The sequence below is a fragment of the Pelodiscus sinensis genome, chromosome 1, assembly GCF_049634645.1.
Source record: "Pelodiscus sinensis isolate JC-2024 chromosome 1, ASM4963464v1, whole genome shotgun sequence".
NCBI lineage: Eukaryota > Metazoa > Chordata > Testudines > Trionychidae > Pelodiscus > Pelodiscus sinensis.
The window spans coordinates 132726590-132798001 of NC_134711.1; the positions used below are offsets into that span (position 1 = coordinate 132726590).

The following is a 71412-nucleotide window of genomic DNA, read 5'->3' on the forward strand; positions in this document are numbered from 1 at the left end:
TAAGAATTAGGAACACTGGTCCTGCCAGTTAATTTCTAAGTTATCGTGTGCAAAAAAACCCCCAGGGATATGTCTACACTGCCCCGGTTTTGCGTAAAAAATATGCAAATGAGGTAAAATGTGGAATATCGGCACGCCTCATTTGCATAAGTAATGAGGCTCTGTTTTTACACAAGAGGCTTTTGCGCAAAAAGAAGCTGTCTACATGGCTCCTTTTTGTGCAAAACCCCCCTCTTGTGCAAGAGCCGTTCTTCCATATTTTTTTCAGGAAGAACGGCTCTTTCACAAGAGGGGGGTTTAGCACAAAAACAGAGCCTAGTTAATTATGCAAATGAGGCACAGAGATAGTCCACACTTTGCCTCATTTGCATTTTTTTTTTTTTTTGCACAAAATAGGGGCAGTGTAGACATAGCCCAGGAGTTTTCAGGTGCCTAAGTAGCCTGTGGAATGAAATCATGGTTAAAGCTACCCCTCATTGCCCCAGAATCAGAAATGGCATTTCTGGTCAAGGGGAGAAGGGGAAGAGGAAGCAAGTCAGGCCTACAGGCTTACAGAGAGAGAGAAGCCCCAGCAGGCAGGAGAGCATACCCAAGGTAGAAGGAAAACAAGCCTGCAGAGAGGTGGTGGTGACCAGGTACTAGACCGGCACGTTGATGGGAACTGAAGGAGGAAAGTGGGTGAGTTCAGGTTGTCGGGTCTAGGTGCTCACTTTGGGAAATGGTGTTTACAAGTAGCTGACTCAAATGGCAGGATGGTGCTGGGGTAGGGATTTGTCAGAACTGATCAGGTGGCTGAGAAACTTTGTTGAGCTGAGACCAGGCCCACATACAGTGACTGGTAAAATCAGGTGGTCTTGGAGACATGGCTGTAGAATGTCTGGAGGAGGAAGGAGAGAAATCTGTGCAGAGTTTCCCTGGTCACTATGAAATCTGCTCACCATGGACACTGGTAAACCCACCTAGGTGTATGGCTCAATGAGAAAACTAGAGGCTGAGGAAGCTGTGAGCCTGTGTATGGCAGTACATACGATCTTGCCGAGATTTGTGATCAAAAGAAAGAATGCCTCTGAGATTCAGTACAGGCAGTCCCCGACTTACGCGGATCCAACTTATGTCGGATCCGCACTTACGAACGGGGCTTTTCTCGCCCCGGAGCTCGCGGGCGACAGGACCACCCAGAGCGCAGCGGTCCCGCCACGGCGTCCTCCGGGGCGAGAAAAGCTGCTCCGGGTCTCCCTGGTGTGCTGGGGGGGGACTCCCTAGCACAGCAGGGAGACCCGAGCAAAGCCGCACAGGCGGCGGGACCCTGCTGCCCGTGCGGCTTTGCTCCTTTGCCCCGGAGCAAAGCCGCACAGGTGGCGGGGTCCCCCGCCTCTGCGGCTTTGCTCCTGTCTCCCTGCTGTGCTGGGGGGGACTCCCCCCGAGCACAGCAGGGAGACAGGAGCAAAGCCGCAGAGGCGGCGGGACCTCTGCGCCTCCGCGGATTTGCTCGGGTCTCCCTGGTCTGCTGGGGGGGAGGGGGCGCAGCTAGCGCGCCCCCCCTCCCCAGCAGACCAGGCTTTTGTTGCGGGACGCCTGGGGTAGAGCAGCTGGGGTGCTGCCGGGTTGGTCCTGCGGGGACATACCCGGCAGCGCCCCAGCTGTTCTGTCCCAGGAGTCCAGATTCAGCTGCTGTTGAAACTGATCAGCGGCTGATTCCAAGAAGCCGGGGGCAGAGCAACTCTGCCTAGGGCTTCCTGTAGTCAGCCGCTGATCAGTTTCAGCAGCGGCTGAATCTGGAGCCAGGTCCGACTTACATACAAATTCAACTTAAGAACAAACCTATAGTCCCTATCTTGTACGTAACCCGGGGACTGCCTGTATTGGGAATACTATGGCTCTGCCACACCAAGCCTATACTCAAAAGGGACCAATAACAACTACATGGGGGCCACAAATATGTTTGGCACCAAGTCCACAAAATGTTAATCTGGCCTAGATGGCAAGAGGCAAGAGAAGATCATGTGCTTTGATCTCATGTGATGAGTCACATTTTTGTATGAAAACTTTGATTTGCAGTGGACAGAGCTATGCTCCCTAGTAACTTCTAGGTTTGCTTACTCTTCAGTCCCGCTTGTTGAAAGCACACTATCCTTGCCCATATGTTACTGTTGCATTATCTCAGCAGCATCAAGCCAGATCTTTTGCAGCTTGTATTATCTAAAATTGCAGGCATGACTCATTCTTGTCCTTCCGCTTGGGTGCAAAAAATCTTCAGTGGTCTTAAAAAAGTTAGTTCCTAAATTCACCTTATAAGTTGTTCTCTGATCAGTCCAGAGCCAGTGCATAAGACAAAGAGTGATTCTTGCTCCCCCATCCATTGAGGATTCTGCTGTACTGGGGTATGTACAGAAGACAGACAGCATTCTGTCTTTCTGATCTGCAATTTCTCTTTACTGCTTTTCCCCTCCATCTGTCACTCTTAAAGTGTCTCTCTATCCCTATCTTTGTATTTCTAACTTCCTCTTTCTTTTAGAGAGCTAGAAAACATTGGGTGGGAGAGTGTGACAGGACTCTCTAGATGGAGTCATCCAACTCCCAGTCTTGGAGCAGGATTGATTTCAGTATGTACAAAGCATCTTTTTACTATCCACTGTATATATTCTGAGAGGCAGCTTTATCATGTGGCCAGGGCAAAGTTCTGTCTTGGCTCCGTGGCGTATCAGTGAAAGAGGTTACTCCATAGCAGCACTCCTCTGGAAGGATAAGGGACCTGCTAGTGCAATAAAAAGAACCGGGGTGGTCTTTAGATGGAATAATAGTGACCTGTGATTTGGCCACTGCAGGAGCAGGCTGTTAGCCTCAGTGCTCTAAAGGGTGTGTAGTTTGTACAGTAACATTACCTCCTGCCTGCACACTTGGCATTTATTACTACAGGTACTTGGTAAGGAATAGTGAGCCTTAGTTTCTATTCCAGCCATGTCACTAACTCCCTGGGAATGTCATTAAAAGGGCATTTCTGCTCTGAAAAGTGGCATTGTGAGGCCCACATTGACCATCTCTCAAGGATTTCCATATCAAATGCACTCTGGTGACAATGAAAAACTTAAAAACCAACAAATAGTTTAGTAGTAACCTGTCACCTGAAGGAGTGGGCTGTGCCCACGAAAGCTCATGGTAGCATCTATATGTTTTGTTAGTCTCTATCTAAGGTGCTACTAGACTATTTGTTGGTTTGTAAGTTTTTCCTGTTACAGACTCACACGGCTACCCCTCTGAATCTGGGGACAATGTCCTTTTTTCTGACTCCCCACTTAGCAAACTGAAGGCTTGTCTTCGCGCACTGTGCTATACAGGGCACAGCTGCACCCACACAGCTGTGCCAATGCAGTGCTTATGGAAGATGCTCTATGCCAACAGGGGAGCATCTCCTACCAGTGTAGTTAATATATCTCCCCAAGAGGTAGTAGGTCTATTGGTGGGAGAAACAGTCAACACCAAAATCTAGGTCAATGGGATGATGCCACTCAGTGCTGGATTTTTCACACCCTTGAGCAATGTAGTTATACCAATGTAGGGCTGTAATGTAAACCTAGACTTGCTCTGGGATCTCAGAAAACATATCTCATATCAGTTCAAAATGCTACTTGTCCTGCAAAGTCTCATTGACCACGTCACCCACCTCCCCTTTGTTTCCCTCCATTGGCTTGTCCTTCTTCCATGTATCAAATATAAACTACTAGCAGGTGAGGTCCGTCGTTGACTGGGAAAAGTCATTTTGTATAGCTAACACAGGAAAATTCAAGAAATGAAATATGTCATAGAATTGTTTATTAATGTGCTTGCAAAAGGGATGTAAAAGAACAGTTTTATATTTGTAGGATTTCAACTTCAAACATTATTCATTTTATTGAATAATTACCACACATAGGGTATGTCTACACTTGCCCCCTAGGTTGGACTAGGAAGGCAAATGAAGCATACCAAAGTTGCTAATGAGGAGTAACAGTTAATTCGAGGGAGGGGTTTTGGATTGGACTACTGCGTCTACACACGGCAAGTTAAATTGGCGACCGGCCGCTAATATGCTAATCAAGTGCGGGATATTTAAATCCCGTGCTTCATTAGCAACTTCGATATGCTTCTTTGCCTCCCCAGTCCGACCTAGGGGGCAAGTGTAGACATACCCATAGTAAATTTGAATCAGAAGCTCATAAAGATTCCATTACTCTTTCTGTAACTAATTTGAATTATTTTTTATTTGTAACAGCAAACATTTTCTTTGCACTAAAATGGCAGTTGAACAGGTGACTCAATTTTAATTTTGTTAGCAAATATTTTTATGAACTCTAATCATAATAGTCATAAGTTTTTTGTGACGAAAACCAAAAATAATTATTTAAATCTTTCACCCAACATATTCTGGTGTAAAAAGTAGTGCTTTCAGCTAATTTAAGTGGCAGGATTGTTTATGCAAAATTTGGTATCTATAAGTAATTGTTAAGTATGGCTTTATTTTGCACAAACAATTCACAAACTCTTCAAAATATATAATAGACTACTCTTTATTTTGGCCCTCTGCTGCTTAGCCCTACCTTAAGAAGCCTTTATTGGCCATTTTCCTCAAGCACCTTTGTGCTTTTAGCTATGCTGCCTCTTATCTTAAGAGCAGCTTTCCAAACATAGTCCATATTGTCCCTACTTTAAACTCACCCTTGCTATGATGCCTAAAGCTCTCTTAACAATGATGGTGATAAGTGCTGTTTATTATATTAATCATTATTGTTTCATTGTGTATCTTGGCCTCCCTTCATTTGTGTTCCATCCATCTTTTGTCTCATGTTATAGACTGCAAGTTCTTTGGGGGCAGGGCCTGTTTGACAGGGCAGTCCTTACACATATGCAGAATATGCAGCTGTGTAGAGCACCCAAAAATCTGGGGCACCAGAGGCTTCAGTGTCCACCTACTCACCTCCTTCTGTCCCTGTTCTGTGGCTTATACTTCTTCTGGAAAGGATCTAGTTCACTTAAAAGTGAAAAAGCCTGCCAGAGCTATTAGCAGAATATTGAACCTGTGAAAGAGCCATTCAAGTGGTAATGCAGTCATTTAATAGGTATATATTGTAAGTTTCTGCATTTACTGTGTTAGTCTACAGGCGCTTAATTTAAAATTACATTAAAATATTTCATTAGCATGTGGCTGAAGGCTATAAAATCACATTAATAGTAGGGCTGCATAAATCCCAAGGATGGCCCTGCTGTTTGATTTTCATTGTGTGTGTCCCAGTGCCTGATTGGCGCTTAGTTGCTACTATAACAGAAATGTATAATGATGGTAATACAGAGTCTGTCTGAGTTCTCTCCCTTTCATGCTTCACTAGCAATAGTAAAAATGTTGCACTCTGAATTAGACCGTTAGTGATTGTAAAGCAACTTCACTCTCTGCAGGTCATGCCCTCAGTGATATTTCTGGGACCTGAGTCTCTTCATTGGTTTTGCATAGGTTTAACTGCCTGGAACGGTAAACTATTATGCTAATGCACAGGAAAGAATAGAAACAAGTGCCCTCTCACGAGTTGGTTTGAGTCTGCTAGGGCAATGTTTTTCAACCTTTTTTTTATAAAGTACCTCTTTAAAAAAATTACTCCCAGTGCCTACAGTTTTCAGACACACATTTTTTTTTCTACCATTGCAACACATTTGTTTAAACAACTTAATTGTAGATGGGCAGGCAATGAAATTTTGGGGTGTAAAAAGTACAAAAATAATAAATAATAAAGCACAGTACAACTTAAAACAAAAATTCAGTTTTCTCCAAATTTCAGTTCTGTTGATGTACCCCCCCAGACTTCTCTCAAGTACCCCTAAGGGTACTCATACAACTGGTTGAGAAACACTGTGCTGAGAACATGAGTAAGAAGCTGTCAAAACTATTTTAGTTATTAGACTGAGTAAATCTGAACACACCCAAGCATTGGGGGAGAAGGTGTTACATTGCTGCTTTTCAGAGTAAAACCATGCCTCTTTCTTCATCTGGAGATAATCATAGAACTGGAAGGTCAGAGGTCATCTAGTCCAATCCTCTGCATGCCTGCAGGACCAAATATCTAATGATAACTTCTGACTTATGTAAAGGTCTTTGATATCTCTTGATAAGAAGTACCAAATACTTTTATGACTCCATATTCCAACTTCTTTTCTCTCAATATCCTGCTTTTTTTTTACTACTCTTGTTCTATCCATCTATTTCTTGCTCTTCATTCTGTCTCTCCCCTTCCTTGGAATAGTAGGAGCTGGGGAGATGCTCGGGATTAAGCTGCATTGTCTAGAAGTGGGGAAGAAGGAAGATTTATGCAAGACTTTTGCTGGAAATGTCTCCTTTTGTATGGAATTGCTGACTCAGTCATTCTAGTTGTAACGTCATGGAAATAATTGCAAAACAGAGGCTCATGATAATACAAAAATTGCTTTCAAAGCATAAACCTAACTAACTAGTCAAGAGAGAAGAAACCATTTCTATTTTAAAGAAAAGAGGAACTTAGCCTGGGTTTTGCAATAAAGGGGAGAATTATATATATTGTATAAAAGCTTCAGAGGGGTTGGCGAGTTAATCTATATAGGATAAACTTAAAAAACAACAAATAGTCTGGTAGCGCTTTAAAGACTAACAAAACATGTAGATGGGATCATGAACTTTCGTGGGTACAACCCACTTCTTCAAATGACCCAAGTGTTGGAAGTCCAGATCCAAGGATAAATAAGGGTTATTAACTACTCAGTCTTTAAGATGCTACACTGTTGTTTTTTAAGTTTTTCCTGTTGTAGACTCACTCGGCTATCCCTCTGAAGATTATCTACTCAGTCATTTTTTCTCTTCCCCCCTGGTTCCCCTTATTTATCCTTGGATCTGGACTTCCAATACTCCGGTCATCTGAAGAAGTGGGTTGTACCCATGAAAGATCATGATATATTGTATAGAGAGTTCAAAGGAGATGAGGGACATGAAAGGATTTAGGATGACCGGGAGTGTAAACAAAAGGTAATCTCTACTTGAGATAGTGCTGTTATTAAAGGCAATTTTGGACATAGGACAAGCTTAGTGCACTCAGACTTACACAGTGGCACTAGGTCCACCACTAGGGACGAGACCACATAGAGATGTGTGATTTTGTTACCGCCTTTGCACTTGTACAGCCAGGTCTTCCTGCTCAGGTAGGAGGAGAGACTTGGACTTTCATATTTATAGTCCCATATTCAATCTCCAGCTGACAACTCACACCAGGATGGCTTCTAACAAACATAAAGGGTAATCTTGGTGTTGGGCACAGATAGCTGGGAATGGGGTGTGTGAATGACATACCACATTATCATCTTTTTTATTTATTTATTTATTTATTTATTTAGCCACCAGTATCTAAAGATTATGTCTCCACTCCTGAGTAGTAACAGCACATACAAAACAGATGATGGTGCTGCTCTACAATATACACTCGAAATCATTGTTTCCCTCATTATCTTCATTCTCACATTTATCCTGGGCCTCCTGGGCAATGGCTTGGTGATCTGGGTGGCTGGCCTGAAAATGAAGCGGACCGTGAATACCATATGGTTCCTGCATCTTGCTATTGCTGACTTCCTCTGCTGTATGTCTCTACCGTTCTCCATCATTCACCTGATCCTCCATGAGCACTGGCCATATGGGTACTTCCTCTGCAAGGTTATCCCATCAGCCATCATCTTCAACATGTTTGCCAGTGTTTTCCTCCTCACTGCCATCAGCATTGACCGGTGCCTGATAGTGATGAAGCCAGTGTGGTGTCAGAACTACCGCACTGTGAGGCTTGCATCAGTGACTTGTGTTTGCATCTGGCTCCTGGCCTTTGTGATGTGCTGTCCTGCCTTCCTCTACCGTGAGACCTCCAAAGATGCATTTGGCAAAACTGTGTGTGTTTACAATTTTGAAGGTGATACAGATTATATGGATTATGGCAATAATTCAGTAATGAACTATGACTTTCTCCCAGATGATTATCCTAGGGAAGATCCAACATTAGTGGCTGCTGGAACTTATGAAGGCATCATTTTCACTCATCAGCCTCCAAATGAACATCCAGATTTCCGGACAGCTGTTCACACCAGGGCCTCTAGTGAAATTAACACAAGCGCAGCATCTTCTGTAGTATCAGCCATTCTCAGTGCCTCAGCTGACATGAGTTCATCCACTGATCATCCTGACTCTGAGCTAACTGAGACTGCTGTCAGCTCACCTAATGTTGGCATATCTAAATTGTCCAGTGTCCTCCACTCAGAGTTATCTGAAACTCCTGGTGGTTTCTCGTACACTAATCCTCCTGGCAGCCTTTACGATGGTACTGACTTACTAGAGAACTGGACTGATAACTTCTCCGCCAGCAGTCTGTCAACCACCAAACTGACCATCACTATTCCCAGGATTGTCTTTGGCTTCCTCCTTCCCTTTAGCATAATGGCAACTTGCTACATTCTTATTGCTACCAAGATGCATGGAACCCGGTTTACCAAGCCCCGTGGTAAGACCCTGAGAGTGATCCTGGTTGTGGTGGCTGTATTCTTTGTTTGTTGGGCTCCATTCCATATAGTTGAGGCATTGTATCTCCTAGCTATGCCAGGAACTAAATTCAGGGAGGCCGTGATACTGTGGGACCACCTCTCTACAGCACTGGCCTATACCAACAGCTGCATCAACCCATTTCTCTACGTTTTTGTGGGGCGGGACTTCAGGCAGAAGGCCCGCCAATCAGTGCGGGGCATCTTGGAGAATGCCTTCAGCGAGGAAGTTACACGCTCCACTTTCTATTCACGGGACAAGACCAAGAGTTCAGCAGAAAGGGAAATCAGCAGCAATATTCTCTAAAATGGGACTTCCAAGATAGCATTGCTAAGGCAGGGGGAGAAGTTTGTCCGTCCCACCTCCCCCTTCTCCATGGCTGTAACTTTTTGCTTTAGGATAGCAGAGCCATAACAATGTTATTAGACAATAACCTGTACAGCATACTCACAGGGACTGGGGTAGTACAGAACAGGTCAATCTGCCATTTAATAGCCTCCTGAAAAGAGGGGCATGGACATGCCAGAAAGGAATCTTCTGATGAGACACATAAGGGAGGAAGAGAGCTCCATACTTTAGAGAGAAACCCAGTTGTGAGAAGATGTGTGGTGGAATTAGGTAATTACTCCTTGACGGTACTAAATAAAAATATGGTTGTAACGTAGAGTATATATGTACTACATTTCTTAAGCATGTATCACATCATCGATATCACCTAAATTACAAGGAGAAGTTATTTGGCATTTCTCCTTGGAATTTGCTGTCAAACCTTTCCTTTCTCTTAACTCTGGGTTCACCTGGGACACTGAATCTTTTTCACAGCAGTGCCCAGCAGGAGTTGCATGAGTGGACTCAGGGAATTTTAGTTTTCCTCACAACAATGCATTGTAGCAGACACCCCTAACCTGCTCATCAGCACTGGAAACTGCCTTGCATGACAGTATTCCTAGAGTCTTTCCATTTCAGTTAACCATGGCCCTCCTCCCTACTATTTCTGTCTCCAAATGACCATTTCTATTATTTGTCATGGCAGCTCAAGGAGTTTCTTTATCTCAGCTAATACATTACTGCACCAAATCAGTAACCAAGGTAGAAGGGGCAATTTTCTGAAAAACAACCCTCATGCTGGGGACATGGGTTCATTAGAAATACGACCCTCCTTTCTGGCTTTACGCTTGATATTATGGCCTGAGTTATACTGATGAGGAAATTAAGGTTGATCTCGCCAATCATGGAGCTGTCACTACTGCATCTAAAACTGCTGGACATGCAAGCAATCCGAGAGTGTCACCCAGGGGGTAACCCTGGAGCTGAGTCACCCCTTCTGTACAATTCCAGAAGTAAGAGAGCATGGAAAGCAGTTTGCCAGAATTCCAACTGTGTGCTTGTTAATTAGAAATGAGAAAAGACTGAGAGATATCGAGGAAAGTGGTCACACAAATACAGACAGTGCTAGAAATACTCATGCACACACACACACACAGGGCCGGCTTGAGCCATTCCTGTGCCCCGGGCAGCGGGCGCACGACACATGCGGCTCCGCTCTCAGGCACACAGCGCATGCGCAGCCCCGCCTTCTGGCGCTCTGCACGCTTTACAGCTGCAATCGGGCGCACGGCGCCTAATTGCAGCTATAAGGGGCACCACACGGCCCCCAGCGTGCGGCGCATGATGGCAGCTATAAGGGGTGTTGCGCATCCCCAGCCCTGAGTGCCTGATGGCAGCTATAAGGGGTGCTGCGCGGCCCCAGCCCTGAGTGCACGCACGAGCCAGCCCCATCCGGGAGTGCGGCGCCCCTTACAGCTGCCATCAGGCGCCCCCCCATAGGCTAGCCCCGCCCATAATCCGGCCATGCACACACACAACCTGCTGTTCCCTTCAGGGCCAGAAAGTTAGAGATGGGCTAAAGTCAGAGTTCTGATCAGATACACCAACGCTCAGAGTCTTCCAGATCTGGAATTCAGCTAGACATGCAAAGTAAAAGGTGCACATGGAAAAGTTTTAAAGAAAGGCCGCACTGTCTACACGCATGGGTACTACCAGGTCTCCCACATCTCTGAGTGAAGATAAATAGGGCACAAAACAATGGTGACGTCATGGGTATGTCTAGACTGCATCCCTCTGTCAGCAGATTAGGCAGGTCGACATTGCAAATGAAGCAGGGATCCCTTATGCCTCCTGCAAGGAGGTTTACAGGATCTGTTAGAAAAGGCTTTCTTTCTTGACAGATCCCCCTCTAGACTGCCACTTTTTGCAGACAAAGTACTGAGTCAGCAAAACGCGACAGCCATTTTTATGCAAATTAAGCCCAGGATATTTAAATCCCTGCCTCATTTGCAATGTCGACCTGCCTAATCTGCATCCCTCTGCCGACAGAGGGATGCAGTCTAGACATACCCAATGATAGGAGGTATACTGTATACCACAAAGTAGGAAGGGGGTGGCTGAGGCATTTCTGGAACCACTAACAGAAATATCCAAAACATGAGTGACTGGTAGCAATGAGGGATTTTTAACTACCCACATATTTGTTGGTAAAGCTGCGAACCTCAGAATTCTCATAAAATCTTGGAATATATTGGGACATCTTTTTGTTTCAGAAGGTGGATCAAGTAACAAGCAGGGCAGCTATTTTAGCCTAGATACTATCAGGAGGAAGTTGTTGCAAATTTGAAAGTAGAAGGCAAATTGGGTGCAAGTGATCATGATATGAGAAATTGAATGATTCTAAGGAAAGGAAGGTGCGAAGCAATGGACTTCCAAAAGGCAGATTTGGATAAGCTCACAGAACTGGTGGACAGTTAATGTAATGACAATATTTAGAAAGGGTGTAAGAGTTGAACATGGAAATTGCAGGCCAGCAAGCCTCACTTTCAGGCAAAGTGGTTCAAACTAATTGTCAAACATACAAATGAATGTGCTGCTGGGGAAGAGCAAACATAGCTTTTGGAAAGAGAAATAATGCCTCACCACCAAGGTTCCCTGTAAGCTGCATGGCTGTGCAGCTGTTTTCTGAGCTCCATTGAGAGGTTCAGAGCTCCCGCTTCCTCTCTCCTCCGCCCTCACCACCTTCCTGCTTTTGCACCTAGCCTTCCAGTTGGGGAATTGTCTGGGCAGGGATCCCATTTTTCCCTGTGTTACACTCCCCTGCTGCCCACTCAGTTGCCTGTTGATTTCTATGCCTGCTACTTCACTCATTTTATCCAGTTTGCAGTCCTCCCCCCGTAGTAACAAGACAGCCCCTCTATCTTCTCCTTCCACTGTGCTTTCCTACTTTCACCCTGTCTGCAATCAGATAATTATCTCCTCCAGTGACAGCAATGCCAAATGTCTCCCTGCACTGTCACTGAAAATGGGAAACACCTCCCCCACGCCCAGTTTCAGCCATGTCTGATCACTTTAGGGCCCCTCTTTTTTTTTAATAATTCTGGTAAGTTCCATGCTTGAAAAACTTCCCTGCAGGAAACAGGACATGCACAGTTTACATGTGCAGAGGCTGCAAATGGGATGGGAAAATGTTTTTTTGGTTGAATCGACATTTGGTAAGGATTTTGGGGGGAAGGGAAAGAACCTTGTGAGGAGACATTGTGAGAGATGAAACACACGCATAGTAGGACAAGATTTTGGAAAAAAGAGGAGGGTGATTGGGAAGCTATGTGTTGCCTTTGGAACAGTGCAAGCTGGAGCCCCTGGTAAATTTGTTCTGTAGACTTTATCTTAGGGGAGTTAAGGGAGAGGGGACTTCTTGGAGTTCTGTTGGAAAGGACCTGGGGGGGAAGGAGACTTGGTCTGTCTGTGTGTGCGCGCACACTTGCATTTCAAACAAAGTTTACATAGGTGTTAAAGAAAGAAAAAGTTTCTTTAAACAGAATTTTTTGGAGTGATGTAAAGATATAAAACTGATCTCAGTGATTTTGTTAAACTCGTGTTACTAATTAATACATGGTAAACTGTACTGTATTAAAGACAGAACTTTGCTATCTGGTAGAGTTCTGGCTCTCATGAGTCAGAAGGAGCAAGTATTAGGTGTGATGCTAGCTGTTTTGTAGGATGAAACCTTATTTGCAAGCTCTTTGAAACATGGATCTGTCTACAAACCCTGAAGCCATGTGTTAGTTTGCTCTGGGGCTTCTACTCTTTGAGCTGGTGACACACACAAGGACTGTGTCTACGCTGGCATGAATTTCCGGAACTGCTTAAAACGGAATACTATTCTGTTTTCAGTTTTTCCGGAAAAGGAGCATCTACATTGGCACGCTGCTTTTCCGGAAAAGCCCTTTTTCCGGAAAAGCATCTGTGGCCAACGTAGACGCGCTTTTCCGGAAAAGAACCCCGATTGCCATTTTCGCGATCGGGGCTTTTTTCCAGAAAAGACTACTGGGCTGTCTACACTGGCCCTTTTCCAGAACAGTGTTCCGGAATAAGGACTTATGCCCGAGCGGGAGCAGAATAGGTTTTCCGGAATAGCGGCTGATTTTGTACAGTAGAGCATCGTTGCTTTTCCGGAAATTCAAGGGCCAGTGTAGACAGCTCGCAGCTTATTCCAGAAAAGTGGCTGATTTTCCGGAATAAGTGGCCCAGTGTAGACACAGCCAAGGTGAAAGTTTCAAACCAGGAAAACTTGTTTTTACAGGTCTGTTTCACTTGTATTTGTATAATATGGATCCTAAACATTCCCCAGATAAATTGCATAAGCCAAAGAGAATGTCTTTTACCCTCCTTTGTAGTGCTATTAAATATTGAATTAATATTTGCAAGGAGAGCATGACTATTTCTGGTTGACTCAAAGATTTGTTTAGCATCTTAAAGCTGAGCTATGTGTGGATAATATGCATTTTGGTGTATTTACTAGCTTGAGTTGTTAGAAAGGATGATAATACATGTAATCCGAGGGCACTGTTAATTTTCCTTTTATTCGACTTCATATTAAATAAACATCATAAACATTGCTCCTTGTTAATTATTCCTTATTTTAATATATTCCACACCTATGAACTTATATATATATAGGGTTTTTGTTTGTACTGGTGGGTGCATTATCCACACACTACCTCCATAGTGGTGTTGCACATAAGAAATTTTAACCTGCTCAAGGATGGAAAATGTTAGAGGGAATATGGCTCACCAATCTACTAGAATTCTTGGAGGGCGTCATCAAGCATATGGACAAGGATGATCCAGTGGCTCTTGTGCATTTGGACTTTCAGAAATTCTCTGATAAAGTCCCACACCAAAATCTCTTAAGCAAAGTAAGTAGTCATGAGATAAGAGGGAAGGTCCTCTTATGAATGTAAAGAAAGGAAACAGTGTAGGAATAAATGGTCAACTTTCAGTGTAGATATACTGGGGGGGCAATGTTTCCTATAAGCTGTGCGCTTATGTGGCCACTCAGAAGAGATTCAGATACCCATCTAGCTGATTAACAAAGGCACCCACAGCTAGGTTCTGTTTCCACTGGTGGTGCATATCAGCACATGACTCTGTGCACATAAAAATTTATTTGGCACAGAGATGGAAAAGACTAGGGAACACTGCTGGGGAGACCAGTGCTGTTCAACATATTCATAAATGATCCGGAAAAAAGAGTAAACAGTGACATGGCAAAGTCTGCAGGTGATACAAAAATCATTCAAGGGAGTTCACTATAAAGTTGACTGCAAAGAATCTCATAAAAGTGGGAGACAGGGCAACCCAAATGGCAGCTGAAATTCAGTGTTAATAAATACAAATGTAGCCACCACCAAGGCAGATTTGAACCTGGGACCTTACTCTAGGAGCCCCTACCCTCTGAGCTAAAAGCCAGCTGACTCCCAGCCCATGCTGTAGAGGTCTCTTGATCTTAACTGTTGCAGTGGTCTAGGTGCCACTTGCAGTACTCAGTAACCACACTAGGTGTGTGGGTTACATAAAGTTATGCACGTCAGCAACAGGCAGATAATTAAAAATGTAAACATTTCCCATGACATTTGGGGTACTTTCATACTGCCTTTCTGCTGTGCATAATGCAGACTGACTGGTCTACATGAAGTGTAAAGGCTCAAGAGTGCAGCTCTTCAACTAGCTGCTAAGACTACCTTCCTTGAAAAGGGTCTTGATTTCATATCTGACTTTTGTAAAGGCAGATACAATAGTTCTTCCTCTCTCCCACCAGACTATGCAGGAAGGTGCTAAACCCTTACAATAAAGCTGACAAATCTCAGAGGGGTAGCCATGTTAGCCTGTGACTTTAAAAATAGGACCACTCATTATTAATGAAGTTGACATATCTTGTTTCACCTCACCAGCTGCCACTGAAAAATAATTCAACACCAGCACTGCAAGGGTTAAACCTTAAACATTCACTTTTTGTTTTTATTAAGAAAGCATGCACAAAAATAAACTCGTGAGGCCACACCCCCTTTTCTCTCCCCTTGACACAAAGCATCATGGGCCACATCAAAGTGCAAGGGACTCCTCTCACTTGCAGGCTGATCTCTTGCCGACTGCATTCCTTCACTCCTGACAGACTGTCACCAGCTTGCACTGCAGTTCCAGCATGAAGCCTTTTGATTCCACATGTCCATTTTGATGCTATCCTGCCCACAAATGATGCACGTTATTTCAGGAGTGGGGCATGGCTAATTTGCACACTGACCAGCATATATTTACATATGCAAATGAGGCGCAACTGAATATGCAAACAAGGCAAATGAATATGCAAGTGAGGAGCACTTGACTATGCAAAGGAGCCATCTTGGTTTGTTTCCAGGGTTCTCTGAAAGGCCACGTGGCCTTCTGAACAACTTGCATGGGCCCGACTCCTGGGAACATCCCCTGCAAAGTACTGAGTGGCACCTGGAGGGAGGTCATCTTTGCTGCTGTGTGCCACAGAAAACCACCCGTACATGGCTTCCTGGTCTTATCATTCCCATCCTGGGGCAGCAGAGAGAACTGCTGGCTAATTCCATGCTGAAGTTGGCTCTGGGATTCTCCACTCCTGTTGGGAATGCTCAATGATGACTCCCTACTTTAAAAAAAAAAATAACAAAAAATTGTACCCCCCCACCCGCCTCAAATCCAACGAGACTGTCCATCTTCCCAACAAAGATCCAATTGGTTTATCTCAACAGCAAATTAAAAAGCGATGCTAAATTATCTCCCCCGTCCTTGGCATGTTGAGTCCCCATGATGGTTTGCTTCCAACTTGGTTCCCCTCACCAATAAACAGGGGCTATGGGGTTACAAAATATAAAGAGGAAACAAGAGATTTGACAGAACAAAGCCACACTAGAAACAGGGGGCCATGGGACACAGCTAGGGGGAGGACAGCTCAGAACTCACTCCTGCCTCAACACCTCGTCCCCTTCCTGCTTTGCAAGTGCTAACTCAGTCTGGATTTTGGGATGTGCTACTTCTGCCTTCTCTCTCCAGCTGACCTGTGAAGGGCCTGATCCATCCAAGCCATTCCTCCCTTTGGCTGTGTAATTTAAGTATCTGCTCCACACTGCCTGTCTTGTTATCTGTGCCTCTGAAACATAACTGTGAAGCCTCACAACTCTTCAAGTTAGGTGGTGAGGGGCACTCTCTACTCTGGAAGTCCTTAAATCAGAGAAGTGGCTGCTTCTTTCCATCCTTGGCTCGTCCCCCAAAAAGGAACCACTGACTGGGTATTTACATCTATGCAGTCAAGACTCCATCCTTACACCATAGGCAAGGACAGTCTCCAAAGAAATTGGGGGGGGGGGGGGGGCAGAATAACAATCTGAACAAGAACTGAGAAGATAGGGGAGTGCTTCTGAACTGGCATGTGTCTTCTCTGGATATGCTAATAAAAGCCTCACTGCATATTTTTAGAGAAGGTGACGGAAGAAAAAAGGGTGAAATCTAAAAGCCCCAGGGAATTCTATTTGATGTGTTGTGCCCGATCTCCCGCAATGCTAGGGCAAAATACGCCTGAGGAGCTTCCCTGACTTGATAGGTGGGCATCACATTCCCAGAGACTAGAAAAGTTAGCACAGAAAACAGGTCAGGATTCTCTCTAGATGCCTACAAATGGCAGTGTGCTCTGAGTCCTAAATGGTCTACCGGTACATATTTTCCTTTTGCTGGACTCGGTCTCCCTCTCCCAGTTCAGCCCAAATCCCAGCCGTATCTCATCCCCCACAGAGATTCTGCTTTTTTCATATTCAGGATTTTCTCTCCTTTTCTTGCTGTCCCCTGCTGGTGTGAGAATGTTCACAGAGCTAAAATCACCCCTCCAATGTCCCTTTGAACCCCTGACCTTTACAACATTTACGAAACAACATAATTACAGGCTCCCAAAGTCCACTAAGCTCTCTCACTCCAGTAGCCAATACAACAGATTCACGGACAAAGAGGGATTGTTAAACGCAAAATGAGGGAGGCAGAGAAAGATGCTCTGGAGGTTTCGGCCTTCCGAGGTCTTTTCATGGCACTGGGGAGCCATCTCTCCACCTTCCGCCCCACGCCGGGCACCACACAATGTGGGGGAGCCAATCAGATGTGTCCGAGGCCAGTGGGGGAGGGCCGTGCTCGATTACTGATGATGATAATAATAATGAACAAAAGAAAAAAGAAGGTAAAAGAGGACGCAAGGAAGGATTATCTTCGGCAGCATCTTGCGGTGGTTTCTCTGGCGCAGAGAGAGACTATATATCTATATACAGGCAAGGCAGGGAGGCCAAGGCAGCTGGATCTGCGACCTCTCACCACATGCCCCCCTTCCCTCCCAGGTCCCTCACAAGGGACAGGCTCTCGAGTCTGTAACGAGCTAGGTGATCAAGTCCCAGTCGAAATCGTCGGGGATTTCCTCATTGGCGCCTGGAGGAGGGACCGGAGGCCGGGGGACCAGATGATGAGCTGAATGGAGGAGGAAAAGAGAGAGAAGGGGAAAGAGATGGTCAGAGGAGAAGTCAGGCTCTGTCCCAGTGGGCTCCTGGGATAAATAAAAGGGGAAGGACTCAGGTAGCATGAGCTTCCACACAGCAGTGGCCTGCCAAGACCCTGATTCCCCCTTAGGTAGCACGTGTTTCCAGCCCAAGACAATGCCCTATCAGTGTCCAGATTGGGAGCAGGGGGCCTAAGGGTAATTGCAGCAGTGAGAGCTTCCCTGAACTGTCCTGAACAGTCTCCAGGCAGCATTCAGCTACGGCCTAAGGAGCCTGGTAAGCCCGGGCAGCATCCAGCTATGGGAAAGTGGTGAGAGTGGGCAACGAGATGGGGAGGTGAGAGAAGTCAAGCAACGGTGATTGCTCTCACCAGTGCCTCACACACCTCCTGCAGGCTCGGCTCCCTCAGCCCTATGCCACATCCATGAGAGCAGAAGGGGAAAACCCTGCTAGGGGGCGGGGTGGGAATTTTATTTCACCCCTTACCTGGGCGATTGTATCCTGGAGAGTCCTGGGTGGAAATCTGGTACATAGGAGATGGCCCGGAGAAAAGATGGGGAGGCTGTGGCTGACCATAGGAATTCACTGCCAAAGGAAATGGAAAAGCCCCATCAGTGATCCACATACCCAACGCGCCTGTCACTGATGGGACATCACAGCTCAGCCAGAGCACAGACTGACTCGCGTTCCAGGCAGAATCAGAAAGCGTTCAATGGACACCTCTTGACAACGTGATATAGCTCGGCCACAAAGCCAAAACTATATTGTTATTTGACTGCATTAAAAGGGTCGTTTTGGCTCACTGCCCTCTCCCTAGACATCTCCAAATTCTGTCAAAATCAGGCTGCAGCAAGACGATGACTTCTCCGTCCCACCCTTGTCAGCTCCTCCCAGAACAGCGGCGGGCATGATACAACCCGTGGGCCGGATTCAGCCCACCAAGCCTTTCAATCTGCCCACAGCCCACCCTACTGGGACCCTCAAGCAAGGAGCAGTTAAGTTAGATGCTTTGAACAGCCGGGGCTGCAGCCCCACTGGGCTGCTGGCCAGGAGTCACCCAAGTAAGCGCCTTCCAGCCAGAGCCAGCCTCTGGTACCACCTACCCTCTCACATTCCAATCCCTTGCTCCAGGTCACCAAACCCTCTGCACCCCACTCCCGAAGTCACAATTCCCTCCCAGACCCTCACCCTCTGTACACCCCTCCCTCAATCCAGAATCCCCTCCTGCACCCACACCTCCCTCCTGGACCCTGCACCTCAAGCCTCTGCCTCAGGTCACAACTCCCTCCTTCACCCAAACTCCCTCTTAGACCCCACACCTTCTCCTGCACCCCAATTCCCTACTCTGAACCCCCTTCTGCACCCAACCCTTGTTCCAGACCCCACACTCCCGCCATAGAAAAGTGCAGCCCTTGACCACTTACCACAATCTTGGCTAGCCCCCCATCAAATATTATTGCCCAACCCTATCATAGAGCATCATCCTACTCTTCCCTACCATGGGATCTTCAATGCCACGGTTTTCTTCTCTACAACTCTTGCCATCTGGAACAGCCTCCCTGACACCTCTCCATGTGCCATCGACAGATGATATCTCACCCCCTCCTGTTGCCTGTGTGCTTTCCAATTGCTTTCTGTCTGGGTTGCTGGCCTTTCAACTAGGGATGTACAATCCCATTTAATTAGTTAATTGGTTAAATGTTAAGGATGGGGGGGAGGGCTGCTCCAGCCCGGCTGTTTCCAGCCTCGTGTGGGGTTGCTGCTTTTGGCCCTGTGCAAGGCTGCTGGCTTCCAGCCTGTTTCCGGCCCTGCACGGGGGGCCAGATGAGGCTGGAACGGCCCTCTGCTCATGGCGGGCCACGGGTGGGGAGTTGCTCTCTGGGTACCAGTTAATAGTTACTTAGTAAGCATCACCTGTCAAGGTCTTATTTGGTATGCATGGCTGAAAGTAGGGATGTTAACGAGTTAACTGGTTACCCATTAAGATCCCTATTTATATCCATACATACCAGATAAGACCTTCACATCACTATGTGCAGTGTTATGACCACACCTTTCCAAAACTAAATTCTCTGGAGCTGGGGGAGGATCGGTGCTTAACTTGTGCTGGGCACCTCTGATACATCTGTGACCAAAGTAAAAGAACTGCTGGGGCCCTGGCACCTCTTTCATTACAAATTAAGCAATGGGTGGGGCATGGTTGGTATGAAAGACACTGATGAAGATGGGGTGGTCTGGAGCAGTATAGCTCTGGGCTGTTCAGTGTCATGGTGCTTGGTGTGGTGAGAAGCTGTCCAGCACATGTACACAACTACACAACCCTCAACCTTTGCGTGGCATTCTAAATCCCTCTGCTGCCCACCCTGCTGGGTACCTTGGTTCATGGACTGCTCCTGCTTGCCACTATTCAGAGCACAAGAATCAGAAATTCGGGGGGGCTGCTGAGGGCCCCCCAGGTGTGGGAGCTGACCAGTCTGAGTGAGAAAATGATTGAGGGAGTCACAGAGGTTGGCAATGTGGTGCTGATCCAAGGTCCAGTTCTTCCGGTCAGCCTGGCGCAGGCTCTCCATCAGCTCTGCAAGGGCAAGGAGGGTGTATGTGAAATCCAGTCACTGCACGGATATTGCTCCTTTGCCTAATCCCTAGTCCTGTGGGTACCCCCCTGGGAATCCTCTCAGGCTCACGATGTCACTTTGCCTAATCCCAGTGGTATTCCCCCAGAGAGTCCCTTTCTTTACACTCAGGGCATCTCCATCCCACATGTGCCTCTAATCTCTGCTGCACACTCTCTGGGGAGCTCCCTTTTTCCATCTGCAGGGTGTTTTCTCTGACACACGAGTAGGACAAGCAGCAGCAGGGACTGGGAAGCCATCCATCTATCTCCTCACGGCCCCCCATCACCACCACAGCTGGTGGCCTAACGATCTTGACTGGCTTTCTCTTCACCACAACCCATGAGGCAGGACAGTGCTGTTATCTCCATTGTACGGATGGGAACCGAGGTCCACCAACAAGGAGTGACTTGTTCAAGGGCACACAGGAAGTCTGTGGCACAGCGGGGAACTGAACCTGGGTCTCCCACTGGGCCAAGCAAGAGGTGGGATGTGCCACTGACCTGAGAACTGGGAGTGTTCAATGCTAGACCAGTTCAGCCGGTTCACCATCTTGAAGCTTTCCTTCAGGGAGTCAATATTGGAGCACCACTCAGGGGTGAATGCTGGAAAGCAAGGCAGACAAGGCCGTTACAAGGGAGTAACACTCCTCCGCCCCCACCACTGTGAACCAAGTCAACAGAACCTGGCCCTGGCCCTGATTTGCCAAAAGACCCTACCACTGCCCTCCACTCCCATTTCCGCACCCCGTGCCTTGTGTGGCTAGATCCACCTCTGCTGGAGGTGACAGGGGAAATGCAACTTCCAAATGCACTCAGACCTGGGAGTAATCCTCCACCTTCCCGCTGTACCTTATCTGCTGTCATGCACGGGGCACTGCTGCAAGGGACCTCACCGCTAGAGTCCTGGGCATCCCCCTGAGCCCCAGCACTAGCTCAGCCCCCTCTTCTCCCTCCAACTCCAACCTGCAACTCACCAAAGCCAGCGTTGTTGATTGAAGCCTGTGATTGCTGCTGCTGCTGCTGCTGGTGCTGCTGGTGTTGGTGCTGCTGCTGCTGTGGGTGGGTGTGCGGGTGGTGCTGCTGGTGCTGGTGGTACCCTCCATGCTGCATTGGGGGTGGGTGCATCGACATCACAGGTGGGGGACCATAGCCATCGCCACCCTGCTGCTTGCCCCCCTGGGGTGGACAGCCCTCTGGGCTGGAGGTGTGGAGCGGGGGAGCAGCTCCCACTGCTGAGGGGCCCTGCTGCTGCTGGTACATGTAGTAGTTGTGATTGGAGGGCTGCATGTCGCCAAGGAGAGAAGAGAAACCTGCAGGATGCAAGTAAGAAGAGTCAAGAGATGCGGGTAAGGTGCCTGCCCAGCTCAAGCACCTGCCTGAGTGGGACCTCATCCCACTTTCCTACTGATGCACTCACGTGGCAGAATGCCCCCCACAGGGTCACACAGACATTGGCCTTTCACAGTCCACGTCATGGCCACAGTCCTGGTTAAAGTACTTTTACCAAACTGAACTAACCCTCTGAAATATCACACACATGCTGTCGGGCTAGAGGAGACTGTTGCACAGAGTTAGAACAGTTTGAAAAGTTATTTAGAGGCTGTGAGTGTTGACATGTCAGGTCTGGTTCCTTTTCCCCCTAAGCTTTCTCTCATGGGTGTGTGGTTTGGGGTTTGGTTTTGGGGTTTTTTCGAGTTTGTATCTCAAAAGCTCTTGGACTAGAAACTTTGCTGCCTCTCTAATGTGAATAACTGGAGGGTTGCAACACCTTGTTATTTCTGAAGGCTGAGTGTGTTGCACACATCAAAGGTTCCTTCCTTTCCTCCATAAAACTCCCGGTGTGCCATTCTCCCATCCCCTCTATTTCAGAATTCTGAAACTCTTCCACATCATTTCCCATTCTGGGGGGCTCTGTGTACCCCCCTGGTTTCATTCCTCCACTTGCACTTTTTCCCAACCCCTCGCCCAATGCTAAGGGCTCTGTATTTCCTCTTCTTTCTCTGTGGCCCTCTGTTCTCCCCCACACTGGAGTCAGAGGAAGATGCAAAGGTTACTGCACTACTGCCAAACACCCTAACATAGAAGTGCTTGTCATCAAACTGAACGTGAGGTCTTATTTTGATTGGCCAACAAGCAAAACACCCCACCCATTTCAATTACTCAGGCTCCTCTAGAACACTGTAAAAGTAACAATAAAAAGGTACATGCACATATGGTTTTGCCTATATGGGTCACTTGTAAGTCCTTGTTATGAATGAATAACCTAGTTTTCTAATACTACTCTGGCACCTTTCATCTTAAAGTGCTCTACAGAGTTCTGTATGAAGGTTACTCTCACAACACTGAAATGCAGTTGCCTTTGGGGGAAAGCAGCAACAGTTTAACTGTCACTCAACACAGCAGTGTACAGCAGGAAGAAAAGAAAAAAACTGTCTTCAAATGAAGCTGTAAAAGGAATGTTAGGACAGCACAAATATGTACCCAGCAGTAATCTGTCCTGGAGAACTGAGATCACACTCCTAGTCAAGATTTTCAAAACTAGGTAGCAAAAGTTGGGCTATGTCCTTGGCTTGCTATCTAAATAATGGTGTGACAGTCCCCCCAGGTTTTATGAAAACTGGCTTACGAATATAAATATGCATAACTCAAAATGCTTTCATCAAAATCCCTCATGTAACCTACCAATGTTAACGTTACAATCTGCTGGATCTGTATATCATATTTTGGTGCATGTATCATTCTGGTATGTAAAGTTAGTAATACGAAGTATGAGTCTGTTTGTAGTTTTAAATGTGCTAATGAGAGCCATTACTGATTCCCCTCCCTCCAGCCTTAACAACTTAGTGATCAACTTAATGACTTGTAAACAGCCTTGTTTGTCCTGTAAGTCCAAAGGTGATTGGACTAATAAGACATGTGACCGTACCACCTGGTACTGGGATTCCATTTTGACTCTGGTAGTTTTCTATAGAAAGGGGGTGTATATAGAAAAAAGGTTCCCGCCTTAGGGGAAAGACTATTTAAGCAATGGGAAGCTATCAGCCCTTGGAAAACCCTGGAAAGAATACAAGGGGCTAGGGACCCAGGTCAGGGTAAAAGAGTCTCTGACCTGAGGATTATGCCTACAGCAAGAATAGTTCATTAGGCTGTGAATCTGCTTGCAGTAAGATTTTTTTTAGTGAATTGAACCAGCTATGTGTTTTAACTTAGTAACTTACTTGATCTGTCTGTTTTCACTTCCAACCACTTAACTCCTAGGCTATGTCTACACTGGCAGCTTCTTGCGCAAGAACATCTTGAGTAAGGGTTCTTGTGCAAGAAGACTTGTGCAAGAAAACATCCACACTGCCATGTGTGAGCTGTACTTTTGCGCAAGAGCTCCCATGGCAGTGTGGACGCTCTCTTGCGCAAGGAAGCTCTGATGGCCATTTTAACCATAGGGCTTTCTTGTGCAAGAAATCCCTGCTAAGCATCCACACTGCCCTCTTGCACAAGAGCTCCTGCACAAGACGGCTTACACCTGATAAAAAAGAGCATACCTCTTGTGCAAGGAGCCCTCTCCTACCATGCCGTACTGTAAATTTCCTTGCACAAGAGCCGGTGGGCAGAGTGGACACTACAAATACTTGCATAAGAACAGCCATACTTGCGCAAGAAGCCGCGAGTGTAGACATAGCCCTACTGTTTGTACTTGAAGGAAGCTGTCAGTATGATCAGCACACAGTGAACAATCTCAAAGGATCTTTTATGACCACACCACATCATAAATGGGTCTAATTTTCAGTAGACTGAGCATCCAGCAAGTTCCACTGATTTCAAATACCTTAACTCGAGTGAAAAGGGAGTTTAGTCTCTCTGGGTGTGCCTAAACTACATGGCTCCGTCGACGGGAAATGAAGTGGTGATTTAAATAATCGCCGCTTCATTTAAATCAAAATGGCCACCGCGCTGTGCCAATCAGCTGATTGTTGGCATAGCGCGGCAGTCTAGACTGAGATCTGCTGACCCCAGAACTCTTCGTCAGCAGATCCTTTATGCCTCGTGAATCGAGGCTTACAGGATCTGCCGACGAAGGGCTCTGGGGTCGGCAGATCCCCGTCTAGACTGCCGCGCTGTGCTGACAATCAGCTGATCGGCACGCTGCGGCGGCCATTTTGATATAAATGAAGCAGCGATTATTTAAATCGACGCTTCATTTCCCTTTGCTGTCCTGCCTAATCTACATGGATCAGTCGACAGAACCATGTAGTTTAGACGTACCTGCTGGTTGGTTCAATCCTTTAGTTCTCAGCTAAGACTGCCAGGGAAGGAAGGGTTAATTGGTTTTGATGATGGGAGTAAAACTGAGATGGGGCAGACAATTCATATGAACAACAGTTGTTTTTCAGTCGATACTGACACAAGCTGGATTTGAGCCATCTAAATTAAAAGGCCAGTATCCCACTGCAAACCCCTGAGCTGTTCATTCCTTGTCATGGGGCACCTTAATCACTCATCGAAAGTAGGCCTTGATTTTATATCTTAGCCACAAGAACCTTGCTCAGAGCGCAGCACCCCCTAGCTGAGCTCAGTACTGACTTGGAGGGTGAAGCATGCCAGCTGAGTCATCAGCACAAAGCCATGCAGCATCATGGGTTTTTCTCTGGTGGCCAAGTACTGACAAAATCTGACACTGTTTAGCTTCTGAGATCTGGGCTTCCAACACATTAACAGGCTGGACTTTGCGTATAGCACCTAGCACCATGGGGCTCCCGTCATGACTAGGGTGTTATGGTAATTCATAAAATACATTATAATTACTGGTATCACAGAGGAGTCCTGCTTGTTTGACCCGGCAGGGTGGAAAGACTGACCTGCTGAAAATTGAGTGATTACTGAAATATGGTAGCTCCCGATGTAATATTGCCCTCCCCAAGCCAGACAAACTGTCTCTCTTTAAATACAGGCCCAGCAAGCAGAAATTGTTCTAGGTTTTGTGTCCCCTGTTCTTGTCACAAACGTGACACTGCCCTCTGGTGGCTGCTCTCTGAATCATCTAATGCACAGAAATCCGAGAGGAGAATGGATTAGCTGGTTGATTATATCTTGTCCCCTCCACCCTCTCCCTCCTCTACAGTTATTTCCTAGGGCTTTGGCCAGTCCTACTTTTAAGTGACCCGACTGACGGGAACTTCCACCACTCACTTTGGAGAGACCTTTCCATAGCTTCATTTCATTCCACTATTTCGAGTTTATGCCAAGCATCTCTGGATGATAATCTATGGTCTCAGACTCCCCATATTTCACTTTTCAAGCATTTTTTCACAATTGATCCCTCTAGCCCTTATTCCTTCTGGCTCAACATCAGCTATTTTAAAAAATCATGGTTGGTTCTACAGAAAGGCAGCAAAGGGCTGACATGCCGAGAAAGGAGAATTTCTGGACTACACACTGCATGTGAGCAGGGAGGAGCTAGAGCATTGGAAAGCAGGGGAACCCTCTTTTCACGTGCTGCTAGAAAGAGGAAGGGCCTGAGAGATGCGGGTTGGGGCATCACTAGGGAATACCACAACAGCACACATACCCTGCACCATGTGCCTCGGCTTGGAACTTACCGTGCTGGGAAGAGGATGATTTCTCCAGCATGGATTTGTAGAGGTTTCGAAAAGACCAGCTCAGATCCTGAAAGTTGATCTCAGAGTAGGAGAACTTGAAGTCGTGGTTAGTGCTGTAGAGTGGGGGTGGCACATCTGCCCCTTCCCGGCCCTGTCCCCCCGCCACAGTAGCTGCCACATCCACGGGCCCTGTGCCCTGCTGAAGACCAGACAATAGCATGAAAAAACACCTCTGTACATTGTTGCTTTGAAAGGTCAGGAATTTGAGGAGAAGGTGGGGGGTTATTCCCAGAAAAAAAACACAACCAACAATCTCATATCACTTGTCTGTTTCCCCCTCAAAATCCTCCCAACTCCTCTACCAGAATGGGGAACTCCCTTTGTCCTCTCCCCAGTCCACACAGACTGGCTCCAGCCCACCCTTCAGCCACTTCACATCCCTAACAGCTTTATCCCTCCTCCATCCACCCCTTTCCCCTGTTCCACTTCCTCCCCACGTCCCTTCTGGCCACTGACCTCCCCTCTTCAGCCACTCTTCCCTATAGCCCTCCCCATCACAGAGTCACTCATCTCCCTTAGCCAGTCTCTCACTTCGCCCATTTCCTTTTCCTCCGCTGCCACTCACCTGACTGTAATTGGCAATGGGTGTGGTGCTCTGCAGCGATAGCTGAGGGGTGGCCTCTGGGGGGAGAGAGGATTCTGTGCTGACTGGGACAGCCCCTCGTGGGCTCTTACTTGCCTCTTGTTCTGGGGAGTCCTGTGATAACTGTGGGCAGAGGGAGAAAAGAGCGGAGGAAATCAGAAACCTCAAAAAGGGAAGCTGCAGATGAGAAGCCAGCTCCCCCATTGGATGAGACCTAGGAAAGCAAGGTACTGGCTGTAGTGGAAGAACATTCAAAAGGACTGGAAGATACTAGGGGGTGATGGCAATGGAAGTCACACGGTGGGGACAAGAGGAAAATTCAGATTTCATGTTCATCTTGCCCTGGGCTTCACCTCCCCACAGACACACCCTTTTTCCTTGATGGGTCCCCAACCTGGCCTTGGAATGCTTCTGGAGTAAGAGGGGAGTTCAACCCTCTCCCTACCCCCATCTGGCCCTGGACAAGAATCACACTCACATCATCGTCTGGAGGGTGCCGCCTCTTGCGGGAGATATCTGGACAGGTATCTATTGTCCAATAAGAACCCTGGAAAGAAAACACAACATTGAGAGGAACTCTCTGCTGCAGGATGTTACTGAAGCCCACAGTGCACATCGACTGATACATTAATGATCAGGGCCATCAACATGCATGCTACAGCACATGCACCAATGCCAGCTAGGCATTATGATATAGAAAAGAGACTCACAGGCCTCCTGCCTACATATTTACATTAATAATATCCAAAATTGGGGTATTCAGAGATGCAGCATGGGCACTTAACTCTTCAACCCCTAACGAAGGTGCAGAGGTGTTGAAGATTAAGCTGAGTGAGTTTTTCTTACAACTGTTTTTGGGCATTTGAGTTTAGTGGGTGGTAACAATTGTTTTTAAAATCCAAAGTTACAAATCAGATTTAAACAAATATCAGTTCTGCTCTCAGTTGCATGGATATTATTTCTTTGGTGTCTGCTAATAATCCTACCAGTTTTCTGGTCTCCATGACATCTTTCAGGCAGAACAAGTTAATAAAAGATCTGCATTTCTAATATTAAAAAAAAAAAAAAAAAAAAAAAATCTCTGAAAAAATCTTTCAATCTAAGTAAAGGTTACAAGGAAGGAGGAAAAAAAGTGGGCTAAACCCTCTTTCATTGCTTTACAGATCCTTTAAGTGAATGGTTCTGGAGTCATCAAACACCACAGTGTATCTCATTACTTTAACAGATATGCTACATATTTAAGAATTTCTGCCACATGGGTAGACAAGGTGACACTGACTTATTCCCCACAATTTAAGTCATGTATCCAGGAACAGGTTATTTACTTACCTTCCCAGGATCGTCCCTCGGTCGAGGTACCTTCCGAAAACATTTATTCAGAGACAGGTTGTGGCGAATGGAGTTCTGCAGAGGGACGGATAAAGGTAAATAATTGCTACATTGGAAGAATACAGGCTGCAGGGGAAACAGAAGACTTCTATGTATCCCCAGGACTGGGAAAAAATAGTAGAGGGACAGAGGTCACTCAAAGTGAAATCCACCTGTGTACACACGCTGGATGGACCAGGACAGAGGCTAAGGGAAGGAGAAGGATGGACAGTTCTGGAGACCAAGGCCTTCTGGGTATGCCTACAAAAGTTACAGTAAGGATGCTATCTGGGCTAGGAAGAGATTGGCAGAGAGTACTTTTGTGGGCTCTTCTAAATAGGGAGGTGGTCCTTCACATGTATAAATCAATCAATTCCGGGGAAATTAGGAGTCATCTGGTCCAGCACTTCCTCCAGCTAGTAACCCGACATTGCCTTTACACCTAACTCTTTTCTTTGGCATAGCAGGGACGTTCTGTATCAAAGAAAGAAATCATGCTCTCTTAAGAGGTTGGAGAGTCTGCTCCAACCACAGCCTTCCTCACCTTCCACCCGATGCCAGCGTTTTTATAATAAGGGAAGTTGTCGCAGATCCAACGGTAGATCTCGCTGAGTGTCATCTTCTTGGCAGGTGAAGAATTGATGGCATAGGTAATCAGAGTAGCATAGCTGTAGCGTGGTTTTCCATCCTGGTGCACTGCAGCCTCATCCTTACTCAGGGTGGCATTGGGGTCAGTGGGGGAACCTGGGGGGCACTTCCGGGCAGCCCCTGGGGGCCCCGCCTGCGAGGACCCCCCTAGTTTCTCAATAGTAGCACGCAGGGTGAGCTGGGGGAGCCAGTCTATGGAAGTGAGACTGCTTTCCAGGTCAGAAGCCATGATTCCAAAAGAAGGAGTATCTGTTGAGGAGATAGGAACAAACAGGACTCCTGAGACACAAACAAAATGTCCCTTGCTAATGGAAGGGAAAGATGAACGCCCCCACATCAGCATGCTTTTGTGAAGAATAACTTGCTCACTGGTTACAGCCAGGTATAGTTGTGTTACCACAGACCTGGGACTGCATCCCTGGGAGGACTATCTTGCTTATAAGGTCTGTCCTGGAATAGCAATCTCAGGGACACAGTCCCGCTCTGAGTATCCCAGTGAGACGCAGGTAAGATAAGTAGGAGAAGAGAGGGATCTATCCTGAGGCGTGGAGCCATTCCACTTCTGTATCCCTGTCACACAACATTAGCATCATCTCAGTAAGTCAAGATGGGTATGGTAAACAGGGGGACCATCCCTCTCATTATCTCCAGCTGCAGCCTAATAAGGTCAAGATTGTAGCCAAGTCACAACTAAATAAAATCACCTGTAAGGGTCAGCACTGGCAATGTATTTATTGGGAGTGATGAAAATAATTTCTCCCCCCCCCCCCCCGTCAGAAGTAATCTCTCCCTGCATTATATCATATTGTATCCAACCCAGAATGTAAACTCCTTAGGATCATAAAAAATCCTCCACGTGCCTGCCTGTAGTGCTATATACACACATCATTTTGTCAATCACAGCATGAAAGAACTGAGACTAGACTGAAAACAGAATCACTAGAATTAGATTTTGCTTTTCTTTAGCCCTTTTTTCCTACGGATTTCAAAGCATTTTGCTGAATTAAGCCTCATTAAATGTAGTCAAGTATTATTATCCCCAACTGAGAGAATTGAGACACACACAGTGGAGAAGTGACTTGCCTAAGGTAAGTCTGTAGCAGAACAGAGAACAGAGAACAGAACTGGGGTTTCGTTATTCTGATTCTTGCCTTAGTCACATGATCATATTTCTTCTCTCTAAAATAAAAGACACCTGCTCAATGTGAGAAGTAATTAAACCCAAGCATTCAATTCAAGAGGCCACATTTTTACAATAAACCAATATGTTTGGTAACTTGTGTGAAATGGGCAGGTACCATCCGAGTTCTAGGGGGTCAGGTCATCATAAAAACCACCATCACAACTGGCATTAAATGACTACACCAAGAATTGAATTCTCCTCTCATCCCTGCCAGTGATGGTCCCTCTGAGCCCTCCCTATATCTGTTTTGGTGATAAAAAGGGGAATTCAATCTTCAGGTAACAGATTAATCACACATACACAGCAAGACAGAGAGAGAGAGATAACAAACTAACATGAACACACCCTGCTCAGGAAAACCCCATCAGATGGCAGGCACCTCCTACCAAGTGTATCACCCACACTGACTGGATTGGCTGAGGCAGGGAGACACCCATCTGAATGAGTGTAACCAGCAGATATCCTTTCTAAATATAGATACTCCAGGATGACACGGTGTACACACACAGATCCAGACATGCATGTATCCAGCACTTTCACACAGAGATACAATTCCCAGCTTCTTTCACACAGCACCCTACGCTCACACACCACAGTATTCTTAAAACATAAAAGCACCCAACGGTCCTTCACTCCCAACAGATACAACCCAGAGCTTTCATGTACCTACACACAGGGCTTGCATTTTCATATACACGCTCACTCACTCCATAGAATATTTAGGGCTCAAATCCCCATGCACATGTACATACAATAAGACCCAGCACTCAGACTCACATACAGAGCCAACACTGTCTTATACACCCAGCACTCAGACAACATCTTTCTCATTCCACAACCAACATACACACACACACAAAAGTGAAACTATGCCACTGCCATATCTAGAGCAGGGGGAAGCATCCTGCTTTTGGAGCAGAGGTGAGGAAAGGAAAGGCCCAAGGGCAACTTACTTACGTTCCTGCCCATCTCCCAGCCATGACATCAGAACAATAATGATGAGCTAGAGTAGTACAGAAAACTTGATAGGTAACCATTGCAAAAGGCCTTCCACTGCAAGCCCATAACTTATTGAAAATACCTCCTTTCAGGCTAAAGCCTGAAACTAGTCTAATCCCAAATATTTTATTTTTAAATCTTGAGCAGACTCTAACCACCCATTTTTGAAATTACACAAGAGTGAAATAACATTTTTTCCCAGTGTAAAAAACCAAGCAAGTAAACAAAATAATGGTTTCGGTGTCTGTATAACTCAAAAACAGCCGAACTTCAACAGTATGTAACTTTCCACATTGTCTAGCCTCATTAAGGACTAGTCTCAAGCCCAACTTGGGAGAAAAGAAACACCAAATAAATAGCAACTAAATATTCCATTTTGTAAGTGTGCATTACAAAATATCAGTCATGTTAATATGTACAGGACTACAGAATAACAAAAATAATATGGAGTTGTGATTTCATGCTGCTATTTCACTATGAAAATGAATATTTGTGTGAGATTTTAATTATGCAACTCTGGAATTACAAAGTAAAATGAAAACAGAGCTTAACATTTTTTTCTCTCTTTTTCAATCTTTTACTACCTTAAGATTCAAATTTGAAATTCTGTCAGAGGATGTTGTGAAGACCAGACCTTAAGAGCATTCAAAAATAACTAGATAAATTAATGGAGATTCGGTTCATCAATACTTATTAGCCAGAATGAGTAGGAATTGTGTCCCTAGCCTTTGTTTGACAAAGGCTGGAAATGGATGACAGGAGAGGGATCACTTTATGATTACCTGTTCTGTTCACTCCCTCTGAGGCATCTGGCATTGGCCACTCTCGGCCACTGGTCTGATCCAGTATGGTCGTTTTTTATGAAATACCCAAAATTCAGGAAATGCAAAAAGTTACAGTTTTCACAGGATTGGTAATTTGTGTTACATAATAATCCAGACTACTCAATGTGTGCATGTAGTTAAATATAAGGTTAATATACAATATAGGTTGAACCTCTTTAATCCAGGACTGCGAGCCACTAAGGGAGTCCAGCAGAGGGGAACCCCACCATCAGACCAGTAAGCCCCATCCCCAGAGAGCCCCGTCCCAGTGAGGCAACAGTGGGGTCAACAGTAGCGGGTGAGCTCTGTCCCTGGGAAGCTTCAGCGTGGCGCGGCAGCAGCGGAGCCTAGTCCCTGGGGAGCTCCAGATGGAGCAGAAGTGAGGTCACGGCAGCTGGGGAGCTCTGTCCCCGGAGAGCCCCTGCGGACTGACGGCAGCGTGCTGAGCCCAAGCCCTGTAGCAGGAGGGCTGGAGCCCAGTGGCAGTGGGGCTGTAGCAGAGCTAGCCAGAGGGAAGGGCAGTATCCCTGATCTGGCCAATTCCCTCATGAGGGACTGATCATGTCCCAAGGGTTTCGGACCAGGGAGGTCCAACCTTTATGCTCAGAAATGCAAGCACAAGAGACCTTGACTTCATTGGGAGATATATGCCAGGATAGATTTGGATTATATGCACACTGCAGACATAGGATAAGTATCTGAACTTTTGAGAGTTTTTAAAAATATATGACTTTAATATTACCCTGAAGCTGAACTGAAGCAATTCAAGTTTTGAATGTATATGTACGCAAGAATCACCCACTGCTTAGCCTAGGGATGTTAACTAATGTGTATTTGTGTAAGCTTATAACCACTGGATTTTTTTAGCGGTTACATGTTTACCCACAGGGGGAGGGGGAGACGGGAGCCATTGCTCACTGTGAGTTGGCTTTTAAGCCTTTTAAGCCAGCTCGCTGTGAGCACCTGCTCCTGCCAGCCCATCCCGCCTCTGCCTCTGATAAAGAAGCAGCAGTACAGGGGAAGGTGGCTCCATGGGAGCCAGTACATGCAAGAAACTGGCTTGAAAGCTGCTTCCTGTGTGTGCCCCACCCTCTGGGCTGCTTCCTCTCTATCAGAGGCAGCAATGCAGGAGGGGAGGGACAGGCGGCTCCACTGGCACCGGCGTGTACTGGCTCCCTCCTGCCTTCAACACTGCTGCCTCTTTATACAGAAGTAACAGTGTGGGGTCTGGGGAAGGCAGTCGGCTCAGCAGCAGCTGGCTTGAAAGCTGGCTGATTGTGTGTCCTGGCTCCCGCCTGCCTCCCCCGTCCTCTGCGCTTCGGCCTCTCTATCAGAGGCAACAGCACAGAGGGGAGCGGGGAAGGCAGCTCCGCAAGATCCGGCTCCGTACGGGCACTGGCCCCTACCTCCTCCACCTTGCTGCCACTGTGCAGTAAGGGATGTGTGTGCATGTACGCAATATAATTAATAATGAGTCCAGGTTTATCGGTTAATCGTGTACATGGCTATACTCTAACATCTCTAGCTTAGACTCAGCTGGCTTTAGGGTGAAACACAACAGAAGTACACAGCCACACTAAATAAAAGTTTATGATGGGAAGAGAAGAATCCTGTATCCAACAGAAACTGTATAGAAAATGTTGGGGGAAAAGTATAATTTTTTAAGATGAAGCTAGGTCACAGTGCTAGATTTATGGCTCTGTCTTTTATGAGAGGTGCTATGGGATATTTAATGACAGGAGCAGTCAGGCTTTCAATTTCACAACTGACCTTAAGATGGCAACTCCAGCAGCATAGTAACTCTAAAATCAGACTGTCCTACTAATTCACTGAGGACTTACAAGGAAAAGTGCTCTCTATTCATTCTAGGCAACACAATGGGTTTGCCTTAGATGTCTCCTATCCAAATAGTGAACCGGCTTGAGATTGCAGAGAATTTAGCATGTGACATCACAGGCCAAACCAGAACTACACCACCACTTCTGGTTCTTTCAACTTCCACTTCCCAGTCAGGCCTCTGCTACCCCCACCCTGACTACAGAAAACCTGCTACCACAGAATGAACAGGATGAATCCAATCACTATGTTGTTAAGGGCCCTACTACATTATTTAGCCAGATGGAATTAACTTCTAGCAATAAAGAAGAATTGAAAATGAAACATCAGAATTTGTAAACATCAGTGGTCCTAAGCCTGTGGATGGCGACCCCAAAGTAGGTTGGGTTGCAGTTTTAATGGGGCTACCATAGCTGGTATTAGATTTGCTAGGACCTGAGCTAGAGATGCAAAACCCAGTTTAATTAAGTAACCGCTTAAATGTTATGTTTAACCGATCAACTGATTAAACAGGCGTGGGCATGGAACAGCTCTTTCACCTGCCCCACAGCACGGACAGGGGCTGCTCTGTCCGGCTGGTTAGAACAGCCTCTGCTTGCAGCTGGAGGCGCTGAGGGCCGCTGGGCCTGCCACAGACAGGGGCTGCTCCTGGCTGATGGAAGCAGCCCCTGCCTCCTGTGGGAACCACGGGGCTGGAGCTGCTCTAGCCCTACCAGTTAATTCACATCCCTAATCTGAGCAGAAGCCCAAGCCCCATGGCAAAATCCCAAGAGCTTCAGCCCTGGGTAGTGGGGCTCAAGTCCCCTGCCTGGGGTTAAAGCTCTTGGACATGGGCTTTGCCTCCTCCCCGCCATCACTGAAGCAGGGCTTGGGCAGGCTCAAGTTCTTACAATTCTTACAAGAATTGCAAAGTAGCAGGACCGGCTTTGATCCCACCTCCTGGGGTCATGTAATAATTGTTGTTGTCAGAAAGCGGTCACAGTAAAATGAATTGTAGGAACTGTTGTCCATTTTAAGGACAGTCAAATATCTACACTACCACCATTCACAATGCTTATAGGCACCAATGTGAAGATATATAATGATATTATCAGACAGGCTTGGAAACAGGATACAGACTCTTTCACCTCTTTGGCACTTGTTCCAACATATCCCCAGGTCAGGAAGAGTCAGGTAGATGGGGTCTAGAACCTTTGGCTTCTAGACAGTGCCCATCCAAATCTGTACTTAAGCAAAAAAGAGTTTGCACAGTTCAAACAGAGAGTAAATGACTAAGAAAAACCCTGTAATCAGCTGGCACTTAACTGCAAATTCACTCAGTACAAGTGATACTCTAAGGCAAGTCAGCAGCTTGGCCAGAGAGCAGTAACAAACATCCTGGGTGCAATGACTGACCTGTACGCTCGACCTAAGGCTGAAAATGGAAGCTGGCCTCCTCCATCTCAGATTCCCTGCACTACACACACCACTGACTAGCTGGCAGAAGAAATCATTATTTTGCTAGTCCTGCTACTTTGCAAAGTTCTTCCACTCAGTCAGTCATGCCCCTTCCTGCACCACTGATAACTTCACGTGACAAGGTTGAAAAACTTATTAAAGGTGTATGTAACTTTAGGAACTGAATAAATGTGTAATTACTGCTGCTCTATGGTCTGGACTATTTGTTTAAGGATTGTCAAAACTTTAGAATCAGGTGTAGCTGGAGTGAAAGTATGAATAAAATGAGGTTGGGTGTAGTTTTGAAAGGACCCCAAACTGCACTAATCAGATACTTTAATTTTCATTTTGATCCCCTGAAAATCATTGGCCAAAATGTTCAGTCCTAAAGTTACGCTGCCAAGCTCTATTTTAGGCACCTAAATGGAACTGACCTGATTTTTACAGGTGCTGAGCACTGCGTATCATCCTGAAGTCAATGGGAACTAAAGCTGCACAACACCTCCAAAAATCAGGCCACTCCTACTTAAGTGCTAAAAACAGTTATAGGAGCCTAGGTTTAGGCTCCCTGGTTTGATAACTTTTGGTTCAGGCAGTGAAAAAGGTACAGTTGGCTTCTGGGAGAAAAATCAATTTTGACAATGCCAGAGTCACCAACTCTTTGAAAAGGCAAGATGATCAAAGCAGTGAAATAAGAAACCTAGAAAAATAAACAAAGAAAAAGATAAAACTGGCCATGTACTGAAATCTAGATAGCTTCTACTCTGATGAAAGAATTGAGGATTTTTAAGTTTATGTGAAAAGGAATATTTTATACCAATAACACTAACTTTTCTTAAGTCTGGCTATAAGAGTCATTGCCAGTTGTGAAAGACTTGTTTTCCCTCAAGAATCAGGAGATACGAATAAGGGAGACTAGAATGAAATGTTTAAAAATATTATCTACCTTAAACAAACTTCCTCACACGAAAGAGAAATTTCAAATAAAAAAAAAACAGACAAAGGTAAAGCATATCTGATTCCCTGGGTAGTCCCAAATCACGATCTACAATCTGTAATATTGGTAACTATTGTGAGACTCAAGACATTGCGTCCATTGTTTCTGGAACTAGAAATCCAGAATGAAGAGAGACATTACTGAATATTGTTCACAAATGAAACTTACCCTGGAAGGAGTGGTGCACATGCTACTGATATCTGAGTCAAGTCAAAAGAAAGCACTGCAGTTTGAGAATGCACTTCTGCCTACAAGCCACACGGAAAAAGGAAAGCCCAACCCACAAGGCAAGGATTTGACAGAAGTCACTGTACCCAGGAATTGGTGCTTCCATTATTTGGGACCAACCCAGAAATCAGAATATTATTCCAACAAGCTGAAGAGCTGGCTATGTAGTTACAGAGGACATATAGCGTGTGCTGGTCATAATCCACAGAAAAGAAAGGAATTTGACAAAAGGAAGTTACTGTCACCTGAAAGCGTGTAAGTACAGCAGACAGCACATAGAGAGGATCCTGTTACAAATTCTGAGCCTGTCCATAATAAGACGGCTATTTATACAGTGCAAGACAAAAGTGTCTCAAATGTTTTATTTTGTCTTAGAAGGGTAGCCGTGTTTTTGTGGGTCAAAGCCACTTCATCAGATGCATGTTCCTGTAAATGGATAAAATTGATGCAGTAGTTTTTATTTATTAACAGGAAATTTGCTAATTTTACACTAAGAGAAACTAACATAGCACTTAAAAGCTATAATCAAGGGACAATAAAAGTTTTAGGGTGTCACTTGTTTGCTGTTACTATTGTTATGTACGGATATAGATTGCCTCTAATTGGCACAAACTGGCTCAAGAACATAAAGTGCACCACAAGTTAGATCTGGTGGTGAAAAAAAAAGAAAAATAATTTTGGTACAGTCATGGTTTTAGTGAAAGATATAACAATACATTTTTAAAAGGCCAATTTAACATTTCTTAAGGCTCAACTGATATCTTATATTTTGTGAGAACCTGCAGAAAGGCATTTAGAAGAACTGAACCAGGGAATAATTTCTTCTGATGTGTTTAAGTGAATATGCTGCACTGTCTGTGTGTGTTCCTGAATCTAATTAAGTGTGAAGATGTGTGGGGACTATAAAGTCACCATAAACCCCAGTTTGGAAATAGATCATAATCCAGTTCCAAAACCACAGTATTTATGTATGAAATTTGTCAGGAAGGGCAAGTCTACAAATCTTGACCTACCTTAAATATATCAATAGGTCATGTTAGAGACAGATTCTAAAATATCCTGGCTATGGAGACAAGTAAAAGGTTATATAGGCACAAATGGTATCATACAGAGTAGAAACTGACTTGTCAGATTAAAAAAAATGCATAGACCAAGTTCACCAAGATTTCTATTTTATAGTTAGCTATTTAGACATATGGGAGAAATGTCAAGGAATACTCCAGAAATGTTAAGGGGATTCTGAAAACTTTCAAAGAAAGTGGTTTTAAAGATAAGAAAAATACCAAATTGCTTATTTCTGGCCTAGCATAGGTTCAGGGAAAGACAACACAACCTTTATAAGAAAGAAGTACAACTGAGAACTAGGAAAGTTAGATGTCATGTATTTTAGTAATTGTGTAGCCGCAACCATTTTTAGCGGTTACACAGTTACTAAAATGCGCACCCAGTCCCACTCCCAGGGAACCCCCTGCTTCTCTGCGCTGCTGCCTGATACAGAGGCAGAAGCACAGGGTGGCAGGCTGAGATGGTCAGCAGGAGGAAACAATTTTTAAACCTAGGCTTATCGGTTAACCGTTTAAATGGCTATACAATAACATCGCTATTGAGAACATGGCTCTACCTAAAAATGTTTAGCAAATGAGGTCATTTTTAACTTTGTTAACATTACTATAAAAGTTGTATCCCAAATATATATACACAATAAGCCTAAGGTTACAGAAAAAATACAAAATGATTTGAACCAAAAATAGAACAAAGCTTTTGAAGATGTACATTGAGGAGTTCTACGATGATGGTACATTTTAATCCAGAGCTTTCCTCACTGTTACTAAATGATGCTTTCACCAGTAGAGGTAGGAGTTGTAATTTCTCACACATGCAAATATGAGCAAGAGAAATCCACTGCATTTGCTTCAAAACCATTAAGGTGCTGCAGGACCAATCATTGTTTTTTAAGTATTAACAGAACTATTAATTTTATACTGAGAAAGAGGTATTGGGTATTAATTTTGGAGTAACTTGATATGAGTACCTGTATTTATTTGGAATGAAATTTATTCAGGCCTCTGATAGAGAAAGTAATTCCAGAAGATATTCCAGGCCTAGAATGATCCAGGATGCAGAGACTGGTTTTAATATTAGCTGCATATCAATATGACATCCATTGCAAACCTTCAATATAGTTTATACTAACACTGATACACCTTTGAAATTAGAGACAGAATCAGAATTAGATTAATGTTTAGAATCACAAATTCAGAACATCTGCCCATTACTCTAAAAAAGAAAAAGATCTATTGGGTTAAAATAATGTAATATACTCTCTGTAAGACTGGTCGTATAAGAGAAATTTTATCTTAATTCCTCTAACGAACCTGGATTAATCAGTGGAAAATTATACTTCACTATGGGTGAATAAGAGGGTTATCAGAGAGGGTGTGGGGCCCTTACTGAATGAGGGAGGTAACCTAGTGACAGATGATGTGGGGAAAGCTGAAGTAGTCAATGCTTTCTTTGCCTCTGTCTTCAAAGACAAGGTCAACTCCCAGACAAATGCACTAGGCAACGCAGTATGGGAAGGAGGTGAGCATCTCTCGGTGGAGAAAGAACAGGTTAAGAACTATTTAGAAAAGCTAGACATACACAAATCCATGGACCCGGATTTAATGCATCCGAGGGTACTGAGGGAGTTGGCAAATGTCATTGCAGAGCCTTTGGCCATTATCTTTGAAAAGTTGTGGAGATCAGGAGAGATCCCAGATGACTGGAAAAAGGCAAATGTTGTGCCCATCTTTAAAAAAGGGAAGGTCAATCCAGGGAACTACAGACCAGTAAGCCTTACCTGAGTCCCCGGAAAAATCATGGAGGGGATTCTCAAGGAATCCATTTTGAAGCACCTGGAAGAGGGGAAAGTGATTAGGAATAGTCAACATGGATTTACCAAGAGCAAGTCATGCCTGCCCAATCTGATTAGCTTCTATGATGAGGTTCTGTGGACATGCGAAAGTCAGTGGATGTGATTTACCTTGACTTTAGCAAAGATTTTGATATGGTCTCCCATAACATTCTTGCCAGAAAGTTAAGGAAGTATGCATTGGATAAATGGACTGTAAGATGGATAGAAAGCTGGCTAGACTGTTGGGCTCAAAGGGTAGTGATTAATGGCTTGATGTCAGGATGGCAGTCAGTTTCTAGTGGAGTGCCCCAAGGATCGGTTTTAGGGCCGGTTTTGTTCAACATCTTTATTAATGACCTAGATGAGGGGATGGATTGCACCCTCAGCAAGTTCACAGATAACATTAAGCTAGGGGGAGAGGTAGATATGCTGGAGGGCAAGGATAGGGTCCAGAGTGACCTGGACAGATTAGAGGATTGGGTCAAAATAAATCTGATGAGGATCAACAAGGACAAGTGTAGGGTCCTGCACACAGAATGGATGAATCCAAAGCATTGTTACAGGCTGGGGACCAACTGGCTAAGTAGCAGCTCTACAGAAAAGGACATGGGGATTACAGTAGATGAGAAGCTGGATATGAGTCAACAGGGTGCCCTTATAGCCAAGAATGGCATAGTAGTTTACATTAGGAGGAGCATTGCCAGCAGATCTAGAGAAGTGATTATTCCCCTTTATTTGGCTCTGGTGAGGCCACATCTGAAGTAGTGTGTCCAGTTCTGGGCCCCCCATTATAGAAAGGATGTGGATGCATTAGAAAGGATCCAGCGGAGGGCAACCAAAATGATTAGGGGGCTGGAGCACATGACCTATGAGGCAAGGTTCCCCAATGCTGGGAGGGAGACCTGAGCCTCGGGAGCCATGTCCAGGCAGGCCAGGGGCTGGATGGGCCTTAGGTTCCCCACACCTGCTCTAAACCATTCCTCATCTTCCCGGTTGCTTTGTGGGTTTGTCTACTTCTCCAGATTTTTTTTAATTCTCCTCCTTGATAAAGGAAACAGGGAGGAAGGATGAGAGTAAGAAGCTGATAATATGAATCTGATGAATTAGTTTAAAAGTATGTAAATACATAATTATATGACCTCCACTGGCTCCTGCTTGGTCATTAATGGTTGGCAGTTCCAGAAGGTATCAAAGTAGAACTGACCTGACAAGATATTTGAAGAAGGATAAGTTAATGACTTTAGGAACTGACAAGAGGGAAGGCATTCCACATGCGTGGTGTGGAACTAAATACATGGGATGTTTGTGGAAGAACAGAATAAGCAAAAGGCCACATTGGTCATTTAAATCAGCTTCTGTACTAGGAATGTTAATGTGTAGCCGTCTATCAGAGGCAGAAAGAGAGAGGAGGCAGAAGCCGGTGCCTGTTGGGAATCAACGCATGCCAACTCCCACGGAGCCACTTGCCCCCTCCCCCGTGCTGCTACCTCTGATAGAGAGGCAGCAGTGCAGGGGGTGGGCAGGCAGGTGGGACCTGGTACACAGGAGAAGCAGCTTTCAAGCCAACTCCTTGTGCGTAACAACTCCCATGGAACCGCCTGTCCCTCCTCCCACACCCCGTGCTGCTGCCTCTTTATCAGAGGCGGGGGTGGGGAGAAGAAGCAGGAGCCAGTGCTCACAGAGAACCAGTTTAAAAGCCAGCTCTATATGAGCAATGGTTCCTGCCTCTTCCCCCCCCCCACATGTAAACATGTTACCACTAAAAAAATCCAGCGATTACACATTTACACAAATATATGTTAGTTAACATCCTTATTCTGTACTAGATGACTGGAGGATAAGCTAATGTAATGCCAACTTTTTAAAAAGGGCTCCGGACATGATCCCAGTAATTACAGGCTGCTGAGCCTGACTTTACAGTACATGGCAAAATGACTGGAACTATAGTAAAGAACAGAATTATCAAACATAGATTAACATGATCCAGAGATGTCATTATTCCCCTTTATTCGGCTTTGGTGAGGCCACATCTGGAGTACTGTGTCCAGTTCTGGGCCCCCCACTACAAAAAGGATGCGGACGCATTGGAGAGGGTCCAGCGGAGGGCAACCAAAATGATTAGGGGTCTGGAGCATATGACCTACGAGGAGAGGCTGAGGGACTTGGGTCTGTTTAGTCTGCAGAAGCGAAGAGTGAGGGGGGACTTGATAGCAGCCTTCAACTTCCTGAAGGGAGGTTCCAAAGAGGATGGAGAGAGGCTGTTCTCAGTAGTGACAGATGGCAGAACAAGGAGCAATGGTCTCAAGTTGTGGTGGGAGAGGTCCAGATTGGATATTAGGAAAAACTATTTTACTAGGAGGGTAGTGAAGCATTGGAATGGGTTACCTAGGGAAGTAGTGGAGTCTCCATCCCTAGAGGTGTTTAAGTCTCGGCTTGACAAAGCCCTGGCCGGGTTGATTTAGATGGGATTGGTCCTGCCTAGAGCAGAGGGCTGGACTTGACGACCTTCTGAGGTCTCTTCCAGTTCTGATTCTATGATAAGGGGATGGTTGGATGAAATAACATGATCTTGGTAACTAATTGACCATTCATTTCCAGTTGGAAATAGGTCAATGGAGGGATGATAGGAGTTGCTATAGGGAACTTTCTGGGTGTCTGGCTGGTGAGTCTTGCCCACATGCTCAGGGTTTAGCTGATCGCCATATTTGGGGTCAGGAAGGAATTTTCCTCCAGGGTAGATTGGCAGAGGCCCTGGAGGTTTTTCGCCTTCCTCTGTAGCATTGGGCACAGATCACAGCTGAAGGACTCTCTGCATGTTGGGGCCTTCAAAGTATTGGAAGGCTTCAATATCTGAGACATAGGTGAGAGGATTATTCTAAGAGGGGTGGGTGAGATTCTGTGGCCTGCACTGTGCAGGGGGTCAGACTAGATGATCATAATGGTCCCTTCTGACCTTAAAGTCTATGAGTCTATGAGTCTATGATTTGTTGGGGAAGAGTCAACATTATTTTTGTAAAGGGAAATCATGCCTCAACAATCTACTAAAATTCTTTGAGGGGGCCAACAAGCATGTGGAAAAGGGTGATCCAGTGGATAAAGTATACCTATATTTTCAGAAAGCCTTTGAGGAGGTTCCTCACCAATGGCTCTTAATAAAATATGTTGTTATAGGATAAGAGACATAGTCCGCTCATGGGACAACAACTGGTTAAATGATAGGAAACAAAAGGCAGGAATAAATGGTCAGTTTTCACAATGGAGAACAGTAAATAGTGGTGTTTCCCAGGGATCTGTACTGGGACCAGTACTGTGCAACATATTCATTAAATGATCTGGAAAGGGAGTAAACAGTGAGGTGGCAAAATTTGCAGATTATACAAAACTACTGAAGACAGATTAAGTCCAAAGCAGACTGCAAAAGTCTACGAAAGGATCTTGCAAGACTGGGTGATGGTGCAACTAAAGGGCAGATGAAATTCAACACTGATAAATGCAAAGTAATGCACATTGGAAAACATAATTCCAAATATACATATAGAGTTATGGGGCTTGAAGTAGCTGTTATCACTCAAGAAAGATCTTGGAGTTATTGTAGATATATCTCTGAAAACATGCACTCAATGTGCAGGGTCAGTCAAAAATACTAACAATATAGGGAATCATTAGGAAATGGATATATAATAAGACAGAAAATACTGCTTTTATATAAATCCATGGTACACCCACATCTTGAACACTGTGTGCAGTTCTGACTGCCCTGTCTCAAAAAAGAACTGGATTTGGAAAAGGTTCAAAAAAGGGCAACAAAAATGATTCAGTGTATGAAACATCAGCCACATAAGGAGAGATTAATAAGACTGGGATTTTTCAGCTTGGAAATGAGATGATTAAGGGGAGATATAATAGAGGTCTATAAAACCATGATGGGTAGAAAGAAAGTAAATAAGAAAATGTTAGTCCTTCTCTGAACACAAGAATTAGGGGACACCAAATGAAATTAATAGGCAGGTGGTTTTTAAAAACAACAGTAAGTATTTCTTCACAGAATGCACAGTCCACCTTGTGCAACTCTTTGTGAGAGGATGTTGTGAAGGCCAAGACTATAATTGGATTTGAAAAAGAATTAGATAAGTTCATGGAGGATAGATCCATCAATGGCTATTAGTCAGGATGGGCAGGAATGTAAAATCATGCTCTGAAACGTCCCTACGGTACAGCCAATCTTATGTTGGCATCAATGATGCCACAGAGGGCAATGCAACAGGTGACAAGGGAGGATTAGGGATGTAAGTGACTAGTCAACTATCAGATAAGCATAAGCAAATTGTACCAACTATACGATTAGCCTGATAACCGCATTTTAACTTCCTTAGGGCAGATAAGAAGGGAGCTACAGAAGTGCATTAAGGGAGGACAAGAAGCTTGAACATGATGGGGTGGACAATGGGGAGCAAATGGATAGATTTGAAGAGGAAGGTGACATGGAGAGAGCAATAGGCCAGGAAGATAATCTTAATACCTGTGTTCTGCAGTGATTGGTGCTTGTGTCAGGTAGGGATGTAAGAGTGTAGCTATTTAAATGGGTAACCAGTTACCCAAATGAACAGCAAGTTTACCTGTGTGGATTGTGAGAATGGTTGAACTTAGGTTAAGGAATAAAAAACAGTAGGATATAGACACAACCTCCAACTGTGGGACAAGAGCGAGAGGAGTTAGAAAGGATACAGAGATTGTGAGTCTGGGTGATTGAAGTGTGGCAGTGTTATAAAGAAAATGATGGGGGAATGATGGGGATGGTTTCAGAAGGAAGTTCACAGTTCCGTTTTGGCTATGTTCATTTGGTACTGAGTCATTCACAGGAAAATGTAAAAGAGATAGACTAAGATGTATGACTGAATGGAGGAAGACTGGTCAGGAGTGGAGAGGTAGATTTGCAAGTCATTGTCATAAACATGGTAGTGAAGCCACCTGAATAGATAAAATCCCCAAAAAAGGTGTATGTAGGAGGAGAGGAGGAGTGAGTTAAGGATGTAGTCCAGTGGTATCCTTATGGTATGATAGAGAAAGGAAGAGTCATCCTAGTGAAAAAGACACTGAATGAATGACCAAAGCAATTGGGAGGGAACCAGGATAGGACAGACCCACAAAAGTCAAGAAAGTCATGACTTGGCCAAGAAAAGGGGACTGTATAGTTTAAGGAGAGCCAGGCTGTCTTTGCTTAGGTCATTTTTAAACATATTTAAAAAACAACATGTAAACTAGCTTAGTTTTAATTTACTTTAGTTTAAAACAACTTAAACAACTTAAAATCACATTGACAAGATCTGGTGCCTTTCAGCTTATAGATGATCTGCTAAGGAAAAAAACTGGGTCTCTGCCCTCTGCTCCTTCATGACACATAAGCCAGGTCTGAAAGGCATTTTGTTTTTTTCACAAAGCTAGCTTAGATAGATCTGGAATAATAATACACCTAGCTCTTAGGCCAGGTCTATAGTAGGCCTGGGAGTAGGCTTAAGGTACGCAACTCCAGCTACGTAAATAACATAGCTGGTGTCAATGTACCTTAAGCTGAGTTTGGCGCCGTCTCCACAGTGGAAGGTTGACAGGATCAAGTGCTCCTGTTGACTTCCCTTGCTTCTTGCAAATCAAAGAGTACCAGCATCGACTGGGGTCGCCCTTAGAATTCGATTTAACAGGTCTTTTCAAGACCCGCTAAATCGAACGCCAGAACATTCATCTTCAGTGCAGTAAGCAAAGACACGGCCTTAGATAGTACTTTTCATCTTTACATTTCAAAGTGCTTTTAAAAGGATCTGAAATGGATATATTTTACTGATGAGGAAACTGAGGTGCTGAGAGGCAAAGTGATTCGCCCAAGGTCCCCAGCAGATCAGTGACAGAGCTCAGAGGAGAATCCAGGTCTCCTGAGTCTCAGTCCAGTGCTCATGCACACTAGGCTTATCTTTTCAGTGGAAAGGAGGGTTGTAGGTAAGAGACCTGGAAAAGATTTTTAAGCAGACTATTCAATCTCTTTTGGGGGTTTTTTTTTTGTGTGCAGGTGGTTGTCATGGTGGGGAGTTGAGGGTTTTTTGGTTAATAAAAAATTAGAAGAATTGGTTTTGTGCAAAATTCAACATCCTTACTCCTTCAGTGAAGATCTGCAAAAGGTGCCTATTCCATCTCAGTTATTCAGATGTCACTGCCTTGATAGTTACATTATAATCCTACTAGTTCTACAGTTATCCACAGAATCTTTCACATGCAACTGTGTAAATGAGACCTGAAATTCTAATGTAAAAAATAAGCTAAAAAATAAACCTTTATTTGGGGGAATTAAAAAATCCCGACTTGATTCTCCACAAAAAAAATTCAGACTCCAATATGCGCAGAGAGAAGCAAAACAGAGCACAAACCTACTCTTTTTTTCTTTGTAGTTCACTGGTTCCAACTCAGCCCTTTATCGGGAGAACTGGCTGGCTCAGGGCAGTCAGGAACCTTGCACTTGTCCTTAGCTTCTAGGGTTCCAATCCAAGCATCCTGAAGAGCTGGAAGGAATCAGGGAGAATCACAGGATATAGTGTGGGGCCTTTTAACACTAGATCAGCAGCTACAGCACCACCACACAAGAGGGGCAGGGAGGGGCAGTTAAAGAGGAAGGGTGGGAGACTGGATGAGTCAGAGGGATTATGGAGCCTTTCACCTCTAAAACACTACTAGCCAAGCCCATGCTGGCAAAACTGGATAGTTCAGGAGAATCAGAAGATCATTCATTATACAGCTGCATTAATGGACATGGTATCTGACCTAAGCCAAACAAAACAAAGTCCCTATCCCCACAAGCTAACAAAGGCAACCCCAAGCCAGGGTCATAACACACGTGTGGAAGACGACTGATGAGTAGGGGCCTACCAAATTCACAGCAATGCAAAACACATCACAGACCATGAAAACTGGTGTCCTCCTGTGAAATCTGGCCTTTTGTGTGCTTTTACCCTATACTATACAAATTTCACGGGGGAGACCACTGTGCCTTCAAATTGGGGTCCTGACCCAAAAGGGAGTTGCAGGAGGATCACAAGGTTATTTTAGGGGGGTCATGGTACTGCCATCTTTACCTCTATGTTGCCTTCAGAGCTGGGCAACTGGAAAACAGTGGTTGTAATGTTGGCTAGGTGCCCCGCTCTGAAGGCAGCACCTCACCTTCCAGGAGCAGTGCAGAAATAAGGGCAATAATACCATACCCACGTAACCCTTACTTCTGCATCGCTACTTTCAGATCTGGATGGCCAGAGTGTGGCAGCTGATGAGTAGGGGCCCAGCTCTGCAGGCAGCAGCGCAGAAGTAAGGGTGGCAATATTATACCATGCCATCCTTAGTTCTGCACTGCTGCTGGTTGTAGCTCTATCTTTGGAGCTGGGTTCCTGGGCAGCAGCCATCGCTCTACTGCTGTCCAGCCCTGAAAGCAATGCTGCTGCCAGCAGCTACAGAGAAATAAGAGTAGCAATACTCCACAATTATAACACCACGAAATTTCAGATTTAAATATCTGAAATCATGAAATTTGCCATTTTAAAAATCCTATGACCATGACACTGACCAAAATGGACCATGAATTTGGTAGGGCCCTGCTGATGAGGGGTCCAATACATTGCAGCTAAAAAAGATTCCTGGAAGAAACTGATCTTAAGGTGCGGACGGAGGAAGCTTCGCATGTGAGGACAGGAAGAGTATCCTAGGCATACAGGGCAGCAGGACGGAAAGCCCAAAGAAGAGTGGAAAAAGAGAGATGCTGAGAGTAGTAGAGAGAACTTGTAGGACTGCAGGAGAATGGAAGGAAATCAGAATAGAGACGTAGGTGGGCCTTAAAGGTGCAGAAGTGGAACTTAAATTTGATGCAATGACAGACAGGAAATCATTGACGGAATCTGAGGAGAGTGCTGACATGGAGTGAAAATCCGCAGCAGCAATGGGATACTGAATCTTTCACCTCTAGGGCACCAATCCCACCCTTGTGATGGGGGAATGGAGGAATGGATAACAGGCCTTTCACATGTTGATAATGTCCCAAGAATTCCTTAAGAAGCTGGTCCTGAACTCTGCTACAAGGTCTCTTGATTGAGCCATTCTAGATATTCTGCACTAGCTTCATTTACATTTTGAAATGGAGGTTTTAAAATGAGTTAAATATGAAAATGAATAGTGTGTTCAGTACTGTGTTACTCATTTGGACATTAAATGCATTTTATTTTCAACTGTCTCCTCATTTTCACTCTTAACAAGCCACAGACGTTTGCACTCACAACGCATAACTGTATTGTAGATGTTTTCAGAGTGCTAGCTGAAGATTTTGTGAGCAAGATAGGGACCAGTTGGGGCCATTGACACTGAGGGAGGTGTAAGAGGCCATTTGGGAATGGGGGAAGCACATTAACTGCATGCTTCTATTAAAATAATTGGCAGTGAAATAGTTAGCAATTACTGACATTTGACATTTAAAGGTTATCTTTAGATTTCCAGGATAACATTCAATAGAGCTGAATGGGGCAGTGCACACTTCTCAGAGCTTGAATCAGTAGCTTTCTGCAGACTCAAATGCTTGATTCATGTTTTCAAGGTTATCGTCAAACTACGAGGCCCAGAAATATGTATTTTAAAATGAAAGCTGAGATTCTGAAGCAGTGTCTGCAGCAGTAGAACTCACTGGGTTCTACTATCAGGCAATAGTTACAATCTGGCCCTAGGTTAGATGGACTGGATGATTGCTAGTCCAGTTCTTCATGGATAGATGCCCACATAACAATCAGCATTAATAGGTCTTCCTGCTGACATTCTCAACAGAGAGGCCAAAGGTCTGAACGGGTCATGGAGACTGAAATCCCCACTACAGCTCACTACTGCTGTAGTGGCCTGAGATCCACTGGTTGAGGGTGGGGTATGGAAAAGGCCTGCATTGCTCTGACCTCTGTGGTTGATTAAAGAGAACTTTCCTAGGGTCAGCCTGCAGCATTTAAAATCAAACTGAGTATATGAGTCCCACATCCATGAACTCAATAATTTTCACAAGAATCAGGGATTGTAACCAGATTCCAAAGTAGGTAATAACATTCAGTCTCCTTAAAGTGCCTCTGCTAGTTCAGTTCGATGTGGTATTGCTCTTACCCTGATCCCAGACACTGTTCATAAAACAAAATCCAAAGGACTAACATGACATGCAATGAGACCAATGTCATATGCTAATAATGCTATCATTCCTTTAGGTAGCTGTTGTTCTACCAGACCTCGTTAGCCCCTCTCATTTAATGGGAAATCTTATTTTGTGCCTTATTTGGTGCACCCTCAACTCTCATTGATTTTCTTGGAAATTGAGGGCACTCAGTACCTTAAAAGGATCAGACTCCTTATACTGTAAGCTGAAATTTTTAAATACAGGAGCCTGAAGGCAGGCTTCTGAGTCTGTATTCAGGCAATTAAATAAGTACTCTCATTTTCAAACTACTGAGCACTTAGCAGCTCTCACTCAACTCAACTGTGGGCTGATGGACACTTACAAGAATCAGGTCATTTATTTATATAGACCAGCGGTTCCCAACCTTTTCCAGAGGGGATCCATTTTGACAATTCAGGAAGATTTGGTGACCCAGGGCAATTCAAAAAAATGTGTGAATGGTTCCTTAAGAGTCACCTGGGGAAACACCTGGCGACCCTTTTGAAATGTAATGGTGACCCATATTTGGGTCCCAACCCTGACATAGACCTAACTTTGACACATAGATATTGTCTTGGTTAAACTCCTTGGGACACAGAACTGTTATCTGATTTGTCTGTAAAACACCTTGCACATTTATGGAAATAAATCATATTTCTTCCTTCCCCTGCCAGGAACACCTTTATGTTACGCTATTGGTGCAGCATTCCACCCCAGAGGCAGCTGCATTTCAGCCTTGGGTAAACAATCATAAAATTGTAGAATCACAGGACTGAAAGAGACCTTGAAAGGTCATCTAATCCAATACCTTGTACTCATAGCAGGATTAAATATTATTTAGACCAGTGGTGGGGGACCTTTTTTCGATTGGGGACCACTGACGCACAGAAAAATCAGTGGAGGGTCACTCACTGATCTGGCGCCTAACAAAAACACACACACACAAAACCCAAAACAAAAGAAAACCTAAAACCCTGGCTCCCAACAAGCTCTGGCCTTCGCTCACGCTCCAGCCCCACCTCCAGCTTACTTGGATTTGGCCTGAGGGCTGAGCCAGCATTCACACTGCAGCCCCATGGCGAGGGGGGGGGACACCAAGACTTGCCTCTAGGCTGTAGCATGAGCTCAGACCGTGGCAGGAGGAAGCCACGAACCTAATTGCAGACTGGTTCTAAGTAGATCAAAGGCCAGATCCAACCCTTTGGCCTAGGTTCACCTGATCTAGACCATTGTTGATCCAATCCAAATAAACAAGTAGCTACACCACCACCACCACAAAAAACAAACAAACAAACAAACAAACAAACCCCAGCAAACCATACACTCCCTCCCCCTGGATTTATCTTCTGTATATATATCTTTTAGACTGCAAGGGCAATGATTGTCTTAATTTGTGTGCCTAGAACAGTACTGAATACTCTGCCAACAATTAATAAACAAACAAAAATTAAGGACAGGCCTCATACACCATTCCGCCTTGCAAAACTGTCATATTTACCAGTTCAGCCACAAAATCTAAAAACCCATCCTTTATCAGGATGATAAACAAGAATGAAAACACAAATCTTTTATACATGCTTTAAAATATTACTTGCTGTGGACACGTAGAATTTTGCAAGGCTGGCATGTACATTCAGTAAAGTGCTTTGACATCTGTCTGAACCAAACGCACTAGAAAAATGTCAAGTCATTATTGTAAGAACTGGGGCAGAGGAAGGTAAATTAACCCCAAGAGCAAGAAGAATCAGTGAACCCCTTTGAGCTTACAAAGGCCAAAATGCCTGTTATTGCCTTCCTCAAAGCAGATGAATTGCAAAACTAGGGAGCAACAAGTGAGAGGGCATCTTATAGCATCTCCAGAACATAAACATTATGATTTCAGTCTTCCTCTGTAAACTCACCATGCCACACTAAGAACTGGAGAGGTCAAAATGCAGTGGCAAAGGTGAGGTGGGGTGATCTGAAACTCCTTCGTCTAAGTTTACTGTCCAGTTACACCAAGTCTCACAGAAGTAGCTGTGTTAGTCTTTAGCTGCAAGAACAAGTAGTTCTGTGGCATTTTAAAGACTAACAAATTTATCTGGGCATAAGCTTTTGTGGGTAAAAACCATTTTGTCAGTTGCATCATGGGTTTTTACCCAGGAAAGGTAAATAAATCTGCTTCGCTTTAAGGTGCCACAGAACTCCTTGCTGGTTTTGCAGTTACACCAAAGAATCCTTCTCTATGCCCATTGTTGAATTCTCCCGTAACTGTATATTTTCTTACTGGAGTCTGAGCTGATATCTGTCACAGCAAGTGATCCTTTAGCCTTTGATTTACTTTCAATTGTCTCTGGAGAATGAATTTATGCTAGTGTCCTGAATGGGGAAAGGGATACCTCAGACTGGGATTTATATGGGGTTGTCTTTGGGGTGCTACATCTGCTAAAGAGATCTGCATTAGTTGTTGGGTTTTTTACATGAAGTCTCTTCTGGACTTAATTTCCCAGGGAATGACCTAGGGCAACTGTTTTCTGGGGAAGGGGAAAGAGCACTGTGGTAGAGTCAAAGATTCCTTGGTGTGGGATTTAACTATCCCCATTTTCATAAGGCAGGGGGGCCTATACTCCAAGACACAAGCATCAGGATTCATATTCCCAGCCCTTAAAAAGACCAGGTTCCACATCTGATGGATACTAAGCAATGGAATGGATCCTCTTTTCAGAGTGGTTTCCACCAGTACCATCACTGAGATTTTCATTCCTAGGCTCCAGGGAACAATGGGTACCCAAATATACCAATGCCAGGACTCATTACAATAGCCTCTGAGTACAGTAGGATCTACGACCACGAATATGAATAATGATTTTCATACAACTCACAAGCACAGAGGGTTTCTGCAACCCAGTGGTCACTAGCAATAGGATTCACACCCCTAGTCTCATGGGCACTGCATGATACACACCCCTCCGGCACCAATACACAGATTCATCCTCCCTCTTCACTTGCCTTTGCCCCCTGGATGATAGAAATATATTTCATGTCAGTGATGATAAAGGCTGAGTTCACAATATAGTCAATACACTAATGACTGATGGTGGATGGGAAATGGCAGAGGGACTAGGATACAATTTCATGAGGCTACTACGCTCTCTCAAAAGCAATGCACTGGAAAGAAAATCAGGACTGTTCCTTTTATAATGAATAAAAGGAGACAATTAATTAGAAAAATAAAGATGGAGAAAGGCATAGAGAAAAAGGGTGGGGAAAATTCAGAAATGGGCAGACAGAAAGAAGATGGAGAGAGCTACAGTCAGAAGAGAGAAGAAAGGAGAAGGACAGAGAGGAATACAGGAGATTAGGGGAAAAGAGAGGTGATATAATGTGGCCACTCACTTTGTCTGGAAGATTTTCTGCTGGAAGGGGGGAGTTATCTCCGGTGCTGGTTTTTGGGGTGCTGCCCTTCACACTCCTCCTGTGGACTCCATCCTTAGAGCATTGCTGCCAGGCTCCAGCTATTCCAAGATATTTGGGAGATTTTGAGAGTGAGGGTATTGTGGATGAAGTCAGGAACCTGAGAGATAGAATGATCCACTTGGGACTGTCTTCCCCCTCCCAACCCCAGACTACTGGTATTATCCTAGGATGGGTATTTATCTCCTCCTCTCTCTCTTCTTTAGTAGCTAATTATTTAAGGTGTACCACTCCTGGGAGATATTGTTTTCTTCTCCTCTCTGGTTATATGGGAGATCAATCCCCCTTTCTCTCCCTAACTGGAGATCCTTTTTCTCTTCCCTTAAGATTCACATCCCTTTTGGATAGGCAAATCTTCCCTTTCTCTGGGGGAGTTCCTCTTGCTAACTGCAGATATTGTGGGCAGTCTCTTTTCTTTCCCCTATCGATGGCTAACAGGTGTGTCTTCCCCCCTTACATGGGATATTTGGGGTCAGCTTCTTTATGGGACTCGTGAGATATTTCCTTTCAGTGGGGGGTGCTCCTTGCCAGATTGGTATCTAGAATCCTGTTATCCAGGGGTGTCTCGCCCCCCCCCCCCCAGCCTTGCTTACTTGCTGGGTACTGACTGGGTGCTAATTAATTACTGGGCAACTGTTTGGGGTTTTGCTTCTTTTGGGCTAAGTATTTGTGGGCAACCTCTGTCCTCGATGGATATACGGGGACTCTCTCTTAAAGGATCCCACTGCCTGGATTTGGGAGAAACGGGGGTGGGGTATCTCCTTGTCTATTTTAGATATGGAGGGAAGGGGGAGGGTTCCTCTGCACCCTCAGACGAGATAGTGGGGAGCTAAGGGTGTCTCCACGCCGGATGGCTATGGAGTTGCAGGAGGTCTCGCCCCGGCAGATACTGGGGTTGGGGTCGGGATCTGTCCCCGAGGCTGGGTGCCAGGGAGCTGCCTGTGAGGCTCTCTGCCCACGGCTAGGTTTCGGAGTCTCTCCCGCGGCGGGGGACGGAGCTGTCACCCTGGGCTGGCTGGTGGCTGTCCCTGGCTCCCCCAGGCCCCGGCTCCTCTCGCCCGGGCCCGGCTGCCACTGGAGGCCGCGGCGTCTCTCGGGCCTGAGCGGGGCTGGGCGGCCGCCTCCGCCGCCTCCCGCCGGACCTCGGGCTCGTCCCTGGGGGGCTCCCCGGGCTCCTTGCAGGGGGCCCCGGCCAGGCAGCGCTGAATCTCCCCGGGCCCCGCCGCTCCCACGGCTACTGCTCCGGCTGCTCCGGGCTGCGGCTCCACTGCAGGCCCCGGCTCCTCCCCGGCCTCCGCTCCGCCTCCCCCGGCTCCCCCCGGCCGTGGCCGCCCCCGCCTGCTCGAGTTAAGGAGGCTCCTAGAGAGGGGGATACCCAGCCAGCCCCGGGAATAGCCTCCCGTACACCAGTCTAGAGAGTAATCCCCTGCACCCACCTGGAAAGAGCCCCCAACCTGTTTGGGGAGTGACCCCCCTCAACCTGCCTGGAGCACAGTACTGCAATTCATAACCCCCAGCCCGACTCCTATTCCCCCGATATGATCACTGCTCAATAACACACACGTCCATACACGAGAAGTGGGTCTGGCCCACGAAAGCTCATCATCTAATAAACCATCTTGTTAGTCTTTAAAGTGCTACATTGTCCTGCATTTTGCTTCAGCTACCCCAGACTAACACGGCTACATTTCTATCACTACCATACACGAGAGTAACCCCCCCCCCCCCCCCGAGACTTTCTTAGAGTTTGATTTAATGATGTTCACTTATTTTGACATGTGATGTTGACAATTATTAATGATTATAAAGCTTTTAACTTTTTTCAATCTCAAGAATCTATTCTTATTAAATATTGTCTGACCCCCCCTTCCCATTGCTGTGAATTTTTAAATAGATACAAATATAGAAAAATATTTAAAATAAATATTCATGTTATCAACATTATAAAAGATTATGCAAATAAAACTCTGCAAACCCTAGAAATAACTTTCCCAAGATCATTTATATTCCCTTCCACATATGACAACTTTCCTACAATCCCACATCTGATAATGTCTCTTCAACCCAGATAATTTTATCTCAATGAGATAATTCAAATGTGTGTGATAACCTCTTTTAGCCCATGTATTTTATGTCCCAGTTAATAATGATCTCGTACCATTCCTGATATTTCCCCAATCTAAAAACCTTTTAATTTTATCTTGCAATTATCTCCCAAAACCCTTCTTCAAACCCCGCTGAGAATCCCTACCATCTATTTGATAACCTGCTCCCAACTTCCCACCTAGTGTCTCAGTTAGACAATCTGTCCCATGCTGTCATGGGGGGGCTTCAACTCATATAATCTCCTCCTCAGGACAAATTATAAATTTCCTACCTACTTTTGTGGTTATCCCTGCACCAAATCTCAGCCAATATAATCTTCCTTCATTCCCAGACTCAAATGTGCACAGTACCAAACAAAGATTAAAAATATGGTCTCTGCACCCCAAAGAATTTACAATCTCAGGCTGTGTCTACACTGGCAAGTTATTCCGGAAAATCAGCCGCTTTTCCGGAAAAACTTGCCAGCTGTCTACACTGGCCGCTTGAATTTCCGGAAAAGCACTGACAATCTAATGTAAAATCATCAGTGCTATTCCGGAAAAACTATGCTGCTCCCGTTCGGGCAAAAGTCTTTTTCTGGAAAACTGTTCCGGAAAAGGGCCAGTGTAGACAGCACAGTAGTGTTTTCCGCAAAAAAGCCCCAATCGCGAAAATGACGATCAGGGCTTTTTTGCGGAAAAGCGCGTCTAGATTGGCCACGGACACTTTTCTGGAAAAAGTGCTTTTCTGGAAAAGCGCCCTGCCAATCTAGACGCTCTTTTCCGAAAATGCTTTTAACGTAAAACTTTTCCGTTAAAAGCATTTCTGGAAAATCATGCCAGTGTAGACATAGCCTAAGTGTTAAACAAGAGACAACAGATGGAGTCAGAAAAAGAACAGAATAGACTTTATACAAATTATGTTATATTAAATTTTACAATGCTCCTACATTTTCAAGTTGTCACAGTAGAAAACACTTAACTGAATTGTGAATATATGCAGGAAAGCTGGAGAATTTGACAGATGGATAGGCAACAGTTGTGGTTTCTGGTTTCCAGAGGTGTGTGTGTGGGGGGGTTACTTTAAGGGGCAATCAGGACCCTACAACTTTGTTAGTGAGGTGGTGGTTAATTTCTACATACTGGCCAACAAAGGCCTATTTTCTCATTACCTGTGGTAAAGGGATAGTTTAGTAATCTAATGTAACTTGCAGATACCCTAATATTTTTATCTCATCGACTATAGTTTTTAAAAATCATGTTTCTCTAGGTTTTATTTTACTATTTCTGAAAAAATGTACAAATGAAAATGTCCTAAATACCATGTCTCCCATATCATTCTTCCTTCTTAAAATTTCATACTACCATGTGAAAATACAAAGTGCACAGCCCTATGTAATAAATTTGCTAGTATCTGCTGTTCCTTATATAATAATCTTGATCAAGATTTTTAGAAATAGGAGCCTAAAACTGTGCACTTTAAATCTGTGTTGAAGTACTTGCTTGATATGCAAAAATGCTAACCATCCAACAGGTCATAGTGAAGTCAATATCTAAATATGCATTTAAGAACCTAATCTGAGGGCCCCATGTCTCCAAGAGGCATCTCTCACCTGTAGAATTTATTGTGTCTCAACAGTTTCACATGACGAATTCCTATATACCAATGTGCTAAATTCCTTTCCTTTTGTGCAATACATTCTCCCATGTGCTAATCACTGTAAGAGCAACATATCCTGATTAATAATTTCACAAACAATACCTTTCTGGCATGATGTATCCTAATTGCTAAAATTTTGTAATTTTGAATTTTAAAATTTAATATACTTATTTAAAATAACCAATATAGTTTTAAAAAATAATCTCATATGCATTTAAATAATTCATGACCCCTGTGATTATGTCCTATTTTCCAGTGGGGGAATTTCATTTTCAGTGATAATGCCCACCTGAAATAATCTATATCCTCCATACATGATAATAAAAAATCAACACTAAATAATATGATCATGTAAGAATATCTCCTCCAAAAAAAGAACCTCCCCACAATACTGTCCAAATGCTTTATTTTCTACAACTGACCATCTCACCAAAATGTGATCAATTTACATTTTCCTGCTATATTTCATATGCACCTGTTATATGTGGTTTCATGTCATAAACCTATGCATTACTCATATCTCCAGGAAAAATATGTAGTTGTTTTAACCATCCATAGTTGCATAGACTCATATTTTCAACCATGGAGTAGCAAAGGAATTGCAGGGCAGGGCCAAGGCACTTCGATCAGGCTTTATGGGGAGACCAGGGCTGGAAAAGCAGGGGGCAGCAGGGCAGGACTGAGGGGCACGGGCAGGGCTGTGTGGGGATCCCAGGGCTGGAATAACAGGGGGCTGCAGGGCAGGACTGAGGGGCACTGGCAGGGCTGTGAGGGGAGCCCAGGGCTGGAATAGCAGGGGGCAGCAGGGCAGGACTGAGGGGCACGGGCAGGGCTGTGTGGGGATCCCAGGGCTGGAATAACAGGGGGCTGCAGGGCAGGGCTGAGGGGCACTGGCAGGGCTGTGAGGGGATCCCAGGGCTGGAATAGCAGGGGCTGCAGGGCAGGACTGAGGGGCACTGGCAGGGCTGTGCGGGGAGCCCAGGGTAGCGGTACAGTGCCAGGTGAGGGAGCAGCAGGGCTGGGGGAGGACTCCGGGGGCCGCACTGCTGGACTGTGCGGCCAATTGCGCGGCTCCACCTTAAGGAGCGGACTCAGTGCCCCACGCACAGCCCAGGCGGCTCCTCCCAGCCCCGTGTCGAGCCCGGCCTGGGAACGTGTGGTTGAGCCGAGGAGCCGCAGGGGGAGCCACCCGGGAAGCGGCGCGGGGCTGCGCGTTGCCCGGCTCCCAGGCGCTGCTCCCCGCCCGCTCCATTCCCGGAGCCAGGGGAGTCGCGGGACAAACGCCGCGGCCGGGCCTGGCTCCGCCCCCTGCACGCAGAGCGCGGGAGCCCCACCAGGCTATGGGAGCCCCGCGCTCTAGACAGGGGCCCGCCCGCGGCCATTCTCTGCCCCACCTCCCTTCCGCGCTTCTAAAGGGGATTAACCCTCCCCCCAGCTCTGTTCCCGCTACCTCCCTCATTTCTCTACGTTCATTGGAGAGAGGGTGGGTTTGTTAATTCAACCTCGGTGACTGGTTGGCTGGTGACCCCATCCATCAGCTAGCGGAAGGAGGGGAATTCGCGTCTGCAATTGGTCAAGAATGGGGAGGATGCGGTCCTGAGCGGCGAATAAAAATGAGCTCCCCATTGGTTGCCAAGCATCTGTCAATCAAAAGACGTAGGAAACGTGTCCGCGCGGCTTGGTTGTGGCGCAGGGGGCAGGGTCCTGGGCTGCGGAGGGGCCTGCCGAGCCGTTGTTTCTAAAGGGGGCACTTCCTGTTCTGCGCGATCACTTCCGGTGACCCCTGAACAGTGGGGGAAGGGAGCGCGCGGCAGAGGGCGCGTGTGGCCTCCAGTCCGGCGGGGAGTTTCCTCGCGCTGCGTGTCAGGTGCCGGGCCTGGCGTCACAGCCGGGCGCCGCCCAAGGCCGGGCTGGTCACGCGGGCGGAAGCCCCTTGGCGGGCCGGTGCACGCGGGGAAATGCGCAGCGTTGCTGGAAGCAAGGGGGCGCAGCAGCAGCAGCACGTGCCCTGCTCGGGCGGGGGTTAAGGGAGCCTCAGGCTGGTCCCCATGGGCGGGGTCATAATAGCGGGTCCCTGTGTTCAGTTGGGCAGCAGGGAGGTGGGGCTTGCATGGGGGAAACGGGCCTGCCCTGTGCACTTTTGTGTGTGCGCCTGCTGGAAAACGAGGCCCCCCTCAATGCAGTGTGCACCCTGGCACTGTGTCAACTTCACTCCCTTGGCTGTCTCTCTCCTGGGGGTGTATTACAGGGGCCCAGGGGGCAGTGTTCCCTGAAAGCTGAGCACTTGGGAGAGCTTCAGATGCTGCCCAGCTGATTACCAGAGCACCCACAGCTGGCAGCATGTGTTTCTATGGATGTTGCACATCTGCACATGCCTCAGTGCACAGTTTTAACATTCTGCACATGAATGGGAAAAACTTAAGAGAACACTGATAGGATAGGTCTACACTGGCGGGTTCTTGTGCAAAAACATCTCGCACAAGGGTTTTTGTGCAAGAACACTTGCGCAATAACATGTCCACGCTGCCATGTGCTTTTGTGCAAGAGCATCCATTGCAGTGTGGACACTCTCTTCTGCAAGAAACCCCTGCCCTGCATCCACACTGCCCTCTTGCATAAGAAGACTTACACTTGTTAGAAAAGAGTGTAGCTGTTGCGGAAGAAGCCCTGTCTTCTGATGCCGTACTGTAAATCTTCCCGCACAAGAGCGGGCTGGCAGTGTGGATGCTCTGGGGGTTTGGAAAAAGCTGCAAATTGCCAAGACTGAATATGTTTCCCAAGCCTGAAAAGCTCTGTGTAAGCTCAAAAACTTACATCACCCAATAGAAATTAGTCTGATAAAAGATACTGCCTCAACAGCCATGTCCGGCTACGTCTACACGGGCATGATTTTCCGGAAATGCTTAAAACGGAACAGTTTTCCGTTATAATTATTTCCGGGAAAAGCACGTCTACATTGGCAGGATGCTTTTCCGGAAAAGCCCTTTTTCCGGAAAAGCGTCCGTGCCAATGTAGACGCGCTTTTCCGCAAAAAAGCCCCGATCGTCATTTTCGCGATCGGTGCTTTTTTGCGGAAAAGAAATCTGTGCTGTCAACACTGGCCCTTTTCCGGAACAGTTTTCTGGAAAAGGACTTTTGCCCGAACGGGAGCAGCATAGTTTTTCCGGAAAAGCACTGACGATTTTACAGTAGATCGTCAGCGCTTTTCCGGAAATTCAAGGGGCCAGTGTAGACAGCTGGCAAGTTATTCCGGAAAAGCGGCTGATTTTCCGGAATAAGTGGCCAGTGTAGACACAGCCTCCCAGTATTTAACATTGATGTTATTATCAATCTGTCTGTTGTGCTCTGACACTTTATCTGTGTGTCTTTCTCTGACATAACCTCTTAAATCAATAAAACATTTAACATGGGACCATCTGGGAAATTATTAGTCAAATTAGACAAGGTAGATGTTAGGACAAGGATTGCAAGGTCTGTATGACCGGAAAGGTGAGTGGGCCCCTGCTTTCAGGCAGGTGGGCGATGATGGGAGGGGAGAAGAGAGAATCAGGTGTGTTGGAGGGATCCCGAGTCCTATGGAGATGGGATGAGAGGGATCCAGTGACATGGGTGAGGAGGCAGGAGGGATCAGGTGCTGTAGTGGGGCAAGAAGGGGGTGGGGTTGGGAGAGATCTGGTGCACTGGGGAGAGAGACAGAAAGGGGAGGGAGCATGGGCAGAATCCAAGGGCCTGGCAGGAGAGGTGGTGGGACTTGCTTCCCCCCACTATATCCCCTCATTATTCAGCAGGCTCTAGGACACTCCCATGGGATAAAAGGGGGTCCCACCAGGGCTTGAGCTCTGCCCACTTGCTCCCAACCCCAGCTCAGTGTCTGCCAGGCTGACCACATTGCTCTGCTGGTGCTGTGCATTGCTGCCCTGGTCTCTGGCCCCAGTGTTAGCCCTACCTAGATTGGCCTCCATAGGACTCCCTTCTCCCATCACTAGCCTAGCGCTGGGACTGGAGTCCAGGATGTGGCTGGACTGATGGATAGCCAGTTGGGGTCAGGAATCCCAGCCTTTGAATTCAGAGTGCTTCAGGCCTGATTTGAGTGGGCCTGGATGCTAAGTGAGTGGGTCACAGCCCACTCAGACCCACCCATAGTTGTGCCCCTGCTAAAGGGATTTGAGTAAAGGGGTAAAGGCAGTAGGTTGTTCTGAAAGATGAATTATCAGACTGGAGGGAGGTAACTAGTGGAGTTCCTGAAGGAACGGTCTTGGGACTAATCTTATAATATGCGAGCTAATAAAATTTGATGATGCTACAAAGTTGGGAGGCACATTAACACAGAAGAATATCAGAATGTTATGCCATAAGATTGGTTCACTTTGAAAGCTGAAATGACAGAAACTGGAGGAAATTTAGTAGGTTAAAGTGAAAGTTCAGGCACTTGGATTTAATAAGAATTTCCACCACAAGCTGGAGGCTCATCAGCTGGAAGAAAGAGAGGGAGAGAGATCTGGGAGTGTGGGTAGATCACAAGATGACAATGCACCACCAATGTGGTATGATCATGTAAAACGCAAATGCAGTTGTATCAAGTGAGCCATTTTCAGAAGCAACAGAAATGTATTATTAATGTTATTTGTGAAGACATTGGTAAGACCTCGTTTGGAATTCTGTGCACCATTTTGGTCTCCTGTGTTTGAGAAAGATTAATTTAAACTGGAACAGCTGCAGAGGAGAGCTTGGCTGTTTTGGCAGAATGAAGGCTGAAAGGGGGGATATCATTAGGAGTGGCAATAAACAGCAGGAAGGGTGGAGAACTGTTAAAAGGACAGTGTTGGCACAAGAAGAAATGGGTATACTCTAGTCATGAAAAAGATTCAGGGTGTAAATCAGGTTTCTAGCAATCTGAAGAGTGAGGTTCTTGAACATAAGAAAAATGATTTGGCGTTTAGAATGGGTGCCATATGAAGAGAGATTAAAAAGACTGGAACTTGTTAGTTTAGAAAAGAGGAGACTAAAGGGGGATATGATAGAGGTCTATAAAATCAAGACAAGTATGGAGAAAGTCTAGATGGAAATCTACTGGTAGATCTTGGAGTCTCTGACGGGGATTTGGCCAAGAAGCTATCAAGTGCCAGCCCCTCAGCTGCCCCTCCCCGCACTGCTGTATATCTCCTGCCCTTTGCCTTGGAGCTGACCCCTCAGGAGCCTCCTCTTTCTGGGCAGGGCAGCAGAGGAGAGGAGAGGTACTGATGTCAAGGTGCTTCCTCCCACTCTATAACCTTTTTCCACAAAGCAGAGAGGGGGCACAACAGGATTTGGGATGGAGTATGCTGGCTGCTTTAGGGAACAGTACAGGGCCAGGGCAGGGGTGAGCCTGCCTTAGCCTCACTGCACCACCACTCAGGAGTCACCTGAGCTAATTGGTACCCAGCTGGAGCCCACATCCCAAAACCCTGCCCCAGTCATGAACCTCAAGCCCCTGCCCAAACCCTGAGCACCCCTGCATCCAAACACCCTCCCAGAGCCTGCACCTCGGACCTCCTTCTGCACCCCAATGGCCTGCCCCAGGCTCAGCTCAGAGCTCCTTCCATGCTCCAAATCCATTAATCCAAGACCAGAGCCTGCATCCCATTCCTCTGCCCAAGCCTGGTGAAAGGGAGGGAGAATGGGGAAGAAGGGAGGATGGAGTGTGCAGGGGCAGGGCCTTGGAGAAGGGGTGGGAAGGAGGAGGGGCAAGGGTATTTATATTTGAGGTAAATCTTGGATTGTATTTACATTCCAAAAGTGATCTTGTGCTTAAAAAGGTTGGAGACCACTGGGCTAGATGGACCTTTGGTCTGACTCAGTTTGGCCATTCTTATGCTCCCTCCCCCACTTCCCTCTTTTTCTGCTTTATATTTGACCTCTGTGCCTCTTACTCCATATTTGTCATCTGAAGAGGTGTGTTGTGCTCACAAAAGCTTTTTTTTAAGTCTTGAAGGCGCTGTGGGACCATTGTTTTCTCAGGCATGTGGCTAGTTGGGTTTTGCTCACACTCTCAGGCTATGTCTACACTGGTGGCTTCTTGCGCAAGAACATCTTGTGCAAGAGGTCTTGCGCAAGAAAATGTCCATATTGCCACCTGCGAGCTGTGCTTTTGCTCAAGAGTGCCCATGGCAGTGTGGATGCTCTCTTGCGCAAGAAAGCTCTGATGGCCATTTTAGCCATAGGGCTTTCTTGCGCAAGAAATCACTGCTGAGCATCCACACTGCCCTCTTGCGCAAGAGCTCCTGCGCAAGAGGGCTTACACCTGTTAAAAAAGAGCGTAGCTCTTGTGCAAGGAGCCGTCTCTTACCAAGCCGTACTGTAAATTTCCTTGTGCAAGAGTGGGTGGGCAATGTCGATGCTCTGCAGATTTTTGCGCAAGAACGGCCGTACTTGCGCAATAATCCGCCAGTGTAGACATAGCCTCAGGGTTTAACAACTGATCACCATATGGGGAGTAGGGAAGGAATTTTCCCCTAGGTCAGATTGGGAGTGATTTCAGATGGGGTGGGGATTGCCTTCATCATCAGCTTGAGGTGTGAGTTACTTGCTGGGAACATCTGGGTATATCCCACCACCTAAGTTTGTGGATACAGGCTTTAGTCTGGATCAGTCTTGAAGACTGTTTTCCAGGAGGAACAATGTTAAACTGCCTTCTAGTTTTGTAATTAGGAATGGGCTGCTGCATGACAAGTTGCATTTTGTATTGCTCTTTATGGCTGAGTCTACACAGCAAACATAACTGATGTTATTCTGAAATAAAAAAGGGTGTGTCTACACTGCAAGCCTTTATTTCGAAATGATTTCAAGTTGGAGGACATTTTGTGAGGAGTAAGGAAAGTCGGAGAAGGGTGTACTTCCCTTGACTTCCTGCTGTGTAGACAGCGCCGAAAGCCGAATTAAGCTATTTTGACTTCAGCTATGCAATTGACGTAGCTCAAGTTGCATAGCTTAATTCGACTTTAGCCCTTCTGTGTAGATGTGCCCTACGTGTTAGGCAGTGCTTGAATGATGGCTTTGAAAATGTTATGGCACCTCCATGGTGGATTTAGCCAACTATCTTTCTGTTTGGAAGCCTAATTCCATTTAAAAATCTGGCCCATAAGGACTTATTCAAAGCTCATTGAAGCTGGTGGAAAGATAATAGCACTTCCTTACCTCACAGGGGTGCTCTGAGGACAAATACAATAATGATTGCAATGCACTTGGATATTATTGGGATGGGAGTCACATAAATATTTCAGATTGATAGTGAGCTGTAGGGCCCAAAAGTTTGCTGAGATACAGTTGTGTATGGTTATGTCTACACAGCAGCGTTATTTCGGAATAACTGAATTTATTCCGAAATAACAAAGCACATGTCTATGCTGCAAGCCATTATTTCAAAATAATGTTGAGCTGGAGGACTTCTTACTCCAACTCCTGTAACCCTGATTTCATGAGTAGTAAGGAAAGTCGAAAGAAGAGTATCTTCCTTTGACTTCCTGCTGTGTAGAGAGCACCAAAAGCCAAATTAAGCTATTTCGACTTCAGCTATGCAATTGACGTAGCTGAAGTTGTGTAGCTGAATTTGACTTTTGCCCTGCTACGTAGACATGCCTGTGAGATCTGCTCAAATAGCATATCTCAGATATAGACTAGTTCAACAAAGTTAAAATGTGTTCCTTCTTTCAAAAGTTACTATATAAAAGAAAAACCTTTTTACTCAGCAGATAAGTCTGTGTTCTGACTAATCTGCTGATTTGACTAACTATAATAAGTATTGTTTTTATGCCTGTTTGCCTTGTAGAGACAAAATAACTCAGAGAGAAGCTGACTTGTATTCCTTCCTGTGCAACTTCAACAGAATTGTGTGCTATGTTTCAATCAGGTATACCTGTGCAAACTCATTGAAGATCATGCAGTAGCACAGGTGTTGCTGAGGGCAGATTTTGTCCTGCAGACGTTTTGTTGCTGTCAGTAGTACACAAGAAGGAAATGTTGATGATAAGATCCAAGGCAGGGCAGAGTAGTAGAAAAATCTTGGTTTTGCTTAAGCAAATCTGATTCGGGAGTGGTTGTGAGACAATGAACATAGGCTTACACTATGCAATATTTACAGTCCCTTTTCAGAGAAGAGCCACACTTCACAGACACTAAAACCCAGTAGAAACCAATTTACAGTTGTCTATTCACTTTGGAGGCAACCAATCTGAGAATGTAGGCTGGACATAACATATGATCACAATAGCTCAAACTATTGCAGTCCTGCCATTTAATCATGAACGAGAGGCAAGCACACCAAAAAGTAAAGGAAGTGAAATCCATTGATTTTGCATATATGCTACTTAAAAAACAATGGGTATGTCTACACTTCAAAGTTAGTTCGAACTAACGGACGTTAGTTCGAACTAACTTTCATAGGCGCTACACTAGCGCTCCGTTAGTTCAAACTTAATTCGAACTAACGGAGCGCTTAGTTTGAACTAGGTAAACCTCATTTTACAAGGATTAAGCCTAGTTCGAACTAGCTAGTTCGAATTAAGGGCTGTGTAGCCCCTTAATTCGAACTAGTGGGAGGCTAGCCCTCCCCAGGTTTCCCTGGTGGCCACTCTGGCCAACACCAGGGAAACTCGTCTGCCCCCCTCCCGGCCCCGGACCCCTTAAAGGGCCACGGGCTGGCTACAGTGCCCGTGCCAGGTGCAGGCCTGCTAGCACCCAGCTAGCAAACCCTGCACCTGGCACGGCTCAAGCCAGCCACCCGATGCCCCCCAGCCCTCCCCCTCTTCCCGGGTGGCTCCCGGGAGCTTGCCCGGGACCGCAAGAGGCGGGCACCCGCCTGGTCTAGAGCGGACATCGTGGACCTCGTCCACGATCTCCGCACTAGGCACAGGAAAGTGTGGGCAGGATAGCTGCCAGCCTGGCCACCCAGGAGCAGGTGTGCATGAAAAACAAGGGGGTCCACCGAGACCCCCGACCCTGAGCCCTGAGCTTACAATGGCCGTCCTGGGTCAGACCAAAGGTCCATCTAGCCCAGTAGCCTGTCTGACAACAGCGGCCAACCCTAGGGACCCTGGAGGGGATGGACCGAAGACAGTGACCAAGCCATTTGTCTCGTGCCATCCCTCTCCAGCCTGCCACAAACCTTGGGCAGGGACACCACTCCTACCCCCTGGCTAATAGCACTCCATGGACCCAACCTCTATCACTTTATCTCACTTCCCTTTAAACTCTGTTCTAGTTGTAGCCTTCACAGCCTCCTGCAGCAAGGAGTTCCACAGGTTGACTCTTTGCTTTGTGAAGAACAACTTTCTGTTATTAGTTTGAAGCCTGCTACCCATTCCTAGTCCTTCTTTATGGGAACTAATGAAGAACTTTTCTGTATGCACCCTCTCCACCCAACTCCTGCTTTTAGAGACCTCTATCCTGTCCCCCGTCCGTCTCCTCTTTTCTAAGCTGAAAAGTCCCAGTCTCTTTAGCCTCTCTTTATATGGGACCTGTTCCCAACCTCTGATCATTGTAGTTGCCCTCCCCTCTCCCAGCCTCTCTCTTCCCCTCTCCCACCTCCTTTTCCCAGTCTCCCCCAGTTTTGTTCAATAAAGACAGATTCCATTTTGGAACACAATTGTCCTTTATTTTGTACATCAAGAAAAGGGGCAAGGGAAGGGTAAGTGGAAGGAGGTGAGGGAGGAATGGGGTACAAGCCCCCGATGGGGAGGACTGGGCTGGCTCTGTGGGCTTCTGGGGGTGGAAGCTTAATCCTCGTAAAATGAGGTTTTCCTAGTTCGAACTAAGCGCTCCGCTAGTTCGAATTAAGTTCGAACTAGCGGAGCGCTAGTGTAGCGCCTATGAAAGTTAGTTCGAACTAACTCTGTAGTGTAGACATACCCTTAGAGACTAACACAAATATATATAGTATCATGAGCTTTCATGGGCAAGCTCACTTCAGATGAACGAGGGTGGAAAGAACAGGAACCCAGAATTTATGGAAGTAAGAAGACTGTGAAAGAATTAGTGGGTCTTCTGAATCACCAGAGGTTAAAAGGAGCAAGTAAAGAAGATAAGGCTATAGAATCATAGAAGATTAGGATTGGAAGAAACCTCAGGAGGTCACTGAGTCCAGTCCTCTGCTCAAAGCAGGACCAATCCCAACTAAATCATCCCAGCCAGGGCTTGAAACCCTCTAACAATGGACATTCCACCACTTCCCTAGGGAACCCATTCCAGACCTCCCCCACTGTAACTTGAGCCCATTGCTCCTTGTTCTGCCATCCATCACTACTGAGAACAGCCTCTCTCCATCCTCTTTGGAACCCCCCTTCAGGAAGTTGAAGGCTGCTATCAAATCCCCCCCTCACTCTTCTGTAGATTAAAAAAGCCCAAATCCCTCAGCCTCTCTTTGTAAGTCATGTGCTCCAGTCCCCTCATCATTTTTGTTGACCTCCTCTGGAGTCTAGACATTTGATCACATGCTACCTGTAGTGGGGGGTCCCAAACTAGATGAAATACTCCAGATACGTCAAATCTAAGTGCCATATAGAGGGGAATAATCACTTCCCTCAATCTGCTGGCAATGCTCCTAGTAATGCAGCCCCAAATGTCTTTAGTCCTCTTGACAACAAGAGCACACTATTGACTCATATCCAGGATGACAGCCATAGCATAGGTGCTGACTCTGTAGGTGTTCGGTAGGTGCTAGAGCGACCACAGGGAAAAAATGGTGGGTTCTGAGCTAATGTAGCTATCCTATTAGTTCCCTCCCCCAGTGCCTCCTGCTCCACAGTGGGCCCCATGGATCAGTGCCTCTCCCTCCCTCTTCACATCTCCTGTCTGCCATGATAAGTTGTTTCACAGCTTTGTGAGGCTGTGGATGGAGGAGCGATGATGCAGCACTTTTAGGGGAGGGGGCGGAACTGGGTGGGAAGAGACGGGGGCGGGAAGAGGTGAGATGAGGCCTGGGAGGAAAGGAGGGAGTGGGGGCAGAGCCTAGGGCAGAGCCGGGGGGCTGAGTGAGTAGCACCCCTTGGGACTTTTGGAAATCAGTGCCTGGAGCCATGTTGTGATCCATGGAGTGGCTAATGTATTTTCTGCAGATGAGCACCCAGTGTGGCAAAAAGAACAAATGCAATCCTGCAGTGTATAAACAGGGGACTTCCGAGCAGGACAAGAGAGGCAGAATACTGTGTCCAGTTCCAGTGTCAACAAATTAAGAAGGACATTGATAAGCTAACCAATTAGCCCATCATAAGACGGGATTTTCAGGTCTCTCCTCCACATCGGTCTTCTCTCCTGAGCCTCCGGTCTCTCGCTCAGTCTCTCTCTCCTTCTCTTGCCTCCTCCTACTGCCTTCCCCTCTCTCTCTCTCTCTCTCTCTCTCTCTCAGCTCTCCTCTACCTCCTGCCCCTCTCTCTTTTTCTCTCTTTCTCTTCTCCTCCCCCTCCTGCCTCTCACTCAGGGGACCGCGGAGCCCAAATGGCTGTTTGAGCTCCGCACTCCCCGTGCTGCATGAGGAGCACAGAGCCCAAACGGTCACTTGCTCCACTTGCTCCCACGCAGCAGCATGGCTGAGTGGCGCAGAAGTCAGCCGAGTGCTACAGCGGGAGGCGAAGGGGAGCGGGGCAGTGACATTCACGGCCAGGGGGTGGGGCCTGGAGCTGCTGTCACGCCGCACGTCACTGCCCCGCCCCCCTTCGCCTCCTGCAGTGGCACTCGGCTGACTTCTGCGCCGCACAGCTGGGCTGCCATGGGAGAGCAAGCAGCCATTTAGGCCCCGCACTCCACATGCAGCATGGGCTGCCCAGAGGGAACAGCCAGCATTTCGGCGTTTCAGACTCTCAGACACTGGGCTACTATATATATGATTGGAGAGGGTTCATTATAGAGAAAAGCCACTAGACTGATTAAATGATTAGAAAATATGCCTTATGGTGATAGACACAAGGAGGTCAATCTATTTAGTTTAACAAAGAGACATTTAAGGGGTGACCATAAATATCTACATGGGAGCAAATATTAAGCAATGTCTTCTTGAAACTAAAAGACAAAATCATAACATGATCCAATGGCTGGAAGTTGAAGCTAGACAAATCCAGAGTGTAAATAGGACTAGTGTTTTCATAGTGGAGGTAATTAACCATTGGAGCAATTTACCTAGGGATGTGGTGGATTCTCCATCACTGACCATTTTAAAATAAAGATTTCATGGTTTTCTAAAAAATCTGCTCTAGGAAATTATTCCGAGGAAGTTCTGTGGCCAATGTTGTGTACAGGAGAGGAAACGAGACAATCACTGTGGTCCATTCTGCCTTGGGAATCTATGAGTCTATGACTCAAATATTCCTAGAATCATAAAATCATAGAGCTGGAAGAGACCTCAGCTGGTCATCAAGTCCAGCCCCCTGCCAAAAGTGGGACCCAAGCCCAACTAAATCATCCCAGCCAGGGCTATGTCAAGTCAAGACTTAAAAACCCTAAGGACTGGAGATTTCACCCCCTCCCTAGGGAACCCATTCCAGTGCTTCACCACCCTCCTAGGGAAATAGTTTTTCCTAATATCCAACCTAGACCTCCCCCACTGCAACTTAAGACTATTGCTCCTTGTTCTGCCATCTGCCACCATTGAGAACAGCCTCTCTCCATCCTCTTTGGAACCTCCCTTCAGGAAGTTGAAGGCTGCTATCAAATCCCCCCTCACTTTTCTCTTCTGCAGACTAAATAAGCCCAAATCATAGACTCATAGAATATAGGACTGGAAGGGACCTTGAGAGATCATCCAGTCCAGTCCCCTGCCCTCAGCCTCTCCTCATAGGTCATGTGCTCCAGCCCCCTAATCATTTTGGTTGCCCTCTGCTGGACCCTCTCCAACTCTCTCCACATTCTTTCTATAGTGGGGGGCCCAGATCTGGACGCAATACTCCAGACAAATGTGATACAAAATAAGAATAGTGTGGCAACCTTGTTCTTGGTGAAAATAAAGGTGAGGGTCTGGGCAAGAGCCTTATACACAGAATAGGTTTCCTGGAATGAATGGAAGAGAATGAAGTTTTCTAGAGGAATTGATAGGAAAGTAGAGAGAAAAATCTCTGTATTTCTTCCAGCTATTCCTCCATTAACCACCAGATGGCAATAAGTATCTATGTGAACTCAAGGACAGTCACTGGCAAGGCAAAAGATTTATGAGATCTGAAGAAAAACCTGAGTATTTCACCCACTTTGCTGGATGAAAAGACTCTTAGCCGTGCTCTACACTAGGGTGTTATTTCAAAATAACCCCACTTAGGTTGAACATAAGAACTGCCATAATGGGTCAGACCAAAGGTCCATCTAGCCCAGTAGCCTGTCTGCCAACAGTGGCCAGTACCAGGTGCCCCGGAGGGGAAGGACCGAAGACAATGATCAAGCGATTTGTCTCCTGCCATCCATCTCCAGCCTCTGACAAACAGAGGCCAGGGACACCATTCCTACCCCCTGGCTAATATAATATAGGTTGAATTTATAAGTGGAGCGTCCACACTACCAAGGACATTATTCAAAATAACAGGCTGCTTATTTCCTTAGCAGGAATACCGCTAATTTTGACATAGAGTTAATGTGGACACTCTGCTGCTGCTAATTTGAAATAATTGTCCTCCGGAGGTCTCTTGCAGGGGCAAGTCTGACCACTCTGGCCACACCCGGCATCTCCACTGCTCCCCTCCTCCTGTGGAGCTTAAAAGTCCTGGCAAGAGGATAAGAGCTTGTGTCACGTGGCCAGCTGTGAAAGGCTCTTGAGAGACACAGCAGCAAGTGAAGTAGCCATCAGCAACCCCAATGTTCCAGCACACCCTCCCATGGCTGCCAACACTCCTGCTGCTCTCACAGCAGCCACTGCCCAGAAACGCAGGAGAGCTCCAGCCTGGACTGGTGTAGAGATCCTGGATCTCATCAAGGTCTGGTGGGAGGAGACTAACCTCCAAGATCTCCACACCAGAAAGAGAAATACTGAAGTCCATGGCTGGATCATTGCCAGCCTGCCCGAGAAATGCCACACCTGGACACTCAACCAGTGCCGGCTGAAAATAAAAGAGCTCTGGCAGGCCTATCACAAGGCCAGGGAGCAGAGTGGACACTCTGGGGTGGCACCACACAGCTGCTTCTATTATGACCAGCTGGATGCCATTCTGGGAGGGGGCCAGTCATGTCCCCTGCCATTGTGGAGTCTGGCCAGGGCACACTTGGCATCAGCCTCCAGGAGGGCAAGGTGACAGATGAGGAGAAGGAAGAGGCCAGCCAGGCAACCATGCCCACCAGCAGGACCTGCTTCCTCATCCTGGAGCCTGTCCCCTCTCCCAGGACGTCTCCCAAGCTTTGGAGGAACCCGGGGAATGCATTTCAGGTGAGTTCCGTAACTTTCCCTATATGCACGTGGGGGCAGGTGACGGGCTGCGAGGTGCTGCACGCTCCTTTCTCTGCCTACTCTGTGGGGGATCACACAACAGCCTGTTCACATGAGTGCACATAGAGCACGAGTCTGGAGCACTCAGTCCCATGATGCTCTCACACAGGAACCCCTTGCTCCTTTTCACAAGGTTCCTGGAGAGGCTTGCCTTATGCCAGCCTCTGTGGTAGGACACCTTCCCATGACAAACCATTGCCCTGGAGTCTGGGGTCATGGAACACACAGCAGTACTGCACACGAACCAGGCTCATGCCCACACTCAGGCAGCATCCATGCTCGGTCAAGCACATAGATTTGGAGGATTCTGATCCCGTGCATGGGAACCTGCAGAGGGGAGGAAGAGAAGGGGAACCCAGTAACACTTTCTCCAGCAAATGGCATTTGCTGCTCACACACACCTTCTCCAACCTGCCCCCTCCTCCAGTGGACAGGAATTGAAGTTCTCTCTCTGTGCCAGACCCGGCGTGTGCGGGACACAGAAGAAAGCTGAGGTGCCCCATCCCCCCCTCCCAGCTGCCGGCTCCTGTCCCAGAGGGCACCTTCCCATGCCTGCTTGTCCCTGGGCTGTGGGTGTGGCCATGCTTCCCTGGGACATCTGCGCCCCTGCAGGAAAGTGCCTGCTGTCTAGGTAACATATGGCCTTACTTGAAGTACATCACCATTGTTAGAATCAAGACCTTCGGTGTTGGCTCAGAGATTAGGGCAGGACTGGGCAATAATTTTAGAGGGGGGCCACTTCAGAAATTTTTGAAGTGGCCTTGGGCAACCCCAGAAGGGGCGGGGCCTCAGGCAGAAGTGGCAGAGGCAGGACACTTCTGTGCTTCCCTGCCCACAGACCCTGATTGGCCTGGGGGTGGGGAAGCAGGCAAAGAGTTTGCCCCTACTCCTTCCTCCCCCCCCCCAAGAGAACCGTTAGCTGTTCAGAAGAGCTGGTGGTTACCTCTAGGTGCCCGTGTCAGCGGGAGGAGACTTTGTGTGCTCCCTCTCCAGCCCCACCACCCTGGTCAATTAGGGCCTGGGGGTGGGAGGAACGCGGGAAGTCTCTCACTCCCTGCCACACACCTCTTGCAGGGTGGGGGCAGTGTGGGAGGAGGCTTTGTGCACTCCCCCCACCTCTAGGCCCTGATTGGCCTGGAAGCAGAGAGAGCATCTGAAGTCTCTCACTCCCTGCCCCTGCCCTTCAAGGGGCGCATGGCGCTTAGAATCAGCCCTGGCAGTTGACTCTAAGCACTGCGTGCCCCTGTCGGGGCAGGAGACTTTGCATGGGTCCCCATCCCCAGGCCCTGATTGGCCTGGGGGTGAGGGAGTGGCAGGGCTGGATCAATCAGCTTGGTGGGCGAGATTCAGCCTACAAAGGCCCTTTTACCAAACTCTGGATTAGGGCTAAGCTTCGTACACAGTGTCTCCTGGGATGACTGGCCTTGAAACTTTTCTTCACAGCTGGGCCAGCTGGGTCTCCAACCTACAACACCATCTACCCAACTCCGTGAGATCCACAGGAGGAAACACACCCACGAGGGCCTGATGCACGAGTAGATGACCTGCCTGCAGTCCCTCATCCAGGGGCTCGAGGATGAGCACCAGGAGCAGGCCACTGACTAGGAGAAGTGCCGAGCTGACCTGGAGGAGCGCCAGGCTGACTGGGAGCTAAGGAAGGCCACCTGGGACCAGCTGACGAGTCAGAATGATGCCATGTGCTTCTCACTCACCTTAGTGATGGAGTGCATGACAACGTGCATGGAATGGGCCACCAGCCGTCTCCCCACCCCAACATAGCTTCCCCTCTTAGTCTTCCCAGGGGTCACCAGGGCCCCAGAACACTGGGCAGTGGGACTTCTTGGGCAGCTGAAGCATCTCG

At 46.3% G+C, this 71412-nt stretch overlaps 2 protein-coding genes across 8 annotated transcripts; one reads left to right on the forward strand and one right to left on the reverse strand.

Annotated features, from left to right (window-relative positions):
• Positions 1-2106: 2106 nt before the first annotated feature.
• On the forward strand, positions 2107-14373 carry C3AR1 (complement C3a receptor 1). 2 transcript variants are annotated; one of them, XM_006119921.4, is made up of 2 exons: positions 2107-2381; positions 7391-14373. In XM_006119921.4, the coding sequence occupies exon 2, from the start codon at positions 7403-7405 to the stop codon at positions 8870-8872; it is 1470 nt and encodes a 489-aa protein (XP_006119983.2). In that variant the 5' UTR covers positions 2107-2381; positions 7391-7402; the 3' UTR covers positions 8873-14373. The 2 variants fall into 2 exon arrangements, with proteins under 2 accessions (XP_006119983.2, XP_075757994.1); XM_075901879.1 differs by having other exon boundaries at positions 2113-2381; positions 7384-14372.
• A 516-nt stretch (positions 14374-14889) lies between these two features.
• On the reverse strand, positions 14890-52687 carry FOXJ2 (forkhead box J2). 6 transcript variants are annotated; one of them, XM_006119925.4, is made up of 12 exons: positions 51302-52687; positions 29405-29500; positions 28218-28570; positions 27635-27709; positions 26784-26852; positions 26288-26428; positions 25663-25861; positions 21043-21378; positions 20570-20671; positions 19829-20029; positions 17941-18039; positions 14890-17425 (listed from the first exon to the last, which is right to left on the reverse strand). In XM_006119925.4, exons 3-12 carry the CDS (start codon positions 28548-28550, stop codon positions 17337-17339), a joined length of 1644 nt encoding a protein of 547 aa, XP_006119987.2. In that variant the 5' UTR covers positions 28551-28570; positions 29405-29500; positions 51302-52687; the 3' UTR covers positions 14890-17336. The 6 variants fall into 6 exon arrangements, with proteins under 6 accessions (XP_006119987.2, XP_006119988.2, XP_075757973.1 ...); XM_006119926.4 differs by lacking the exon at positions 29405-29500 and adding an exon at positions 45139-45266; XM_075901858.1 differs by lacking the exon at positions 29405-29500 and having other exon boundaries at positions 51302-51420; positions 52385-52686.
• Positions 52688-71412: the final 18725 nt, after the last annotated feature.

Bases quoted from the DNA above. Each gene is read 5' to 3' on its own strand.
- C3AR1 (XM_006119921.4), top strand. From the start codon at position 7,403: ATGTCTCCACTCCTGAGTAGTAACAGCACATACAAAACAGATGATGGT.
- FOXJ2 (XM_006119925.4), bottom strand. From the start codon at position 28,550: ATGGCTTCTGACCTGGAAAGCAGTCTCACTTCCATAGACTGGCTCCCC. The intron at 27,710-28,217 runs GTGAGGAAGGCT...GTCCCTCTGCAG, and splicing joins ACGCTGGCATCGGGTGGAAG to AACTCCATTCGCCACAACCT. The intron at 26,853-27,634 runs GTAAGTAAATAA...TTTTCTTTCCAG, and splicing joins CGAGGGACGATCCTGGGAAG to GGTTCTTATTGGACAATAGA.